The 72,089-nt window shown below is 42.9% G+C and overlaps 1 protein-coding gene across 2 annotated transcripts; it reads left to right on the top strand.

Moving 5' to 3' along the window:
* Window positions 1–25,940: 25,940 nt before the first annotated feature.
* On the top strand, window positions 25,941–70,829 carry LOC130272687 (ras-related protein Rab-10-like). Of its 2 annotated transcripts, XM_056518543.1 has the most exons (6): window positions 25,941–26,227; window positions 35,661–35,721; window positions 48,153–48,291; window positions 55,857–55,946; window positions 70,261–70,362; window positions 70,598–70,829. In XM_056518543.1, exons 1-6 carry the CDS (start codon window positions 26,023–26,025, stop codon window positions 70,676–70,678), a joined length of 678 nt encoding a protein of 225 aa, XP_056374518.1. In that variant the 5' UTR covers window positions 25,941–26,022; the 3' UTR covers window positions 70,679–70,829. The 2 variants fall into 2 exon arrangements, with proteins under 2 accessions (XP_056374518.1, XP_056374519.1); XM_056518544.1 differs by lacking the exon at window positions 55,857–55,946.
* Window positions 70,830–72,089: the final 1,260 nt, after the last annotated feature.

Raw genomic sequence — 72,089 nt, 5'->3', positions numbered from 1 at the left:
AACTTTCTGGCATCAGTTGATTTAAAAAGTTTTCCACTGGAGTACCCCTTTAACTGAAAATCTGTTCCATTTCTGCAAGTACCTTTCAGAGGAATAAGTCATTTTTAGAAAATTTGGCAATTAAGTCTGATGTATGTGAATCCACCCTTACTGTACAGCTGCTGAAGGGGGGAATATCTGTCAGTGACAGGGAACCTAAAGGAAACTTACCTAAAAGCCTTTCACATCTCGAGGAGGGGCTACTGTAGTCATGGTTTGAAATTTTTCATGAATAACTTAAAAAAACAGACAATAAAATACTAAATGTCTGAAAGGCTGTAACTGCTGCAAATAAAGGTTTCTACAATCAACTGATAGAAAATTATCACTCATGGGCTACAACTTCTTAATAATTTAACTATACGTTGTTGTTATTTTTTTTTATTTCCTGTATATGACTGTATGTGTTTTATTCACCCCTTTACCTTAAAAAGAAAAAGCAAAAATTAGACCCCAATCTTTAGCCAAAGGCTTTAGTCATACAGCCATGTTACAGAGTCTATTCTGCCAGAATAAAGCAGGATAACATTTTTCCAAATTCCTGAAGTCATAATAATTCCAGAGCATCAGTTATTCTGCTAAAGAAGAAATATAAGCAATGGATTTAGTTTTTAGTAAGGCTTTTGACACTGTGCCACATAGAAGACTTATCAATAAACTACAGTCATTGAGCTTGGACTCCCATATTGTTGAGTGGAATAGGCAGGGGCTGAGTGACAGACAACAGAGGGTTGTAGTCAATGGAGAATATTCAGAGCAAGGTCTTGTCACCAGTGGGGACCTCTGGGATCTGTACTGGGACCAATATTGTTTAATATCTTCATTAGTGATATCGCAAAAGGTCTCGATGGTAAGGGATGTCTTTTTGCTGATGACACAAAAATATGTAACAGGGTTGATGTTCCTGAGGGATACGACAAATGGTAAAGGATTTAGGAAAACTAGAAGAATGGTCAGAACTCTGGCAACTGAAATCTAATGTGGATAAGGCTATCCTTCATATAAGATACAGATAAGCATAAGGCTATCCTTCATATAAGATACAGATAAGCATAAGGTTATCCTTCATATAAGATACAGATAAGCATAAGGCTATCCTTCATATAAGATACAGATAAGCATAAGGTTATCCTTCATATAAGATACAGATAAGCATAAGACTATCCTTCATATAAGATAGGGATAAGCATAAGGTTATCCTTCATATAAGATACAGATAAGCATAAGGCTATCCTTCATATAAGATAAAAATAGGCATAAGGCTATCCTTCATATAAGATAGGGATAGGCATAAGGCTATCCTTCATATAAGATAGAGATAAGCATAAGGCTATCCTTCATATAAGATAGAGATAGGCATAAGGCTATCCTTCATATAAGATAGGGCCAGGGACTATTGATAGGATTCAGATTAGTGGGCAGACTAGATGGGCCAAATGGTTCTTAGATGCTGATACATTCTATGTTTCTATGATCTTTTCCCTAAAGAAAGCTCCATAAATGTTGTGATTGGAATGAAATCCAGACAATGACCACAAGGTGGCGCCCATGATACAGGATAAACAGTGAAGTCTGTACAGTCCTTTATTACCGGTATAAAGGCTCCCTAAGTGTTGAGTTATGTTACTATTTAATATGTCTGAAAGCTATTATGTCAATATTTATTAGTGTTAAATAAAGATAGGAAGAAATATTTTGATAGTATTGATTACATCAGTAATGGAGCTTCCACAGTGTATCCAGTAAGCTCTACAAAAACACTTTTTGAAATTTAGATCAGACTTGTTGTTAGGAGCGATTGGTGCAGAGCTGCATTTCCCATTACAAAGTGACTGCATAGTCTAATAATAATATTAGGGCAAGTGGGGGAAAGAATAGAGAATAATTGGATTTTTGTGGATTTAGTCAGGATTGTTAAATATACTGTATTTATCGGCGTATAACACACACTTTTTAGGCTAAAATTTTTAGCCTAAAGTCTATGTGCGTGTTATACGCCGATACACCCCCAGGAAAGGCAGGGGGAGAGAGGCCGTCGCTGCCCGCTTCTCTCCCCCTGCCTTTCCTGGGGTCTAGAGCCCTGCTGTCGGCCCTTCTCTCCCCCTGGCTATCGGCCGACAGCCAGGGGGAGAGAAGGGGCAGCGGCACCCATTGCCGGCGCCGCTGCCCCGTTGCCTCTCCCCATCCCTGGCAACAGGTAATTATGCCACTGGGGATGGGGGAGAGGCAACGGGGCAGCGGCGCCGGCAATGGATGCCGCTGCCCCTTCTCTCCCCCTGGCTGTCGGCGCCGCTTCTCTCCCCCTGGCTATCGGCGCCGGCAATGGGGCGCCGGCACCGATAGTCAGGGGGACAGAACGGGCAGCGGCGCCGATAGCCAGCGGGAGAGAAGCGGCGGCAGCAGGGCTCTAGACCCCAGGAAAGGCAGGGGGAGAGAAGCGGGCAGCGACGGCCTCTCTCCCCCTGCCTTTCCTGGGGGTATATCGGGGTATACACACGCACACACGCACCCTCATTTTACCATGGATATTTGGGTAAAAAACTTTTTTTACCCAAATATTCTTGGTAAAATGAGGGTGCGTGTTATAGGCCGGTGCGTGGTATACCCCGATAAATACGGTACTTGTAGGACCCTTAGAGAACTGATGGCTAATATGGGTCCTGTGCGTTTTCACTTTAACTATTAGATGAAGTGCTTTAATTTTAGAAATGTGACGTAAAACTTTGTTACTCCAAAGCAGCACATGGGTGAGGGAAGCCGACAGGTGAGTCTGGGCCCATTACCAATACTCATGGGTCCCTGTCTGCCATGATGGCATCTCTTGGAAGAGTGTCATACATAACTGCAGCAAAAGCAACATGTGCTCATATATACACCTTACAAACAGAAGAAAAAAGAAGAGAAGATAACCCCCACCCTCATAGACATGGCCTCCTGGTTGGTCTTACAGGTATAACGACACAAAACACTTCAGCAGGTAGATTAACCTGTTATTCTTCTTTAACTTAAAGTGTAGCTGTCATTTAAAAAAACTTTTGACATGTCCCAGAGATGTGTGAAAAGTTTTGATCAGTCATGATCTCAGAGCGGAGACCCCCACTGATCATTAGAACAAGTGGGGAAAAGTGCGTGGTGACGCTTTTCACTCTCCCATGTGCAGCAATCTCCTAGCAGCTTCACTAGATGGGCTCCATAGACTTCTATTGGGGTAGTTTAGTGAATCTGGAAGAAGATCACTGCGAGTTGGCGAGTGAAATGCAATACCACACGCCACTCCCTGCTTGTTTAAATGAACGGTGGGGATCTCAGCACTGAGACACTGACCAATCAAAACTTGTGATATGTCTCTGTGACATGTCAAATAATTTTTTTTTAAATGACAGTTAAATTACATGCTTCATAATTTGTAGACTTTTCACTTGCAAACAGTACCATGGCAATGATTGTTTTTGTTTATTGTTTTCTTTAACAACTGTTATATTTTCTTTGGTTCATCCTGTTACTTTTCTCATTATACCGTGTTATGGGGTGTGATGCAGGTCAGATGGAATTTCCCTAGGGGCAGATGGCATTATCCCCTTGTATTTGTGAAGCCTGGGCGTGGTTTATCCTCAGTACCACCCGAAGGTATACCACTGGATCCTGGCCTAGGCATGGGGGGGCAATAAGGAGTCTGACGCTAAGTTACGGACAACGGTAGCTTTACTGACAGATGGTACAGTCTATACAGTGTTGTCGGGCCCACGGAGGTGACCAGTGACTTCAGAGACCTTAAGGGCTTCCTGGGACTTGCAGTGGTTTTGGACAATTCAGTGCAGGCCACATTGACTTGACAATAGATGACAGTGACTGTCTTGACTTGACTGGAGACAGACTAAGCTGTGACTTTATCTTACTTGTAGACTTGTAGCTTGTGGCTGCAGACTTAACTTGAGGCTTCCTATGACTCCAGACTCTTAGGCTCGACTGCACCTCAGCAAAGACTCAGGAACTAAGAGAGAGAAGAGACTCCTCCCACGGCTTTGATGGGGGAGACTCTGGTGGGGTCCCATTGGTCACCCTTAAGTCACCTGGTCACTGATACCTCCTAGGTAACAATCACATGACAACTCACATGACAACTGGTGATCACATGTTAACCTTTCTTAAAGATACAACATTCTTATATACATAACATAGGGCATAATATACAATTACAGTAGAACAGATGCAGGGGGGGGGGCACTGCAGAGAGGCTGCCTGACAGGGCAGCAAGGGTACGGGGTAACAACTCCTGTACTGGGCCACCACAATACTCTCCTGGATGACTACTATGTACAAAACTATTATATTATACTTGTACAATGTTTGTTTTTGGAAATTTTCAATAAAAAGCAATGGTTGACTCAGTGGTTAGCACTGTTGCCTTGCAGCTCTGGGGTTCTAGGTTCAAGTCCCACCAAGGACAACTCTGCAATGATTTTGTATGTTCTTCATGTGTGGGTTTCCTCTGGGTACTCTGGTTTCCTTCCACCATACTGATAGGTAAATTTAGAATGTGAGCCCCAGTGGGGACAGGGACCAATTTGAGTGTACAGAGCAGCGGAATCTGTGTGCACTATATAAACTAAAGAATTATAAAAAATAAAAATAAAGAATTATTAATGAAACAAAAAATAAAATTGAGACTTTCATCTGTTCTTCTGCTGAAAGCATGGAATAGGTGACACTGTAATAAAGGTTACAGTCTCCATTCTGGTTAATAGAGTAGGGATCCCCATTAAGACATCCATAGTGCCAATGTAGGGGATATGGAATGTGTTGTAATAGAGACACCCCCTTAAAGGGGTACTCCAGTGGAAAACTTTTCTTTTTTTTTAAATCAACTGGTGCCAAAAAGTTAAACAGATTTATAAATGACTTATATTAACCCCTTAAGGACCGAGGGTTTTTCCGTTTTTGCATTTTCGTTTTCTCCTTGCCTTTAAAAAATCATAACTCTTTAAATTTTGCACCTAAAAATCCATATGATGGCTTATTTTTTGTGCCACCAATTCTACTTTGTAATGACATCAGTCATTTTGCCCAAAAATCTACGGCGAAATGGAAAAAAAAATAATTGTGAGACAAAATTGAAAAAAAAAACGCTGTTTTGTAAGTTTTTGGGGCTTCCGTTTCTACGTAGTACATTTTTCGGTACAAATGACACCTTATCTTTATTCTATGGGTCCATACGATTAAAATGATACCCTACTTATATAGGTTTGATTTTGTCGTACTTCTGGAAAAAATCATAACTACATGCAGGAAAATTAATACGTTTAAAATTGTCTTCTTCTGACCCCTATAACTTTTTTACTTTACAGCGTATGGGGCGGTATGAGGACTCATTTTTTGCGTCGTCATCTGAAGTTTTTAGCGGTACCATTTTTGCATTGATAGGACTTATTGATCGCTTTTTATTCTTTTTTTCATGATATAAAAAGTGACCAAAAATGCAGTATTTTGGACTTTGGAATTTTCTTGCGCGCACGCCATTGACTATGCAGTTTAATTAACGATATATTTTTATAATTCGGACATTTCTGCACACGGCGATACCATATATGCTTATTTTTATTTTTATTTACACTGTGGTTTTTTTTAAATGTGAAATGGGGGGTGATTCAAACTTTTAAGGGAAGAGGTTAAATGATATTCATTCACTTTTTTTTCACGTTTTTGCAGTGTTATAGCTCCCATAGGGACCTATTACACTGCACACACTGATCTTTTACATTGATCACTGGTTTCTCATAGGAAACCAGTGATCGATGATTCTGCCGCTTGACTGCTCATGCCTGGATCTCAGGCACTGAGCAGTCATTCGGCGATCGGACAGCGAGGAGGCAGGTAGGGGCCCTCCCGCTGTCCTGTAAGCTGTTCGGGATGCCGCGATTTCCCCGCAGCTATCCCGAACAGCCCACTGAGCCAACCGGCATACTTTCACTTTCGACTAAAGGGTTAATAGCGCGCTGCACCGCGATCAATGCCGCGCGCTATTAGCCACGGGTCCCGGCCGTTGTTAGAGGCCAGGCCCAACCCGCTATGACGCCGTGGCCCCCGCGTTATAGATCGGGAGCGGACACATGACGTTCCAGTACATCATGTGTCCTTAAGGAGTTAAAAAACCTTAATCCGTCTAGTACTTATTAGCTGCTGAATACTACAGAGGAAATTATTTTCTTTTTGGAACACAGAGCTCTCTGCTGACATCATGACCACAGTGCTCTCTGTTGACATCTATGTCCATTTTAAGAACTGTGCAGAGTAGAAGAAAATCCCCATAGCAAACATATGCTGCTCAGGACAGTTCCTAAAATGGACAGAGATGTCAGCAGAGAGCACTGTGCTCGTGATTCAGCAGAGAGCTCTTTGTTCCAAAAAGAAAATAATTTCCTCTGTGGTATTCAGCAGCTAATAAGTACTAGAAGAATTAAGATTTTTGAATAGAAGTCATTTACAAATCTGTTTAACTTTCTGGCACCAGTTGATTTAAAAAAAAAAAAAAAAAAAACCTTGTTAGAAAGAGATCCCAGTCTATTGGTCAAAGTAATAGTCTCCAATACAGAAAGAGACATGCTGATAACCTATCTGTACTATGCATATACAGTGTCTCCAGGTACTAGACGTACAGCAATAAACCCGCACTTGTCTGACAGCACATCTAACAAATTGAAAGTCCACAAATAATAATGTAGGCTATACATACACACATCAGCAAAATCCCAATGACGTCTTAATGGCTATTGTGAGCTTCAAGCAATCATGAAAATATCAGCATCACCAAGCTAAATTTCCCATTTAGAAAAGATTTTCATTCATCTGTAACATGCAATACTGTAACAAAATGCCTTCCCGAAGCCGCCACGAGCGGTCGGATGCTAATGCTTTTACCGTACTATGATGATTTTTTCATGATTCATGGTGTTTAAAATATACAAGAGCGCCTCTTTCAATTGGAAGTATCTCATAGATTGAATGCATCATCAAGGCGATTGTTCATGCATGGAAGAACAACAAGCAAAATGATATGAACCATTTTTAAGCTCTACACTTAAGCAAAGGAAAACAGTTGTAATACAAACTATTAAATGTAGTTTTCAGTCTCAGAACATCTCCTATGGAAAAATCCCAGCGAAATAGATGGCATTATTCAGGTGTACCATATCATTTACATACAATGGCAAATACTAGTGCAGACCTTTTGCGATTGTGTATTGTGGTGTTCAGGTCCTCATACACAATGTACAGTATTAAGTACAATAACTATGTGTTACATGTATTGGCTTTGGTGATGTATGCAACATTTCTTGTCCCCCAGACATTAAAGGGATATCCAGGAAAAAAAATGTTTTTATATATCAACTGGCTCCAGAAAGTTTTGTAAATTACTCTTGGTCAAAAAATGGAGGCTCTTAGCGCACTTTTTGATCAAAATGTGTCCCACCACGCGGATGTACATTTTGTATTTGCCACAGCAGCGGGCACCTGTGTATTAGGTTGTTGTGCTGGCTATTTTTCCTTTTGTTTTTACTTTGTAAGTTAGGGGTGCTGCACCCTCTTTAGCCGTGCACCCCACCCCTCTCAGACTGGAGGTGGTTTAGTCAATGGCTGATCCAACATGTCACACAGTCAGAGGCTATATACACAGCAGAGGTGAGTTATCATGTTAGGGTCCCATCCGATATGAGGCCACCTCCGCGTGGTGGATGATGGGGGGACACATTTTGATCAAAAAGTGCGCTAAGAGCCTCCATTTTTGACCAAGAGTGCTGTTGCAACTTTCTTTTTTGTACATTTTGTATTTGCCACAGCAGCGGGCACCTGTGTATTAGGTTGTTGTGCTGGCTATTTTTCCTTTTGTTTTTAGATTTGTAAATTACTTCTATTAAAAAAATCTTAATCCTTTCAGTACTTATGAGCTTCTGAAGTTAAGGTTGTTCTTTTCTGTCTAAGTGCTCTCTGATGACACGTGTCTTGGGAACCGCCCAGTTTAGAAGAGGTTTGCTATGGGAATTTGCTTCTAAACTGGGCGGATCCCGAGACACATGTCATCAGAGAGCACTAGGCAGAAAAGAACAACCTTAACTTCAGAAGCTCATAAGTACTGAAAGGATTAAGATTTTTTTAATAGAAGTCATTTACAAATCTGTTTAACTTTTCTGAGCCAGTTGATATATAAAAAAAGTTTTTTCCTGGATAACCCATTTAAAGGGCAAAAAAAGGATGGCATATGACTAGAATAGGCCATTGTTTTAGATTTAGGGCAGTGGTCTTCAACCTGCGGACCTCCAGATGTTGCAAAACTACAACTCCCAGCATGCCCGGACAGCCGTTGGCTGTAGTTTTGCAACATCTGGAGGTCCGCCGGTTGAAGACCACTGATTTAGGGGATCCAACCTCTGGGACCTGCATGGATCATGAGAATGGAGGGTCCACAGTATTGTTTCCGCTATGTTTTCTCCCTTAATAATGGAGCTCTGTGCATAGCCAATGATTGGGGGCGCCGCTGTGTAGGGAAATTTTTAAGAGGGAACAGCCCCCTTGTTTGGGGAACAGTTCCAGGAGTCTGTGGTATCCAGTATTTCCCTCATACCAGTGTTTTTCAAACAGCGTGTCTCCAGCTGTTGCAAAACTACAACCAGCATGCCCGGGTATGCTGGAAGTTGTAGCTTTGCAACATCTGGAGGTACAATGTTTGGGAAAGACTGTTTTATACCCTATGCCAGTGATGCCACTGGATGGATCCTGTTACATCCCGTTCTTGGTCCGTTAGGCTGTTTTTTTTGTGCCGAACAGGTCATTGACTTGAATGGGGTCCATCAAGGATTTTGTATTGCAGGCAAGATTTTTTTTTCCACTAAACTCCCATTGTTAGGACTAAATTGTCGATGGACCATCATATAAGTGCAGGAATGAGCTCTCTGGACACTAGGGTTCCATGAAACATCTTCAACATCTTTTCTGAACGTCTTGTGCAAAACCAAAATAATAATTCAGTTACATTAACACAGTTTGGAATATGACTTTTTGAGTCAGATAAATGGATATTTGGTCACTGTCCCTTTTTCTTTTAGCAGCTTTACTGGCTTCAGCAATCTCTGAGGTGCTTCTTAGCATGTTATATGTGCTAAGAGGCAAATATTCACAGATAAATATGTTCTCAGTCCAATTTACTGAAACTACTGATGAGGATCTTAACAGGTTGGTTTACTGTGGTGCAATATGCAGACTTTTCTTTATACACGACTCTGGTTTTGGGACACGACACCCAGAGACATGTGTGCAGCAAAAACCTCTTATGTCGTGACAGTGGGAAACTCTGGTACTGATCCACAGGATAGGAGATAAGTGTTTGATCGTGGGGTGGTCCAACCGCAAACTCTTGCCTGGCACCTCGGCTGTCCTCATGCACAGAACGACCACTGCTCCATGCACAGAAGATACGTCCCTTCCATGCATCTCTTTGGAAGAACAAGAGATACATGTGTAAAGTTGGTGTGCAAAGCAGGGTAGATGCAGGGCAGAGGTTATGGCCCAAGGGGCAGATGATATTAACTTCTTCTTGTCGTGACGCCAGGGCATGGTTTAGCCTTAACCACCCGAAGGTAATACCACTGATCCTGGGTTAGGCAGTGGCAATGAAGACACCAATGCCAGATTAAGGGTAACGGCATCTTTACTGAGGCAAGACAGGTGATATAGTCTTTGCAGTACAGCCAAATATCACAGGGAGGTGACCAGTGACACAGGGGGACCTCACAGGCTTGCTGGGACTTGCAGTAGTTAGACTGACTTTAGTGCAGGCCACGGTGACTACAGATGGACTTGACTTGACAGAGAGAGTGACTGACAATTAGATGACTTGACTTACTGATGACCGACTTGTGGCTGCAGGACTTTAGGCTTGAGGTCACCAATGCTCTGGACATATAATTTGGGACAACTTGACTGCACTTGACCTCATGAACTAAGAGCAATGTGCTAAGAGAGATTGCAGTCCCTCCCCTGGTTATATAGGGGGACTGTGCAAGGAGCCCATAGGTCACTTGGGGGTCACCTGGTCACAGGAGCCCTCTGGGTAACAATCATGTGGTACAAACATTAAAGCAACATTACATTAAATGAGGGAAACCTATATACATAATGGGGGTATGCAGGGACTCTGCCTGACAGGGCAGGAGGACAGTACGGGGCCACATCATCCCATACCGGACATCACAAACTCCCCCACTTGAATAAAGTCCCACTCGATGCCAAGTCTGGGAGGGCGGAGGAGCGAAATGGCCAAAGGGGCCACATGCAGTCCTGGAGCATTGCATTTGACGTCCATACCTTAGTATGACCAATGAAAATAAAGAGTTCTTGTATAATGTCCATACACGCTCTGAAGACTATTTCATAGGGACATGACTCGATAACATTACACTTGACTATAATACACTTTATGCAACTGTTGACACAATATAAGACAGATTGGGCTTCCGGAGGATTTTTACCCAATGCCTTGGCTACTGGGTCCCTTGTCATAACACACTTCTTCCCAGAACATTAGATATATCATTTAGACTAGACATTTCTAGACATTTGTTACCTTTGACTGTTTGATATGTGCATAGCAGGTTACAGGTATACCTGCTGGCCGTGAAAGTATCCTGAGCACGGGGACACTAGAGAAAATACATACAATTTATAGAGACATTAGTGTGGACTGTTTTATGGTTAGTGATACGGCCCTAGTGAAATGACAGATATGTGTACATGAAAATATATATATGTACTCAGTGACTCCATGTGTGATAATAACGGTTACGTGACACTTAATCTTTGTATCTTGCTTCACTGTACACGGTGCTGGCGGTGAGGTGGAATAGATCAGGATACCTCCCATAAAGAGCTGCCAAACACCAAGAAAACACTGTACACCATGACTTTCATGTACAACAGATTATAAAGCTTTTATTACATTATACTATGACAACACAAATACTTACTCATTCAAACTGGTGAGCAAAAATATATTACTATGGCAATATATATACAGGTGTCCATGTACCGTTCAACAGACCAGATACATTATAGAGTTATTTTTAGAGAATCTCGGCTAGGAGCTGGTCCCAACACTTACGAGATTAGTTACAATTTTAACCGTCTTGACAAGTTTGTCAGGCTCTGTACTTGAAAGTTGCTTGTAACCTGTAAGAATAAGAGTGTTCTCGCACACAAACATTAGTTAGTCTTGTTGACCACAATGGTAAAGTTGGTTAACAAGATGCTCCTCTTAATATGGCGTCTTTCCATCCTTGCCTCGCCGGTCAGGTTACTTCCTAGGTTGTGACATAAGTCTAGGACAGTGAGACTGGGCCCCCTCCATGGGGTTGAAGTGTGTGTTCCCCGAGACGTGGGACAAATGGGACTCTCTGATGGTTGAACTCACAGTGACAACCACTTGTACTGCAGCAGCTTGCGCCACTGGGGGATGAACAGTTGGTGCCTGTTGGACCAGCCAAACCTCCGCAACAGCTGGAGTAGGTCGAGGCACTTTGGTTGATGCCCTCTGGGTAGGCAAAATCTCCTGGACCATAGGAGTAGGCCTGGGCACATCCTCAGATGACTTGGGCAGGTATTTTTGAGCCATGGCAGGCATCTCAGGCAGATAGACTTCCTCCTCTCGGACGGTGTCTTTAACTTCTGTTAACAGCAACCCAAAGGGATCTGTATCCCAGTCGTCCGAGGGGAAGAAGGCAAATGGGATTTGGGTAGGATTCTTCGGGCGAGTCACCGCTGCCGCCCACTCTCCTCTAATGCTCTGCACAGGCGTGTACTCTACAATCTCCCCGCTCTTCAGACAATGCCTAGCTGGGGGGAGATAGTCTCTTTGTACTGCCCTCCTGTTCACTAGAATGGTGCCCCCATGTCGGCAGTCCATAAGGGTGCCAAACCCCTTCACCTTTTCAAACTTGATTACAGTTGCGCGGTGGCGATCCAGGGGTGACTCACCCTCTAGGGGGTGCTCTAACTTTCAGATATACAGGGCCTCCAACTTCTTGGTATCTTGCTGCTGCTCCTGTCGCACCTCGTACGGTAGCTGCCTCAGCCCATATCTCTCCATCCTCTGGGCCCTCAGTTCCTCCACAATTGCAGCCACCTCAGCGTCCAGTTCCTCCGGCCCTGTCTTTCGGACAGGACCAGAGGAACTGGGTGATGGGATGGAGAGATCAAGTTAGGCTCATCGCCAAATAATCATCTGGGTAGGGGTGGTGACTGCGGACGTGCAGTAGATTCTACAGACTTCTGGGCCTGGGGGGTTTGCTCTGGACTAGGGGTGGAAGGAGGGGTACAAAAAGTTGTGGAGTTTGGGGTGCAATGCAGGGTAGATGCAGGGGAGATGTTATGGCCCAAGGGGCAGATGATATTAACTCCTTCTTGTAGTGATGCCAGGGCATGGTTTAGCCTTAACCACCCGAAGGTAATACCGCTGATCTTGGGTTAGGCAGGGCAATGAAGACACCAATGCCAGATTAAGGATAACTGCAGCTTTACTGAGACAAGACAGGTGATATAGTCTTCTTTGCAGTACAGCTAAATATCCCAGGGAGGTGACCAGTGACACAGAGGGACCTCATAGGCTTGCTGGGACTTGCAGTAGTTAGAGTGACTTTAGTGCAGGCCATGATGACTACAGATGGACTTGACTTGACAGAGATGGTGACTGACAATTAGATGTCTTGACTTACTGATGACCGACTTGTGGCCGCAGGATTTTAGGCTTGAGGCCTCCAATGCTCTGGACACAGACACTGAGACGACTGCACTTGACCTCAGGAACTAAGAGCAATGTGCTAAGAGAAAGATTGCAGCCCCTCCCCTGGTTATGTAGGGGGGGGGGCTGTTCGAGGAGCCCATAGGTCACTTGGGGGGGTCACCTGGTCACTGGAGCCCTCTGTGTAACAATCATGTGGTACAAACTTTAACCCCTTAAGGACCAGGGGTTTTTCCTTTTTGCACTTTAATATTTTCCTTAACTTTAAAAAAAAATCATAACTCTGGTGGCTTATTTTTTGCGCCACCAATTCTACTTTGTAATTACATCATCATTTTACCCAAATATCTATAGCGAAACGGGAAAAAAATCAGTGTGCGACAAATTTGAAGAAATAACAAAATTTAGTAACTTTTGGGGGCTTCCGTTTCTACGCAGTGCATTTTTCGGTAAAAATGACACCTTATCTTTATTCTGTAGGTCCATACAAAAATGATACCCTACTTATATAGGTTTGATGTTGTCGTATTTCAGGAAAAAATCATAACTACATGCAGGAAAATTTCTACGTTTAAAATTGTCATCTTCTGACCCATATAACTTTTTTTTATTTTTCCGCGTATGGGGTGGTATGAAAGCTAATTTTTTGTGCCGTGATCTAAAGTTTTTATTGGTACAATTTTGGTATTGATTGGACCTTTTGATCGCTTTTTATTAATTTTTTCATGATATAAAAAGTGACCAAAAATACGCAATTTTGGACTTTGGATTTTTCTTTTGCACATACGCCATTGACCGTGCAGTTTAATTAAGTATATATTTTTATAATTTGGACATTTCCGCACTCAGTGATACTCCATATGTTTATTTTTATTTTTATTTACACTGGAAAAGGGGGGTGATTCAAACTTTTATTAGGGGAGTGGTTTAATAATCTTTATGAACGGGGGGCGTGGCCTGGACGCGCATGGCGGAGGACGCTAGATAAGTGAGCTCCGTCTGTCTCCGGCTCTATAGCGGCACAAACCGGCTACATCCTGCATATACCTCTTACACCTGCGTGGCTATCTGTTCTAGAGACTGGTGAGAGATGCCTCGGGCGAAAAAAAGCAAGAAAAGCCCGTTAAAACTCACTCAGTTCTTTCCAGCAGCGGACTTCCAAGATGGCGCCGGCGGCCTGCCTGCTGCTGGGGCGCTTGAAGCTAGCAGCCACCCTAACTCTCCTGCTTCCAGCGGGTCTGCTTCACCGGGAGGTCAGTCTCCTCAGCTGTCGAGCGGCTCCGGACCGTCGGCCTTATCTCCACTGATATCTCCGGCCTCCTCAACGCTGGCCACGGCCGCTCCCTCACCGCACTCTAGGGCTCGAAGCGGGCCGGTCCCTGGGAGTGCCTCTCCCGCCCTGACGGAAGCGGCCTTGCTGGCGGTTGCTGCTGACCTCTCAGCCACCATACGCAGCGAGATACGCTCGGCAGTGAACAGCATTCACCAAGAACTCCAGACGCTCGGGACCCGAACTGCTCATGTGGAGAACAAGATGGGTGAGCTGACTTCTGCACACAACTTAGTGGTGGACAGCGTTACTGCCCTGGAGGATGAGGTGACGGCCCTAAAAGCCAAGCTAGCTGACATGGAGGATCGTTCCCGCAGGAATAACCTCCGTATAAGGGGGATCCCTGAAGAGGTTAAAGCTGAAGATCTTACTGGCTTTGTAACTGACTTTTTTGCTGCCCTCCTTCCATCTGCCTCAGCACAGGACTTACTCCTGGACAGGGTTCATCGCCTCCCCAAACCGAAATCGATTCCTGCAACCTCCCCCAGGGATGTTATCATGAGGGTGCATTTTTTCCACGTTAAGGAGCGCCTGATGCTGGCTGCCCGTGCCCCTATCAACCTGCCGGAAAGATTTTCCAAGCTGGCTGTTTTTGCGGATCTGTCCGCCACCACCTTGGCGAAGCGCCGGGAATACGCGGCAGGCACTTCCCTTCTCCGGGCTCATGGTGTACCCTACAAATGGGGTTTCCCCACGAAGATTATCGTTACCTATGGTGGTTCTAAGCATGTGGTATCCACCCCAGAGGCGCTTCTTGAGTGCTGCCGTGCCTGGAATCTTTCTCCCCCTGAGCCGACCGAGAGGGGCTCTCCCGGTTCCAATCTCCCTTTACAGAAGGTCTCAGATGACTGGTCGGTGGTCCATTATGGTAAACGTAAAACCAAGTGAAGTTATGTTAATTTCTATAAGGATGTCATATTGAATGCCGGATAGGCACATGTTTCACTAGGTATGGTTTTGTTTCTCTCTCCATACCTCCCCGATGTTGGCCCTCTTCAGGGGTCACTATGGTTACCTGCTATTACCTGTTCTTTTTTTATTTTTCCCCAGTTCTACCATATTGTTATTTATTTCTGTATGTGTTCTCCATTAGGTCCACCTGCACTGCAAATGATGTATGAGCTCTCTGACTGTCACTATGTTTGCATCACTGTGCTATTGACGGTTAATCAGCTGCCACCGCGGTCCGCCTCTCCACCTCTGTAATGGTCATTCAAATTGTTTCCCTCAATGTTAGAGGTCTGAACTCGCCCTTTAAACGTTCATTACTTTGGGCAGAGTCGAATAGGCTGGGTGCCGACATACTGTGCCTGATTGTGGTGGGCGACTTTAATGCTGCCCTTTGGCCGTCAATGGACTCCACTTCCCTTGTCCCTCATTCTGAACCCACTCCCATTTTTAATACCCTGTCCCGTGAAGGTTTATTTGATATATGGCGGATACAGCATCCTAGTAGCCGGGACTTTACTTATTTCTCCCATCCCCATTTGGTCTATACCAGAATAGATTTTTTCCTCATTAGTCGACCGCTTCTCAACTCAATCTCCAAATCGCATATTCACGCTATATCCTGGTCCGACCACGCCCCTATTTCAATTACTCTACAGGAGACGTTCTCCTCCCCGCGTGCCTCCTTGTGGCGTGCTAGCCCATATGTCATTTCTCATCCCACATACAAGCCCCGCCTAGCCGAGGATGCATCTTCTTTTTTTGCTACTAATACTGGGTCGGTGTCCAATGCCGCCACGATGTGGTGCGCATTCAAGGCCACAATTAGAGGGTCTCTTTTAAGCCAAGCGGCCCACCACAGACGTCAGACAAGGGAGAAACGATTGTCTATACAATTGGAGCTTGCAGATCTACATAGGAAAAATAAGTTAGCTTCTACTCCTGACCTTACTGCACGTATATCAGTCCTAACTGGTAAACTACACAAGTTGGATTTATACAAGTATGATTTGGCGCTGCGCCGCCTTAAACTTAATTCCTATTGGTGTGCCAACAAACCAGACAGGGTCCTCGCTAGACAGGTTAAGGTACAAGAGGCGAGAAGCCGTATAGCCTATCTACAATTGCCTACGGGCACCAGGGTGTTTGATCCTCAGGGCATCTCTGATGCCTTTGCTTCTTACTACACCACGCTGTACAATCTTTCCACTTCTGAACCCCACTGCCTTCCTACCCCTACTTCTGTCAATTCTTTTCTTGACTCAATCTCCTTGCCCTCCCTCTCTGATTCTGATCTGTCCGCTTTGTCTCTCCCCTTCACTACTCAGGAGGTGCTTGGTGCGATCGGGACGTTGAAGGGTGCCAAGGCTCCGGGCCCTGATGGACTGATTAACGAACTTTATAAAACGCATGGCCCAATTATTGCCCCCCACCTCACCACTGTCTTTAATTTTATAGCTTCTACGGGATCGATCCCGTCAGAAATGTTAGACACCACAATAGTGACGCTCCCTAAACCCGGAAAGTCTCCCACTGAACCTGCTAATTTTCGTCCAATTTCGCTCCTTAATACGGATCTTAAATTATACTCCAAATTGTGGGCGATGCGCATAGCTAACATCCTTCCGTCTCTGGTGCATGCTGCCCAGGTCGGCTTTGTGAAGGGACGACAGGCCTCGGATGGCACTAGGAGGGTACTGAACATCTTGGCAGCTGCTCACCGGGGTCGGGCGCCTTCTCTGCTCCTTTCTTTGGACGCGGAGAAGGCGTTCGACCGGGTCCACTGGGGATATTTGAGAGCTGTACTGTCCAAATTTGGCTTCCCCTGTCCTGCTATTGCAGCAATCATGGCCCTCTATTCATCGCCATCCGTGAGGGTTTTTACGTCGGGCGCCCTGTCCTCCCCGTTTCCCATCACTAACGGCACCCGACAGGGGTGTCCCCTCTCTCCTGTTTTATTCACCCTTGTGATGGAACCATTTGCTGAACATGTCGATGCCATCCTTTAATCCCGGGGGTTGAGGTGGGGACTGATACCCACAAAATAAGTCTCTTCGCCGATGACGTCCTGATCGCACTGACCCACCCTTCCTCTTCTTTACCCCATGTAATGTCCCTCATAGCCGACTTTAGTGCTGCTAGCATGTACAAGCTTAATGTGTCGAAATCGACTGTTCTCCCTCTTCAGCTGAGTGCACCTTCTATTCTGTCCCTCTCCCAACGGTTTTCTTTTAACTGGGCCTCTACTGGTATTACCTATCTGGACATCTTTCTCACTCCCTCTCCTTCTGACTTGGTCTCCTCTAACCTCTCCTCCCTTTCCACACAGCTGGCCCGAGACACTAAAGCATACTCTCGCTTTCCTCTCTCCTGGTGCGGCCGCATTGCTGTGGCCAAGATGTTCCTCTTGCCTTCTATCCTTTATCTATTTCGCACTTTACCTGTCAGGTTCCCCCTCTCCTCTATTAAAAGACTTCAATCCCTTCTGATGAGGTTCGTCTGGCAGGGGTCTAGGGCGAGAGTTTCAGCTAGATTACTGTTTCTACCTACACATATGGGGGGCTTGGGATGCCCAGATCTGCTTAACTATTATAGAGCGGCTCATTTGGTCTACTTGCAGCAGTGGTGGAGGGGGGATTCGGATGCCCGTTGGGTGGCTATGGAAAGAGAGATTGTGGGTGTGCCCTCTCTTCGATGCCTCTTGTGGTCAGTGGCGATTACACGTAAGACCGTGGACACCCTTAGTCCCACAGTCTCCGCTTCTCTACACATGTGGCTCTTCATTCTGTCCTCTAAGTTGCTATCTCTTGTCTCCTTCCAGTCTACTCCGTTCTCTGTTTTATCTCTTCTCCTCCCGCATACTTCCTTCTCAAATTGGATCGATAGTGGGGTTACATGTTTGGGTGATGTCTCACCCCTGGGTTCCCTAGGCACATTTGAGTTCATTAGGTCCAAGTACGACATACCAGCTGGGGACTTTTTTAAATTTTTGCAGCTACGTCATTTTATTTCATACCATGAGTGGCCTTCTGAGTTAACTCCTAGACCGTATGATGCCTTTTTCCTCCGACACTCTGGTGCCAAGGGCGGAATATCGATCTCCTATAAAGCGTTGCAGTCCTCCTTGGCACCGGAGTCATTCTCATTTCAAGCTGCCTGGGAGCGGGATCTGGGTATCTCTATTAATGCAGAGCAGTGGCATGATATCTATAATATACCACTACACCTTTCTAAATGTAGCACTCACCTAGAATCTGCCCGTAAAATGCTATACCGGTGGTATTATACCCCCGAACGTTTGTCCCATATTTACAACACTGTTAACCCTACATGCTGGAGGTGTGGTGATCAAGTAGGCTCGTTTTTACATGTGTGGTGGACCTGTCCTTTGATTGCCTCTCTCTGGGATTCCATATACGCATTTCTCTCCACAATCTTACCCCATCCCCCCGTGAAAGATCCAGGCATGGCATTGCTCGCACTCAACTTGAAAGATTTACCTGCGGACTCCCAAACCATTCTTTTTCATATTTTTTCTGCTGCACGGACTTCCATAGCAGCTCTCTGGAAATCCAGGGAGGTTCCAGGTGTTCCTGAAGTGAGGGCAAGGGTGGAATACTCTTGCTCCATGGAGAATCTTATAGCCAACCGTACTGGACGTGAGCTACAATTCCTTATAAGATGGGAATATTGGAGGAACTCCCGAGACCCTGATGGTACAGTGGTGCCTTAAGGCGGCGTGATTCAACTGCACAGATCTTCCTTACGATTTTTACCTATGCCCCACCAAATGTACTTTTTTAACTTGTGGTGCATACCTGTTATCATCCCCCATTCTTTGTTGTGCAATATACTGTTGTGTATTTTGGTGTACCTTATGTCCTTATGTCCTATTGTCTTTCCCCATATCCTTATTATTTTCTTTTGCTTTCCTCCGCCCCCCCCCCCTCGCCTCCCCTATCCTTGTTGTTCCTTGTTCTTATTTTCATTATTGTGCTGTTTTTGTTTTTATTGAAATCTGATAAATAAACGTTTGGATAAAAAAATAATCTTTATGAACTTTTTTTTTATTTTTTTTTGGGGATGTTATTGCCCCCATAAGGGGCTATAACACTGCACACACTGATCTCTTACACTGATCATTGTTATCCCATAGGATAACAGTGATCAATGTTTCTGCCGCTTGACTGCTCATGCCTGGAGCAGTCATTCGGCGATCGGACACACAGGCGGAAGATAGAGACCCTTCTTGTGTCTTGCAGCTGTTCAGGACGCTGCGATTTTGCCGCGGCGGTCCTGAATAGCCCACTGAGCTAGCCGGGGGTAGTTTACTTTCACTTTAGACGCGGCGTTTAAAATTGATCAGGTTAATAGTGCGCAGCACTGCGATCAGTGCCGCATGCTATTAGCCATGAGTCCTGGCCGTTGTTAGAGGCCGGGCCCAACATGCTATGACGTGGGGCCACGGCGTGGCCCCTCGTTATAGAAAGGGAGCGGACTCAGGGGGTACAGGTATGCCCTTGCTCCTTAAGTGGTTAAAGCAACAGAACTTTAAATGAGGCAAACCTATAAACATAATGGGGGAATGCTGCAGGGGAGCCCTGGGGACATGCAGGGACTCTGCCTGACAGGGCAGGAGGACAGTACGGGGCCACATCATCCCATACTGGGACACCACACATGATGTCCATCACACATGATGTCCAGCTCTCCCCATAGAGGGTGTTTCGACCACCGCACCGTCACTGCTCAGTGCAGAGTGGTGGCTGCTCTGTGCAAGTCTGCTGCTGGGCAGAAGATTGAGGGGGGGGGGGGCACAGCAATTGTTCTCCCCCAGAATCAGACATTTATTCCCTGTCCTTCAGATAGGGGATAAGAACTTCAGTGTCGGAGTTCCCCTTTTTACTCTGACCGGGCAGAGAGATCCTTGTTAAACCTTATCCTCTTTCATAAAGACATGACAGCGAGAGCATTAACTCTAGCCAGGCAGACCCTTGTTCGGTCTGATTCTCTTTAACGAAGACGATAAACTCTCTCTTGGAGATGGAAAACTTGAGCAATATGTACCCAACACCCAATATGTATAGTTAATTTGTTGGCTGTTGTACGGTAGCCTCTGAAACTGTATCGCCCCATGTGCTGATGCGTCTTTCAAAGCCCAATGTCAGATGAGGAGGGAGAGTATGCCTGCTTGGACAATCAGCCTATGTTCACTCAACAGAATTTCCGCAATTCCAAGCAAATTGCGCTGAAATTTCTGTGTTCTCAGAACGAAGAATATTGCCGAAATTCAAAACCCATTGACTTCAATGGGATTTCGCCATGAAATTCTGCAAAATATAAGACTGGTCTTTGTTTTTAGTGGAATACGAAAAGCAGAATTTCCACCACAAAAATTCTGCTGTCTGAATGTTACTGCGGAATCCAATTGAGATCAATGGGCAATAAATTTCACCGGAATTCCTCAGCAGAATTCTGCACAGAAATTCTGCTGTGTGAACGTAGCATTAGTGAGAACATATAATTAGTGGGGAGTTTATCAAGGCTTGCACGCCAGTCGTCTGGCATACACTACATATTATTTCACTATGGCCTTTAGTGCATATACCTTTTAATACATAGTTGAGAACCATCAGGAAAACTTTCCAGGGACATCTCTCCACGGCCGCCATGTGCAAGCAGAATGTAGCAACATTTGCAATGTTTGTCCTCACAGTTCTTAGATCCAATTCCCAGAATCATATGATGTTATTTTTTTAGTGAAATATATTACCCACATTTTACACTATAAAATATCTAAGGTTTGTGAACTTTTCCCACTTTTGTTCTCTAAATGCATAACTAAGCCAATCTTCCCCACATAAATGCTTCACACAAATCATAGCTCCATACAGTGTCTTAATACTGCCATACACCCGCCCCCCCCCCCATGTTGTGACTATGCAGGTCCTCATAATGGGATTTGTCTGAACTGGGTACATACACTAGAGAACAGTGGTCCAGGCATGCTGGGAGTTGTAGTTTTGCAACATCTGTAGGTCAACAGTTTAGAGACCACTGTTACAGAGGGGGTCTACAGTCCCCCCAATATGCAGTAACTTAAAGGAGAATTCCGAGATAGCAAACCGTAAGGATAGGGGATAAGTGTCACATGGTGGGGGGTCCGACCGCTGGGACCCTCTGCAATCTACTGTACAGGGATCTTCTCCTGAATGGGGCATCTCGGCCACTGCATGGAGCGGTGCACCATGCAGCTCTATGGCAGAGCCGGAGATGACCGAGTCCAGCGGTCCAGCTCTCCCATAGAGATGCATTGAGGAAAAATGTGGTCACAACTTCGTGGGGGGGTCAAAATGCCTCATCCAGGAGGAGAGCCAGGGCCCATGCAGGAGATCTGACATTTATCCCCTATCCTAAGCAGTGGCGGATCCAGGGGGGGGGGCAACGGGGCAATTGCCCCCCCCCCCGTGATTTCTGCCCCCCCGTATAATACTACTAAAATAGCATAGCGGAGCGGGAGCTGTCAGCTCCCGCTCCCTCATTCACTGTTTATTTACCTTTTTACCGGCTTGGCGCGGCGGCGGGGACTCTATACCAAGTGCTGACTGGCCGGCGCGATGACATCACATTATCGCGCCGGCGCCGGAAGATCCCGTCCCCGCAGCTCGTCGCTCGGCTCGTCTGCAGTGCACACTGAGCTGCCTGTGTGACGCTGCAAGTAAGAAGAAGATTTTCGGCGGGGGAACAAAATCTAACTGTACATTTTTTTTTTCTGTTTAAAAGAGTCAACTATATGGCACTGGGGTCAGGTGGCAATTAGGTGGCACAGGAAAGGAGAAATTTATGTGAGCGGCCTATAACAGGGGGCATTATATGTTAAGAGCACTGACCCCTGTCATGTGTCTCTCACATATAATGCCCCCTGTGCTGTGCCCCTCACATATATTGTGCCCCTTACGTATAATGCCCCCCTGTGGGGTTGGACTGGGGGCATTATATGTGAGGGGCACAGCACAGAAGACATTATTTCATATAATGCCCCCTGTGCTGTGCTCCACACATATAATGCCACCTGTGCTGTGCCCCACACATATAATGCCCCGTGCTTTGCCCCACACATATAATGTCCCCCTGTGCTGTGCCCCTCACATATAATGCCCCCTGTGCTGTGCCCATCACATATAATGCCCTCATCATGCACCCCTCATATATAATGCCCCCATCATGCGCCCTTCACATATAATGCCCCCGTCATGCGCCCCTCACATAAAATGCCCCCTGTGCTGTGCCCCTCACATATAATGCCCCCTGAGGGGACAGGATGGGGGCATTATATGTGGGGGCACAGCACAGGGAGCATTATATGTGAGGGGCACAGCACAAGGGGCATTATATGTGAGGGGCGCATGATGGGGGCATTATATGTGAAGGGCAAAAACGGGGGCATTATATGTGAAGGGCACAGCACAGGGCATTATATGTGAGGGGCGCATGATGGGGGCATTATATGTGAGGGGCAAAAAACGGGGGCATTATATGTGAAGGGCACAGCACAGGGCATTATATGTGAGGGGCGCATGATGGGGGCATTATATGTGAGGGGCAAAAAACGGGGGCATTATATGTGAAGGGCACAGCACAGGGCATTATATGTGAAGGGCACAGCACAGGGCATTATATGTGAAAGGCACAGCACAGGGCATTATATGTGAGGGGCGCATGATGGGGGCATTATATGTGAGGGGAGCATGATGGGGGCATTATATGTGAGGGGCAAAGAACGGGGGGCGTTGTATGTAAAGGGCACAGCACAGGGGGCAATATATGTTAGGGGAACAGGACAGAGGGCATTATTATTATGTGGGGGGGAAACAGGACGGGTCATAATTATTATATGTAGGGGCACACGATGGGGCATTATTACTATATGTGAAGGCACAGAGTGTTTTGTATTTCAGAAGTATAGTGTATATTATGAGGAATTTCTTGGGTTTTACGTTTTTTATGGGCCACAAAACATTTGGTTATTTTATTCAGAGGGTGAACATATTCAGAGAGAGCAGTGTGTGGTAGTATTAAATTTAGAGAGCACAGTGTGTGGTAGTATTCTATTCAGAGGGTGCAGTGTGTGATAGTATTATATACAGAGGGTACGGTGTGTGGTAGTATTCTATTTAGAGGGTGCAGTGTGTGATAGTATTATATACAGAGGGTACGATGTGTGGTAGTATTCTATTCAGAGGGTGCAGTGTGTGATAGTATTATATACAGAGGGTACGGTGTGTGGTAGTATTCTATTCAGAGGGTGCAGTGTGTGATAGTATTATATACAGAGGGTACGGTGTGTGGTAGTATTATATTCAGAGAGTGCAGTGTGTGATAGTATTATATACAGAGGGTACGGTGTGTGGTAGTATATTCAGAGGGTGCAGTGTGTGATAGTATTATATACAGAGGGTACAGTGTGTGGTAGTATTATATTCAGAGAGTGCAGTGTGTGATAGTATTATATACAGAGGTTACGGTGTGTGGTAGTATTATATTCAGAGAGTGCAGTGTGTGATAGGATTATATACAGAGGGTACGGTGTGTGGTAGTATTATATTCAGAGAGTGCAGTGTGTGATAGTATTATATACAGAGGGTACGGTGTGTGGTAGTATTATATTCAGAGAGTGCAGTGTGTGATAGTATTATATACAGAGGGTACGGTGTGTGGTAGTATATTCAGAGGGTGCAGTGTGTGATAGTATTATATACAGAGGGTACAGTGTGTGGTAGTATTATATTCAGAGAGTGCAGTGTGTGATAGTATTATATACAGAGGGTACGGTGTGTGGTAGTATTATATTCAGAGAGTGCAGTGTGTGATAGTATTATATACAGAGGTTACGGTGTGTGGTAGTATTATATTCAGAGAGAGCAGTGTGTGATAGTATTATATACAGAGGGTACGGTGTGTGGTAGTATTATATTCAGAGAGTGCAGTGTGTGATAGTATTATATACAGAGGTTACGGTGTGTAGTAGTATTATATTCAGAGAGTGCAGTGTGTGATAGTATTATATACAGAGGGTACGGTGTGTGGTAGTATTATATTCAGAGAGTGCAGTGTGTGATAGTATTATATTCAGAGAGTGCAGTGTTTGGTAGTATTAAATTTAGAGGGCACAGTGTGTGGTAGTGTTATATTCAGAGGGCACAGTGTGTGGTAGTATTATATTCAGAGAGCAAAGTGTGTTATAGCATTATATTTAGAGGGCACAGTGTGTGGTAGTATAATATTCAGAGGGTACGGTGTGTGGCGGTATTATATTCAGAGGGTACAGTGTGTTGTATATTCAGGAGGTACCGTGTGTCAGAATTATATTCAGAGGGTGTGTGGCGGTATTGTATTAGAACAATACAGTGTTTGGCAGTATTATAATAATTATTGTTTTCATATAGAGGATCAGAATCCGCTGACATAGTGAAGAACCATCTGGGCGTCAAGTTCTGCAGAGAGAGCATTTAGCTGGAACAAGTCCCGTGGTAAGTACATCTGAATTAGATAAGGAAAGACTATAGAGAAGACGTCACCTGTAGTCACTGATATCATTCTGTATCCTCCTGTGTGTGTCCCATCAGAGCTGTAGTCACTGAAGAAGTTCTGCAGTAATGATGGGTGAAACAACAACTCCCAGCATCCCCTCACCACTGCTTAGGTCATACTGGGAGCTGTAGTTTTAAATGGTAAAAACCTCTTTAGCACTTTCCCATTCTGTGGCAATTGGTATATTTGATAATTATTCTGACATGTGAACATGGCCTAAGAGTCTTAAACAAGGTTAGGACTGTATGATACATTTAATAATATTGTAAGTTCCGTAAGCAACATCTTATTTTCTGTCCGCCAACACAAAATACTCTAATAGTGCCCCTCCCGAGACTCCACTCTGGATCCACCCCTGATCCTAAGTGAGTCCTCCTTTAATTAGATTTGTCTGAACTGGGCACATACCATATAGAGCAGTGGCCTCAAAACATTGATCCAGATGTTGCAAAACTACAACTCCCAGCATGCCTGTATAGCAGTTGGCTGTCTGGGCATGCTAGGAGTTGTAGTTTTGCAACATCTCCAGGGCCAAAATTTAGAGACCACTGTTATAGAGGGCCTTACAGTTCCCACAGTATTTGTCTGAACTGGGTACATACCATTTAGAAGAGTGGTCTCCAAACGGTGGACCTCCAACGGCTGTCTGGGCATGTTGGGAGTTGTAGTTTTGCAACATCTGGAGGTCTACTGTTTAGAGACCACTGTTATAAACGATCTTACAGTCCCCCAAATCTGCAGTAACTTTATGAGCTCCTCTAGTGGTGGAGACAGGATGCCAGAAAAGCTGAAGTTTTGGTGCACTGTGTCAGAAAAATGCAGCTCCACATAAAAGTAATAAATATGCCATAAATCTCCATGGATATTTTTCCAGATTTCCAGGTGATATCCACATGAAATCTAGAACAAGTCTATGGTAGAATAGAACTAGAGCCAGATTATAATATCCTCCAATCATTTCCATGCAGATTTTCTGTCTGTCTGTGACTGGGGTTTGTTCTAGAACTTTAGACTGTAGTTTAATGCAGATCTCTTTCATGTACTTTGATGTAGATTATTGGATTTACCCTTTAGATGTAACTATCCACATAGACCTAAACATGAAGACATAACTCCTCCAGCAACTCTGCAGGGCACACCCAGCTCACCACATCTCCTGACTTACAATACAACACTGTGTGGTGAGAGGAAAACAAGCAGCTTCATGCGAGTAATTGACAGGAGGCACAACAGAGGGCGGGGCTTGGAGTGACAGCCCTGAGTGCACACTAGATGACAGGCTGGGCGGCTGCTCATGGAGTGTCCGATCACACTGGCCTGGATGTGAAGGATGGGGGGAGTCTGTCCACCCTGGGACTTCCAGGAGGAGCAGGGCATCTCTATGAGGAAGCTCAGGCTGCCAGAAGTGATGGCAGACTCCATATACAACAACCTGGTGGCCAAGCTGGTGATGACTGGTGACTCCGATGTGGGCAAGACGTGTATACTGAGCAGGTACACAGACAACACCATGCCCTCCTACCTCTCCACAGTGGGTGAGTGACACCCTTGCTCCATGCCAGCTTGGCACATCTCTTATTGCTTGGTGGCATACAGTATTGTCCCTGTACCTCCTGTAAGGTTATATGGCTGCTGGGAAACTACAACTCCTACTATGCACAAGGCTTTCAGGATATGCTGAGAGTAGTAGTTATACAATGCCTGAAGAGCCACAGGCTGTGAGGGCATGCTGAGAGTAGTAGTTATACAATGCCTGAAGAGCCACAGGCTGTGAGGGCATGCTGAGAGTAGTAGTTATACAATGCCTGAAGAGCCACAGGCTGTGAGGGCATGCTGAGAGTAGTAGTTATACAATGCCTGAAGAGCCACAGGCTGTGAGGGCATGCTGAGAGTAGTAGTTATACAATGCCTGAAGAGCCACAGGCTGTGAGTAGTAGTTCAACAATACTCAGAGAGACACAGGCTTTCAGGACATGCTGGGTGTAGTAGTTCCACAACACACAAAGAGACACAGGCTTCCAGGGCATGTTGAGGGTAGTAGTGCCTCAACACCCAGTGAACCACAATCTTTCAGGACATGCTGAGAATAATAATAATAATAATAATTTTATTTATACAGCGCCTACAGATTCTGCAGTGCTGGTAGTTCGATAACCCCTGGAAAGACATAGGCTTTCAGGACATGCTGAGAGTAGTAGTCCCACAACCACTGGGGAGACAAAGGCTTCCATGGCATGCTGAGAGTAGTAGTTTCACAATATTCAGCTAGACACAGGCTTCCAGGACATGCTGAGACTAGTAGTTCCTCAATACCCCTAGAGACACAGGCTTCCAAAACATGCTGAAAATAGTAGTTCCACAACATCTGGGAAGCTTGTGTCTAGCTGTGTCTAGGCTTCTAGGGCATGCTGAGAGTCGTAGTTCCACCTTGCCCAGAGAGACACAGGCTGTCAGGGCATGATGAGAGTAGTACTTCCACAACACTCTGAGAGACACAGGCTTCCAGGGCATGTTGGGAGTAGTAGTTCCACAACACCTGGAGAGACACAGGCTTCCATGGCATGCTGAGAGTATTAGTTTCACAACAGCCGGAGAGACACACACTTCTAAGGCATGCTGAGACATTACCCCTAGAGATACAGGATTTCACAACATGCTGAAAATAGTAGTTTCACAACACCTGGAAAGCCACAGGCTTTTAGGGCATGCTGAGAGTCGTAGTTCCACAACACTCTGAGAGACACAGGCTTCCAGGGCATGCTGAGAGTAGTAGTTCCACAACACTCTGAGAGACACAGGCTTCCAGGGCATGCTGAGAGTCGTAGTTCCACAACACTCTGAGAGACACAGGCTTCCAGGGCATGCTGAGAGTCGTAGTTCCACAACACTCTGAGAGACACAGGCTTCCAGGGCATGCTGAGAGTAGTAGTTCCACAACACTCTGAGAGACACAGGCTTCCAGGGCATGCTGAGAGTAGTAGTTCCACAACACTCTGAGAGACACATGCTTCCAGGGCATGCTGAGAGTAGTAGTTCCACAACACTCTGAGAGACACAGGCTTCCAGGGCATGCTGAGAGTAGTAGTTCCACAACACTCTGAGAGACACATGCTTCCAGGGCATGCTGAGAGTAGTAGTTCCACAACACTCTGAGAGACACAGGCTTCCAGGGCATGCTGAGAGTAGTAGTTCCACAACACTCTGAGAGACACAGGCTTCCAGGGCATGCTGAGAGTAGTAGTTCCACAACACTCTGAGAGACACAGGCTTCCAGGGCATGCTGAGAGTAGTAGTTCCACAACACTCTGAGAGACACAGGCTTCCAGGGCATGCTGAGAGTAGTAGTTCCACAACACTCTGAGAGACACATGCTTCCAGGGCATGCTGAGAGTATTAGTTCCACAACACTCTGAGAGACACAGGCTTCCAGGGCATGCTGAGAGTAGTAGTTCCACAACACTCTGAGAGACACAGGCTTCCAGGGCATGCTGAGAGTAGTAGTTCCACAACACTCTGAGAGACACATGCTTCCAGGGCATGCTGAGAGTATTAGTTCCACAACACTCTGAGAGACACAGGCTTCCATGGCATGCTGAGAGTATTAGTTCCACAACACTCTGAGAGACACAGGCTTCCAGGGCATGCTGAGAGTAGTAGTTCCACAACACTCTGAGAGACACATGCTTCCAGGGCATGCTGAGAGTATTAGTTCCACAACACTCAGAGAGACACAGGCTTCCAGGGCATGCTGAGAGTAATAGTTCCACAACACTCTGAGAGACACAGGCTTCCAAGACATGCTGGGAGTATTAGTTCCACAACACTCTGAGAGACACAGGCTTCCAGGGCATGCTGAGAGTGGTAGATTTACAAAAGGTGAAAAGCCACAAATTTCAGCTCACTGGTGTAGGATGTTCCCCACTAGAAGAGTACATGTTGTTATTCCAGACCATCACTGAATAGTCCTAGTACGGGTTATGGCAAGATTGTAGGATTGGGGATAATCTGTGATCAGCAGAGGTCTCACTGCTTGGAGAATGGAGGACCCTTGTCTCTTGGGTGAAGACATGTTCTCCACGCCATTCATTTTGGTGGTTGTACCCCCGTACCCCTGGAGTTGTACCACCATACCCCTACAGTGACCCCTGGGCCACCTCTATACTTGTCCCCTTGTGTATATATATATATATATATATATATATATATATATATTGCCTGTATTATATTGTATAATGTTTATAAAAGGTGTTATAGCTTTAAGAATTGTTAACATGTGATTATCATTGTCATGTGATTGTAACCCAGTGAGGTATCAGTGACCATGTGACCTTAGGGTAACCTATGTGACCCCTCAGAGTCTTCCACATGTGGTATCAGTGACCATGTGACCTTAGGGTAACCTATGTGACCCCTCAGAGTCTTCCCCATATGGTATCAGTGACCATGTGACCTTAGGGTAACCTATGTGACCCCTCAGAGTCTTCCCCATATAAGCCCTGGGTGGAGCCTCTGCTCTCTCTCTTCCTGCTTATGCAGAGTTGCAGCAAGGTCAAGTCCAAGAGTGTGTCTGGAGTCCATAGGAGGCCTCGAGTCAGCCCAGCAGCCACAAGTCTTCAAATAAGCTACAATTGGGGTATAGGCGCGACCTCATCTGATGCCTGCCAGGGCCGGCTTCCACCCTTCTCCCTGTATGCTGCGATGCCTCTCGGGGTTGCGTGCAGCGGGACGAATGGTACTGGAGGAGAAGGGGGAGATGCAGAGGGCAGGAAAATTAAAATTAGGCGCGTGCCGCACGCACGAGGACTGTGCTTGCTCTCTGCCTGTTTCATATACAGGCAGAGAGCGAGCTGCGTGGACATGATTTCCTGCAGTGGGACCACTGCCCTGGCAAGCAGTGGTCCGAACGTGTCTTACATGAGGGGGGGGAAAGCCATCCTGGACCCAGTAGGGAGACACCTATTGACCAGGATTTCAAAGGGGAAAAAATATGGTAAAACTACATTTTTTTAAAAGAAATATATTAGAAATATTTTTATTTTTTAATAATCTATATGATATAAAAAGTTTACTTTAATGAGAGTGCCCATTTAAAGGAAAACTATCATGCAGAAAAACTCATCCCCTATCCAAAGGGATAGGGTCCTGCACGGGACCCCGACTCTCCCTGGGAACGGGGCGTGTCGACATGCTACCTCCATGTATTTCTATGGGAGAGCCGGAGATACAGTTTGGTTATCTCCAGCTCTCCCATAGAGATACATGGGGCGCTCTGTTCCCGGGGAGAGCCGGGACCCCGTGCAAGAGATCATGGGGGTTCCAGTGGTCAGACCCTCGCAATCTAAAACTTATCCCCTATACATTGGATAGGGGATACGTTTTTCTGCATGATAGTTATTTAAATTGCTCCTGCATATATTGATATGCATAAGGGAGAGTGAGTGCCACCTAGTGGGCAACATGTCTGTGATGTAAACAAAACAGCAGTTGCGCCTTTGTCTGATGATCATGTCCAGGACAGAAAGGAGCAGTGGAGGCTATCCTGTTACTTTGACTGCCTAGGCATCTTGCACTGTTTTGGGAGGGGCGCTGGTGACCACGCCTTGTAGCCCTAATCTTAGGGACGGCTATAAGAATGCAGCATAACTAAATGTCATTAGACGCAGGGTGTGCCTAATCTCCAGATTGCCTATCTTGGTTCTTGAAACTGCTTTTTAACTTCTGTAAAATTCCAGACTGGCATGGAGAACAACATTTCCACTTGAACAAATCAGTCAGCATGGAAACAGTGACCCGCTCGGCTGGAACAACCTAAAGTGCCTAATATTAAACTGCAGTCATGTTTTCCAGGGATTTTTCTCTTTTCTTCTTAAAGAATCTGTTCAAGATTAGAAAAAAACATGGCTGCTTTATTCCAAAAACTCTGCCACAACTGTCCACAGGCTGTGTGGAGTATTACAGCTCCGCTCCGGTCACATCAGTGAAGCCATGCTGCAATAATAGACACGACCCACCGACAGGTCGTCTAGTAGGGAGTCTGAAAAAAGCAGCCATATTCCAAACCTGAACAAGCCACTTACCCCTTCCATGCCAAAGATATATGTTCCAAACACTTGCTGTTGCTGGAATATAAAGACTATTGTGGGAAATCTACTAAGGCTGGCATTTTATACACCAGTCTTAAAGGGGTACTCCGCTACTAGACATCTTATCCCCTATCCAAAGGATAGAGATGTCTGATCGTGGGGGTCCCACAGCTCTCATTTTTCGTTAAAAATGCTGGGTGCGGGTGGCGGGGGTTGTGGTGTCAAGGCCACGCCCCTCATTATGTCACACCACGCCCCTTCAATGCAAGTCTATGGGAGGGGGCGTGGCGGTCGCCACGCCCCCTCCCATAGACTTGCATTGAGGGGGCATGGCGTGACGTAACAAGGGGCTTAGCCGTGATGTCACGACCCCCGCCGCCCGATCCAAACGTTCGGAACTAAATGTTCCGAACACTGGTGCGGCGGAGTACCCCTATAAGTAAAGACCCGCAATTGTACTTGTGATACACGCCTCTTTATAACACCAGGCACATTCTTACTGCAGCATCACAAATTGATGCAGTGTGGCACGGATCAGCATGGATCAGCAAAAAAAAACATTTGCGACATTTTGCCAATGTCTTAGATCTTGGTATCATCTTAAAGCCCAGAATTGTAGTTTTCAATTGATTATAAAGCCCAGAATGTACAATATACTGGGCATAGCTTTCTTATGGAGAAGGAGAGCAGCTGTTGTTGATGTGGGGGGTAGTAAGCTGCAGGTCACATTGGGAAGAAAATGGTTAATGTTAGGCTATGTCACACGACGGAATATGTGCAGAATTTTACCCGCATTTGCACATGTTCCGCCGGCGCAAGGACTGCGCTTAAATGTATTGTCTCAATAGACAGCGATGCATTTCCAAGGGTACTCCGAAAAAAAACAATGAACCTGTTCATTGTTTCTGGGGATGCCGAAATTGGGATTTCCCAGGAGATGTTTCTCAAATTCCACCATGTGCACAGTGCAGCAAAATTCCATTGGAATCGCTGGGACTTTTTCTGGCGGATTCCACTGTGTGAACATGGTCTTCACCTTCTGGGATCTCGTCCCAAGTCTACAGTGACCCTATGGTGGGATATTTAAACATTTGGGCATTTTCTCAGTCCTCTAATCACTCAGGGAAGACATGTTCCCTCTGACTGACACTATTCATTTATTTATTTATTTTTTACAATAGGATGAGAATATGAGTAGTAAAGAATATTTATGTGTAAGTGTTTTTGCCCCAGATTTGGCCACAGTGAATTCCCTGCAAACACCACATGTGTTACAAACTAAACTTGTTAAAGGGGTACTCCGGTGGAAAACATTTTTTTTTTTTTTTTTAATAAACTGGTGCCAGAAAGTTATACAGATTTGTAAATAGCTTCTATTAAAAAAAATCTTTACCCTTCCAGTACTTTTTAGCAGCTGTATGCTTCAGAGGAAATTCTTTTCTTTTTGAATTTCTTTTTTGTCTTGTCCACAGTGCTCTCTGCTGACACCTGATGCCCATATCAGGAACTGTTCAGAGCAGGAGAAAATCCCCATTACAAACCTATGCTGTTCTGGACAGTCCCTGACACGGACAGAGGTGTCGGCAGAGAGCACTGTGGACTAGTCAAAAAAGAAATTCAAAAAGAAAAGAATTTCCTCTGTAGCATACAGCTGTTATTTTTTAATAGAAGTCATTTACAAATCTGTTAAACTTTCTGGCACCACTTGATTTAAAAAAAAAAAATGTTTTCCCCCGGAGTACCCCTTTAAGAAGCGGAACGATATGGTGATGGTACATGGAGATCTATCAGTCCTCGATGGAAGGTCTAATAAAGGGGTACTCCCAAAGGATAGGGGATAAGATGCCTGAGACCCCCGTGATCTTTCACACCGCACCCCGTTAGAATCAGTCCCCGGAGCGTGTTCGCTCCGGGTCTGATTACTGGCGATCATGGGGATGCAGCATAGTGATGTCACGGCTCCGCCCCTGTGTGACATCACGCTCTGCTCCCTCAGTGCAAGCCTATGGGAGGGGGCGTGACACCAATAGACTTGCATTGAGGGGGCGGAGCGTGACGTGACACGGGGGCAGAGCCGTGACGTCACTATGCTCTTTACTCGTGGTCGAGATGGACTCTGCCTCAGGACCTCCAGCGGTTCTGGAAGCCGCTAAAGATGGGTGCTGCATGGTAGATCCCCGGGGTCCCCAGCAGCGGGGATAGGGATAGGGGATAAGATGTCTAGGGGCGGAATACCCCTTTAATAGATCACAACCTGCACAAGTGAACACCATTCTCTTATAAGCAATGTACTACAAGACACCATTTTAGTGACATTATAGTAAAAAGCATACTTTCACCTTAAAAATGACGAATTTGCACATGTAGAACGTATGGACATAAGAGACGCAATCTGCAGTTCTGCTCAGGGAGTGGAGTGTCACACAGGGAAGAATGTAAAGATGAATAAACAAAACTGTCCAGACAACACTAGCTAAAGCAAACAACAAAGTGTATAGTATTGGAAGCCGAACATATTGGATGTTAAACAGGATAAACTTGTCAGGGGGACATTCTTGCATTCTTCTAATACCTTAAAGTCCAGGCAGAAAGCCAAAGCGAAAAATCTTTATTTTAAGAGTCTTAAAATGTTTAATTGAGCTCTTCAGATGGGTGAGGGAGTTACCAGCCATTGTGCATGCCGCAAGTACTTTGTGTGGCCAAGGTGGGATTTCGGTTTTATATTTAGTTCTCAAAGTTGGAAAAAAAAATTTCATGAATATTAAAACAAAAATAAAAGTCACATTGTAATATATTATTAAAGGGGTACTCTGCTGCTCCGCGTTTGGAACAAACTGTTCCGAACGCTGGAGCCGGCGCCGGGAGCTCATGACTTCATAGCCCCGCCGCCTCATGATGTTACGCCCCGCCCCCTCAATGCAAGTCTATGGGAGGGGGTGTGACAGCCGTCACGCCTCCTCCCATAGACTTGCATTAAGGGGCGGGTGTGACATCATGAGGGGGGCATGTGACATCATGAGGCAAAAATCTTGGTTTCATTAGGCCAGAGAATCTTGTTTCTCACAATCCAAGTGTATTTTATGTACTTTTTTTTGCAAACTCCAGGTGGCTATTGACTATGTTCATAATTTCCGCTGCAGGAATTCCATTGAAGTAAATGGTGTAAGGATTTCTCCCTGGGGATAGCTCTGGGGTCGTCCTTGACACCGCCACAGGACACGTTTCCTCTCAATAAACTGGCAACAACAGTTCTTTATGTAAGTTTGGCACCTCACCAGCTTTATTAGACAGGTTGCAGGAAAAATAAATATAAAACAGAAACAAAGAAAACCCTAGACCATCTAGTCTCTAAAGAAATCAGCATGCCCTGACTAACAACTGGTGAGCCTCTCTCGGCCAGTTAAACTTATGCCTTCTGCAACCTTCTACTCACTGTTCACGCCACACTTTGGGTCCACTCACAGGCTGTGTGTTCCTCAGCAGGATCCCGGCCTCTCCCCTACAGCCAGCTTGCTGTCTTCTAGGGAGAGCCACAACTAATGTGTCTCTCTTCTTTTTAAAGACACTTTCCTTTTCTGCTACCTCATTAATTGGGTCACAGGTGGAGGCCTCTCCAGGGTGAACCAAGGAAATACACCCTTTCCTTGCCACAGTATCACAATGGGCAATTCATTTCTGCAGAATTTTCATGCAGAATTTCGGGCAGAAATTCTACCGTGTAAACATAGCTTGGTCATCTCTTGTAGTAAAGCTGTCACGCCCTCTCCCATAGGCTTGCATTGAGGGGCGGAGCGTGATGTCACACGCCGCCTGCCCCGTGGTCGCCGGTAATCAGATCCGGAGCGAACATGCTCTGGGGACTGATTTTAACTGGGGTGCTGTGTGCAATATCACGGGGGTCCCCAGCGGCAGGACCCCCGCGATCAGGCATCTTATCCCCTATCCTTTGGATAGGGGATAAGATGTCTAAGCGCTTGACTATCCCTTTAATGCTGCCTTCTGGTTGTGCTCCCACACTGGTGAGATCAGGACTGCAGCACACCAGAGAACTGGAGTATGGAAGTGATTTTATGACCAGAACCTTCAGTCACTCCCAAAGCCCGGACCAAAACTCCAGTTATATGTCATTGTGGCAAGAAGCCTTAGTGACCAATACCTCTTATCCACGATTTTACTAGCTGCTTTCTTACGATATTCACACACATAGACACTTATATGGCCTTGGACAGTGCCATTACAATTAACATTATAGTCTGTGTTCAAGAGATTTTGATTACTTGAATACATTAGTCTGAAGTTAAAATACCAAGATCCCATTGGAAACCTTAGAAGTCACATAATAGGTCATTGGAATCTGTCACTAATTACTGGGATCTCTTCGAAAAGGTTAACTGCTGTATTCTGTTGCTTCCATCAGCCACATAGCCGTTGAATGGATCAGTAGTGCACAGGCTCGACCATCACTCCATTTAAACTTCTCTTTACTGCCATTATATGGTGACAAGGAATTGGAAACACATGACCCCCTTTCTAGTAAACGGTGGTGTTCCCATTGATAAGACATTTATTGCCTATCCTATCCTTATTGCCTATCCGTTGTGGAAAAGCCCTTTAAGGCCGGGACACCTCAATTTGCAGGCAATTCTGCATTTATAAACGCTGAATTGTCGTGTGGAACCACAATGTACCCTGGCAGGAGAGTGCCAGTAGATCCTTTATTCCACAATAGACACAGGATGAACTATCTCTGAATTTCGAGTGCTTTTGGACCATTTGTACTGTTAGGAAGAGTGTAAACTTTACATGTCTTGCAGCCAGGGAAGTACATTCCTATACAGAATGCTGTATCCTTTTGAAGAATTCTCACTATGATTTTCTATTCTAGGCATTGATTTTAAGACAAAGACCATCCTATTTGATGACATTCCATTAAAGCTTCAGATCTGGTAAGCATATACAGTATGTAACCTAATACTACCAGCAATTTCTTTTAGCTCCTGTCATAAAAAAAAACCTTTTCTAATGAGTCACATCACATGTCACAGAGACATGTCAAAAGTTTCGATTGGTCTGGGTCTCCGTGCCAAGACCTCAGCACTTCACTCCTTGACTCACTGTGATCTACATCCAGCTTCTGTGATAAGCCCCATTATAGGCTATCAGTACTGAAACCTTAGCACTTCTCTCCCTGACTCACTGTGATCTACATCCAGCTTCTGTGATCAGCCCCATTATAGGCTATCAGTACTGAAACCTTAGCACTTCACTCCCTGACTCACTATGATCTACATCCAGCTTCTGTGACCAGCCCCATTATAGGCTATCAGTACTGAAACCTTAGCACTTCACTCCCTGACTCACTATGATCTACATCCAGCTTCTGTGACCAGCCCCATTATAGGCTATCAGTACTGAAACCTTAGCACTTCACTCCCTGACTCACTATGATCTACATCCAGCTTCTGTGGCCGGCCCTTTTATAAGTCTATAAGCACTGAGACCCTGACTGATCAAAATTTTTGACATATTTCTGTGACATACACATTAGAGAAGGATCGGCCAAACCCAATAATTTCAGCAGGATCCGCTGATCATCTAAAGTGTATGGGAGTCCTCTTGATTCTATCTCAATAGCATATGGCATGGGAAATAAAGACCAGAGATTTTGCATTTCAACTGGATGATCTTTTTATTCTTGGGAAGATAAGCTGCTGCCAGACATCTGTCAGTTACCGTATAGCAGCAGTTTTATGCCCTTTCTCCTTTAAGAGCACATGCATGTTCGGCCAATGGATCAGTAGCGATAGCTGTCAGAGAAATGATTCCTAGGCCAACAGTTATTTTATGTGTTTGGCTAACCTCAAATAGTGCTGCTACAACCAATGGACACATACTGTGCTGTCCCTTTTTATCTAATCCAAGATTACTTCTTTTTAAATGTAATTAAAGGGGTACTCCGGTGAACAACTTTTTTTTTAAAATGAACTGGTGCCAGAAAGTTAAACAGATTTGTAAATTACTTCTATTAAAAAATCTTAATCCTTCCTGTACTTAATAGCTGCTGAATACTACAGAGGAAATTCTTTTCTTTTTGAAACACAGAACTGTGCTGACATCACGAGCACAGTGCTCTCTGCTGACATCTCTGTCCATTTTATGAACTGTTCAGAACAGCATATGTTTGATATGGGGATTTCCTTTTACCCTGGACAGTTCCTAAAATGGACAGAGATGTCAGCAGACAGCTCTGTGTTTCAAACGGAAAAGAATTTTCACTGTAGTATTCAGCAGCTAATAAGTACAGGAAGGATTAAGATTTTTTAATAGAAGTAATTTACAAATCTGTTTAACTTTCTGGCACCAGTTGATTTAAAAAAAAAAAAGTTTTTCACCGGAGTACCCCTTTAATAGCAATGCTTTGTGATGTTTTTTTTTTCTAGTTTCCCATTTTACTATCTATATTTCAAAACAATCCTGAAATCTTGCAGTTTTCATTTTCACCACTAGGCCTGAAATTAAGCTGAGACTTTTTGTTCTGTCTGTGATGATAAGGGGGAGGCTGCCAGATAGTGTACAACATTACAGTTACACCTGTATATAGATAAGATAGGATCTTCACAATAGCTAAAGCTAAGAGCTCAGCCTTCCCCTGCCCTTTGGAATGACCTCTTCAAAGGTCATAAAGCACGCCCAGACATCTTTCACATTCATGTGAATGGGACAGCTTCTGGCTATTGTTGTCTATGTCCATGGGACATAAAGCATATCACCAAATGCTGTTAAAAGCAGCTCAGATAAAATAACAGGCCCCATAATAACTCACAATTGCCCCAAGGTAGAAAGACCGGGGCTCTAAGGCTCTATTGAGCATGCGCAGGGTTCCGTCTATCTGTTCGTGGACATCGCACGAGACTCTGGAAATCTGCCATGAACTTATATTCACAGACGGCCAGCCATCTGCATTTCATGCGCATGACAGCGGACTTTATCTTTGTGAGTGTGTATTCAATTAAATGCGCATGTTAGAAAACTTAGTCCATGGGACGTTCTCTCTCACTCTATTTCTCAATACTTCAGTTACTCTATATGTAGCATGGATTTAACCCCTTAAGGACCACAGGCGTATGGGTACGGCCTTGCTTGCTGGTACTTAAGGACCAAGGGTGTACCTGTACGCCCATGGGAATTCCAGTCCCCGCCGCACTGGGCGGGAACCGGACTGGGATGCCTGCTGAAATCAAATGCCCAGGGGGGTCCTGAGACACACCGGCTGTCTGCGGCGATTCCGGTATTATGGGTCACGTGTGACCCGATGACCTGGAAATACTTGGTGATCGGGGGTGTAGAGCTGTGAGAGAGAGCCAGGGAACCCCCCCTCTGCCGAGATCTGAGCCCCTCAGAGCTGAAGAATTGTCCATTAGTGCAGGGTGAGTTTACATTAAAGGGACAGGTAGGAGGTTTAAAAAAAAAAAAAGTGAAAAGAAAGTTAAAAAAAATATTCCCCCCGACCCTCTAATTGGCCTCTAAATGCCCAGGGGGGGGGTGATCAGACCCCCCCCCCCCATGTCGGCGATCGGCGCAAATCGAAAGTGAATTCACACTTGCTATTTGCGAGATTACGGGTCATTACGAGTCTATGGTGACCCGGAATATAAGGGGGATCGCGGTTGTCTAAGACACCTACGATCCCCCTGAAGGGATAGGAGTGAGGTAGCAGGGGTGCCACCACTCCTATCCCTGCTATTGGGCGTCTAGAAGCTTTCGTTTTCCCTGTTCTGCCCACCCACAATAGGCCGAGCAGAACGGGGAAACGACAGAGGACCGGCGCCGAACTCCACTTACTCTGCGGGCGACAATCGTTGTCGGAGATCGGCGGGCGGCGATGTCATGCAGTTGGCTCCATGGATCCGACGGAAGCCGGTAAGTTGCCTAGCAACATCTAAAGGGCTTCAGTCTGAGACCACTATACAGTGGTCTCTACACTGTTACCCTCCAGATGTTGCAAAACTACAACTCCCAGCATGCCCAGACACCTACCATGCTGAGATTTGTAGTTTTGCAACAGCTGCAGGGCTACAGTTTGGATATCACTGTGCAGTGAACTGTGGCCCTCTATATCTTGCAACACTACAACTCCCAGCATGCCCACATAGCAGTTTGCTGTCTGGGCATGCTGGGATGTGCAGTTTTGCAACAGCTGGAGGGTCACAGTTTGGAGATCACTGTGCAGTGGTTTCTAAACTGTAGCCCTCCAGATGTTGCAAAACTGCAAATCATAGCATGCCCAAACAGTAAACAGCTGTGTCGCCATGCTGGGAGTTGTAGTTGCGTAACCTCCAGCTGTTGCATAACTACATCTCCCAGCATGCACTTCGGCGATCAGTACATGCTGAGAGTTGCAGTTTTGCAACAGCTGGAGGCAAACTAGTTGGAAAATACTGAGTTAGGTAACAGAACCTAACTGAAGGTTTTCCAACCAGTGTGCCTCCAGCTGTTGCAAAAGTACAACTCCCAGCATGCACGGTCTGTCAGCTGGAGGTTTGCCCCCCATGGGAATGTACAGGTACATTCACACGGGCAGGTTTACAGTAAGTTTCCTGCTTCAAGTATGAGCTGCGGCAAATTTTTCACCGCAGCGCATACTCCTAGCGGTAAGCTCACTGTAAACCTCCACCTGTGCGAATGTACCCTAAAAACACTACACTACACTAACACATAATAAAGGGTAAAACACAACATACACACCCCCTTACACTGTCCCCACAATAAAAATGAAAAACGTATTGCACAGCAGTGTTTCCAAAACGGAGCCTCCAGTTGTGGCAAAACAACAATTCCCAGCTTTTCCAGACAGCCACTGACTGTCCAGGCATGCTGGGAGTTTAGCAACAGCTGGAGGCACCCTGTTTGGGAATCACTGGTGTAGAATACCCCTATGTCCACCCCTAAGCAATCACTCAAATTCGCATGGCGCTCTCTCACTTCGGAGCCCTGTCGTATTTCAGCGAAACAGTTTAGTGCCACATATGGGGTATTTCCGTACTCGGGAGAAATTGCACTAACATTTTGGGGGGGACTTTTTCTCCTTTTACCCCTTATGAAAAGGAAAAGTTGGGGTCTACACCAGCCTGTTAGTGTAAAAAATAAATACATTTTACACTAACATGCTGGTGTTGCCCTTTACGGAAATACCCCATATGTGGGTTTAAAATGCTCTGCGGACGCATAACAAGGCTCAGGAGTGAGAGCGCCATGTACATTTGAGGCCTAAATTGGTGATTTGCACAGGGGTGGCTGATTTTACAGCGGTTCTGAAATAAACGCCAAAAAATAAATACCCACATGTGACCCCATTTTGGAAACTACACCCCTCATGGAGCGTAACAAGGGGTATAGTGAACTTTAACACCCCACAGGTGTTTCACGAATTTTCATTAAAGTTGGATGGGAAAATAAAAAAATTAAAATCAGTTTCACTAAAATGCTGGTGTTACCCTAAATTTTTCATTTTCACAAGGGAAAATAGGAAAAAAGCCCCCCAAAATTTGTAACCCTATTTCTCTTGAGTATATAAATACCCCATATGTGGATGTGAAGTGCTCTGCTCGGAATTGAAGGCCACGTGTGTTTACAAAGCCCCCATAGTGCCAGAACAATGGACCCCTCTCACATGTGACCCCATTTTGGAAACTACACCCCTGACGTAATGTAATAAGGGGCACAGTGAGCATTTACCCCCCACAGGTGTCTGACAGATTTTTGGAACAATGGTCCGTGAAAATGAAAAATGTAAATTTTTATTTGCTCAGCCCACTGTTCCAAAGATCTGTCAAACGCCAGTGGAGTGTTAATACTCACTGCACCCCTTATTAAATTCTGTGAGGGGTGTAGTTTCCAAAATGGGGTCACATGTGGGGGGGGGGGGGGTCCACTGCACTGTCCTGGCACCACGGGGGGCTTTGTAAACGCACATGGCCCCTGACTTCCATTCTAAACAAATTCCCTTTCCAAAAGCTCAATGGTGCTCCTCCTCTTCTGAGCATTGTAGTTCGCCCGCAGAGCATTTTACGTCCTAACATGGGGTATTTCCATACTCAGAAGAGATGGGGTTACAAATTTTGGGGGGCATTTTCTCCCATTACCCTTTCTAAAAATAGTAAATTTGGGGGGGAAAAAATTTCAGAAAAACTCACTCTCCAAAATCCCATTGTCGCTCCTTCCCTTCTGAGCCCTCTACTGTGTCCGCCGAACACTTGACATACACATATGAGGTATTTTCTTACTCGAGAGAAATTGGGTTCCAAATTTTGAGAGGATTTGTCTCCTTTTACCTCTTGTAAAAATTCAAAAACTGGGTCTACAAGAACATGCAAATGTAAAAAATGAAGATTTTGAATTTTCTCCTTTATTTTGCTGTTATTCCTGTGAAACACCTAAAGAATTAACACACTTACTTATGCACTTGCATAAGTGCATGAATTTTTGAATAGCAGTGTATAATTTTTACCATTAGGGCCCAATGGTAATTATATGGTCCAATAGTGCAATATTTTAATTACAATTATTTTGATTTCTTTCATTTTTCTGGTCATATGCACATTTTATCTATGAACAACTGTTTTATGATTGTGTAATAAACCTTTATATTTGTTTCATACAATCTGTTTCCATTTATCATTGTGTACCATATTGTTTGGTGAAGTCCTTGAGGAGTGGTTAAATTATTTTTATTCTTTTTTATCCCACATTTGGTCTGTGGAGATCGACCTTTTTAACCACACACACCTCGGACTTTCTTGGTTGTGAACTGCCCACATATTTTTCTTTTTCCTCATTTACAAATCTTTTTAACTTTCTGGCACCAGTTGATTTAAAAAATATATATATATATGTTTTCCACTGGAGTACCACTTTAACTACATCTCATAGGAAAGCGGCGAAAGAAAACTCCTCAAATCTGAAGGAGCCATACATTAAATACGATGAATCCAACTTGCTTCTTCTTTCAAAAGAAGGGTATCTATATTGCCCTTTCTGGGACCCAGTTTCAGTTGGCATAATCCCAAAAAAAGGGAGAGCTTTAAGATCACCGTTATGTACCAGATGCATGTGGCGTGATACCGGAGTGTCAGTTTTTGTTCGGATTGGGCTGAGATGTTGTGATATTTGTTGTTTAAAGGGTTGAGTGGTTTTACTCACATAGGGGGAGATTTATCAAAGCCTGTCCAGAGGTAAAGTTGCTGAGTTGACCATAGCAACCAATCAGATTGCTTTTTTCATTTTTCACAGGCCTTTTCAAAAATGAAAGAAGCAATCTGATTGTCTGCTATGGGCAACTCAGCAACTTTACTTCTGGATAGGTGTTGATAAATCTCCCCCATAGACTTTTGGACAGTCACAGATGGCAATATATATAATATCTTTAGTGTTACTGTACAGTTTATGAATTGGCAAATGTCATACGTTCGCGCATCAATTGGATTTGTAAATTACTTTTTTTTTTATAACAGTGGGGCAGGAAACACAATGCCCACATGGAAAAGATCCAGTGGGTCTATTGGGTAGCCAAGATGTTTCACTCTCTTCCTTGTCCAGATGGCTATGGACTAAATAGTCCCTCATATTCTGTCGTCTCCGATATGTGATGTTTGGTTTGGACCTCAAAACCGCAGACAGATCCTTATCCATAGTCAGTAGATGCCAATATCTATGTAAAATTCCTATGACTTGATGAGTATACCCATCGTAAGTCCCTATACAGAGGATAATTTTGGATTCTTCTGGTGTTCTTGCGTTTAGAAGTAATATCCTTCTATCACTTTTATTTGCTGTATGATAAGCCTTTTTCAGATGTCTTCTCGTATAGTCCCATTGTTTGAATCTTCGGAATAGATCTTTACATTCCATGTCAAACTGTCCCTCAGTAGAACAGTTTCGCCGTGCGCATAAATATTGTCCCACTGGAATGCTGCTTTTAAGAGTATTAGGATGCCAGCTTTGCCGGTGTAAGAGGGCATTGGTAGAAGTTGGTTTTCTGTAAATTTTAGTTTGAAATGCCCCTGATTAGTCTATAAAAATGTTCAGATCCAGAAAGTTAATAGAGTTGCCTCCAAATTCAGAAGTGAAAAGCATCCCTATATTATAAAGTGTTTAAGAGACAAACAAGATAATCAAAAAGTGCCTTATCTTCATCCCAAAGAAGAAGGACATCATCGATATACCTACCCCAAAATAAAATGTGACTAGCAAACTCATGTACAGATTCAACAAGACTCAACATCAAGGGATGCTAGGGAGGTTATTTCTGTAACTGTAATGTCTTGTAATTTTAGCAAGGTATCTTTTTATCACATAAGTATGATGGCAAAGACGACACAAATGACGCCAATGCTTTGTCTACGTAAATGCTAGCCCCCTCTGTCAAGCAGTTGTTGCCCGTGATGATCGGTCGTCCTCATACAGGGTTTGTGCATTTTTGGAAGGGCATAAAAGTTTGCCGTTGTGGGATGTGCATTGTACATATATTTGAATTTATTATTAGACATTAATTGTTTTTCTTTGGCATATTTAGCAAGCCCTTCTACTCCCCTAGATATTGATTAGTAGGATCAGAAGAGAGTTTCTCGTATTTTGCTGTATCTGACAATAAAACAGATACCATGGAGATATAGTCAGACCTCAAAGTCTCCAAAGCACCCTGTTCCTCTGGGGACAAATTAGAATTAATCACGCGACTATCCGCCTTTATTTTTTCTATTTCCGAGGTGACAAGTTTGACAAATGTCTTGATATTATTGTATTGAGAGAACGTAGGTATTATCTGAGACTTAGCATTTGAAGCACCATTCACTGACTTAAAGCCTAAGTCTCAGATTTAATTTATTCTTATATGCATTAAAATGTGTTTTTAATATGAATTCATTTGGGGAATTTGTAATATATATAAAAAATGAATTGTACGTGGTTGATCCCTAACATATATGGTATTTGACTATCTCATGTATCTACCTAATCATTAGTATAGAAATCTATGTATATAAATGATGAGATGTGCTTCATACTTATGTGGCCATTACCAGTCTTTTTTGCTCTAAGATGGTTCCATGTGGCGGTGCGCTCCGTGCGTATTGCCGGCGGTAACGTTCCTGGGGGAGGTGTCTCTGCCCCTTCCCAGATGCTGCAGTGATGCGGCCTCTGTGATGGGGCAGCTGCGCACTTCCGCCCGGCGGTCGCTTCTGGTGTGTGCGCGCGGAGCGCCGGTAACACACGCCACACGTTTAAGTTATTATTTCATACAAGGGTCTATAAATAGTCGCTCACACACCCCCACCTCACCACTCCTGGACAAAGCAGGTCAGCAAAACGAGTTGGAGGGTGAGGCGGGGGAAACGCGAGTGACTGGCCGTTTGCACTGGCACCTGTAAGTTACTGTCTACATTAGGGGTTGTATATTATTTGCACAGGGCACTATATTGGTATGGGACTTGGACTATTACTTTTCATGTGACACTTATGCACTTTACTTGATGTCCTCCATATTTTTTGCCCCCTAGTACATGTATTAATTATCTTGAATGAGGGTTTTTCTTTTGCCGCTTTCCTATGAGATGTAGTTAAACCTCTACCTCATTAAGTTCCATCCTATGTGTCAAATTCTTTTGTAACAAATGTAGAACTCTATATCCCCAATATTTATAGGAGAATAAATTAAAAACTGTTAAGCAGGTGTGTACTCAATGATCCTCTTCCCAGCAATAGAGACCAAAATCATAAGGGGGGATAATTCCCAAGGGAAATGCTCTAAAATATAACTTTTAATAATCCATGATAAAATAACACCATTATCAACATATGTGACCTATTAAAAAGTACCAAAAAAGTGCAACCCAATGCGTTTCCACTGTATATGACAGTTTCTTCAGGGGAATAGTATTGGTACAATGACTACAGCCCAATCATGGGCTAAATGCAATAGTCAGAGTCTATATTGTTCGTATGCAATATTTGCCGGATTTCAGATAAGCCCTAGTTAGTGGGCCATGAAATCCAAACAGGCAAAAATGCTACTGACAATATGGTGTGTAGTTCATAACATTATATTGAACTGAGTTATTATAGTTCACATCAAATTGTTACTAAAGATAGTATATTAACAATACAATGTATAAAATGTTTTATGCCTATACCGGACTGGTTGGTATCCCACGGTGACCTGCCGTCAACTGGGAAACGTTTAGAAGTCCGAGTAAATGGAGCAATGAGCGCTACCTACAGTGGTAGGGAGCCACGCTGCTTGCTACTGGCTCCCTACCACTGTAGGTAGCGCTCATTGCTCCATTTACTCGGACATCTAAACATTTCCCAGTTGACGGCAGGTCACCGTGGGATACCAACCAGTCCGGTATAGGCATAAACAATTTTATACATTGTATTGTTAATATACTATCTTGAGTAATAAGTTGATGTGAACTATAATAACTCAGTTCAATATATAGTTATGAACTACACACCATATTGTCAGTAGCATTTTTGCCTGTTTGGATTTCATGGCCCACTAACTAGGGCTTATCTGAAATCCGGCTAATATTGCATACGAACAATATAGACTCTGACTATTGCATTTAGCCCATGATTGGGCTGTAGTCATTGTACCAATGCTATTCCCCTGAAGAAACTGTCATATACAGTGGAAACACATTGGGTTGCACTTTTTTGGTGCCCATATTGTTTAATAACTTTTTAATGGATCACATATGTTGATAATGGTGTTATTTTATCATGGATTATTAAAAGCTATATTTTAGAGCACTTCCCTTGGGAATTATCCCCCCTTATGATTTAGGTTTAATATACTAATATTTTTAAAGGCATATGTAAAAGAATATATTGTGAGATTTGCAATTCTCAATATATACATCATTATTTCTTAATAGATTGTAAGCGAACATACTGTGAGATTTGACAGTTCCTGATATATACTTCATTATCTCCTAATAGATTTAAAAAATTTTACTATATGACTATAGCAAGAAATCCTCATAACAACAACACTCTAATTACTTTGATTAGTAAATACTACATTTCTGATACTTTTTCTGTGAAGGATTTATTGAGGAAGTATAGCAAATATAATGAGATAGCATACTTCCCACATTAAATCCATACTACACATAGGGTAACTGAAGAAATATTGAGAAATAGATTGAGAGAGAACATCCCAGAGACTAAGTTTTCTGGCATGTGCAGTTAATTGAATACACACTCGCAAAGATAAAGTCCGCTGTCATGCGCATGGAACGCAGATTGCTGGCCGCCTGTGAATATAAGTTTGGTGGCATGCGTGGAATTTTCAAAGTCTCGCACGATGTCCGCAAACAGATAGATGGAACTCTGCACATCTTCAATAGAGCTTGCGGTGCGACTAAAGGTTTAAGTCCATGGACATGCGCAGGATTCGTGAGATCCCGCGATACTAGACGCTGTCACAGTCTGATGACCTCACAAGATACGGCAGTTACTTCTGGTAGACATTATTGGTCAGTTGATGGAGGTTGGTGATGTTTCTATGACAAAGGATTGATGCAGTCATATGATTATTCCGTTCCTCAAAACGACCAATGATGCAAGGGGGTTAGTCTATAAATACCTAATTCTGACACATGGTAGGTGGTTTTCCCCATTTATCCTCCTGGTGACACCAAAACATGTAGATGGGGGCAACTTTTTCTTGTTTTAATCGCGTCCCACAGGAATACACAGGGTATAGGGACGTCAATTTTAACAGTACTAATCACCAGGTTTAATTTTATTCACGATTGGTTCACTAAAAGTTACGTTTTAGGTAGTCTGTCCCTAAGTCTTTGTAAATTTGGGCAATTGTGAGTTGTTAATATATTGGTCCCAGACATAGCTGGGTGTTTTTTGTGTTTTGGCCCCGTAATAATTACAAAAATGCAATAAAAAAATTACAATCACAAAGTAGAAACAGATAAGAAAAAAATAACACATTTCAGTATCTGGCTGTCATCCGTAATAGAAATCTAGGCAATACATTCCCTTTAAGTTAATTTGTTAAAGTTTGATCCCATCTGTCCCACTTTTAAAGGGGTACTCTGCTGCCCCAGCGTTCGGAACATTTTGTTCCGAACGCTTGGAGCAGGCAGTGGGGGTTGTGATGTCACGCCCCCTCAATGCAAGTCAATTTGAGGGGGCATGGTGGCCGCCTCGACCCCTCCCATAGACTTGCATTTAGGGGTGTGGTGTGACGTAACAAGGGGGCATGGTCGTGATGTCCATGCACTGCATAGAAAACGCCGGGTACTGCACAATCAAACATCTTATCCCCTATCCTTTGGATAGGGGATAAGATGTCTAGGGACGGACTACTCCTTTAAAACTGTTGGTATATGGCATCTATAAAAGAAATGTGGCATAATAATACAAGTCCTGCCTTTTTCTTTTTCTTGGATTACTCTATATCTTTAACTTTACCTTGTGCACCAGAGCTTGGCTGCGGCTCCACTGGCGGTCACAGGAAAATTACAAATAACAAGAAAAGTAATTTAGGAAATCATTGGTGCATTAGTGTCAAGCCATTGAACAAACTAAAAATCCTGTAGACCTATAACTGTGAGATGAGTAAGGTGGCAGAGCAGCCTATTGCCGTGTTACCGATTCACTCACAAGCCATTAGTTTAGTATGAACAAGGGCTGGTGTCTTTATACTTCATACAGATGATCTGTTGTTGCTGAAGAATCAGCCGGATTTGATCATTTTCCATTAGCTATCCTCTGATCTTGGCTTATTAATGCAGATACAACATTGTCGAATTATCTATTATGCTATTGCTGAATGGCATTGGGTCTCTCCAGTAGTGACTCGCATGAGGACATTATTTGCTGACTATTACTTTTATAGATACTCTGCATTCTTTAAAGGGGTACTCCAGTGGAAAAAAAAATTTAAATCATCTGTTGCTAGGCAGTTAAACAGATTCGTAAATAACTTCTATTAAAAAATCTCAACGCTTCCAGTACTTATCAGCTGCTGCATGCTTCACAGGAAGTTCTTTTTGAATTTATTTTCTGTTTGACCACAGTGCTCTCTGCTGACACCTCTGTCCATGTCAGGAACTGTCCAGAGCAGGAGCAAATCCCCATAGCAAACCTATCCAGCTCCAGACAGTTCCTGACATAGACAGAGGTGTCAGCAGAGAGCACTGTGGTTAGAAAAACTCAATAGAGGTTTGCTTTGAAATGGATTATTTAGAATTACAAAAATAAACTGATGATGTTCTGAATTTCATAGATTTCAGAGGAGGGATTGGAGGTGGTCTGCATTGTATGTTCCTATAATTCATGGCTGAATTTATTTCAGGGACACAGCAGGACAAGAAAGGTTCCATACCCTAAGTGTCAGCTACTTCCGTGGTGCTCATGGATTTATTCTTGTTTATGACATCACTAATTCAATCTCTTTTGAAAATACATCTTTATGGATGAAAGACATTAAAATGGTAAGAAAAAGTGAAAATATTCTAAATCATGGCCCAGACAATTATCTGTTTTGCCAATAGCACAAACTACAGCTCAGCTTAAATCCTTCAGAAGATCTGAAATTTTGTAAAGCAGAAATATAAAGCATGTATAAACAAGTTTATAGTTTATTTTTATTTATATGTATGTTTTAGGGTATGTTGACACTAAGAAAATTCGCAAGGAATTTCTCTGTGTAATTTCCTCAACGTTTCTGCGCCGCCTGGAATCAGCGCTGAATTTTCAACCAAAATTTACCCCTTAAATTCAAAGTTCTGTTGACTAATGGGCTCTTCTGGGAAGAACATGCTCATTTTTTGATAATTAAATACTGATCACGGCATCTGCGGCATTATTGGGACTCACGGGGGGCTCATTGTACCACCCGCAGCAGAATTTTGGGGGTCCAATGAGTCAAGATGGCCATCAGCGTTCCATTTACCAGCTTAGTCCCGACTGACCAGAGAAGATGATTGCCGATATTACTGATCAGTGCTATGTCTATGCATAACAATAAACCGTAATAGTAGTCCAGTGATCGCTATAAAAAATCATTTTTGGGGACAAAAAAAAATTTAAATTTGGTTAAAAAAAAACCTTTTTAAAAATGTGAATAAGCCCTTCGCCCAACTAAAATTAAGTCCCCTCCCACCCCCTTTTCCTATCCCCCCCCCCCCAAAAAAATGGTAAAAAAAAATAAACATATTTGGTATCTTCACATGCATAAGTGTTCTATCAAAATATAATGTTAATGATCCTGTACAGTGAATGGCATAAACACAATAAAATAAATAAAAGTCCAAAATTGCTGCTTTTTGGTAACATTACATCTCAGAAAAATGAAATAAAAAGTGATCAAAAAGTCACATATATGCAAAAGTGCTAAAGTGGAACCAATATAAACTACAGATAACGACGCAAAAAAATTTGCCCTCATACAGCACTGTATACGGAAAAATTAGAAGGTTATAGGGGTCAGAATAGGGTGATTTTAAACATACTGGGGGTTATTTATCATTGTGTTCTATTGCTTTTTTTGGTCTACATTTGCAAATTTTTGTTATTTTTGTGCTAATTGCGGGTTTTTTATTTTTATTTTTTTTCAAAGTTCTAAAATCCGTCATTTTGACCTTTTGGTGTTGCTAGACTATTTTTTAAAGTGACTGATGCAGTGGTCAAGAATTTATTATCTGCGTGTTTTAGATTTTTGAACAAAGTTTGTCACAACTGGCACAAAAAAACAATAAGAACGTTGAAAGGTAATTTGTCACCAGTGTCACCTGGACTAACCTATCGGTGCAGGTGACACTGATGACAATGGTACTCACCTTGTCCCGTTCTGTGGCGGGGATCTTCGGTAATCTCCTCCGTTAGCTCCGCTCCGGGCACCTGGCTTGGGGCAGGGACAGAGCTTACCGATGTCACCGCTGCTGCTCTCTCTCAGCGCGACCCAGCCGGGAGCAGCAGCAGTGACGTCACTAAGCTCTGCCCAGGCCCCAAGCCGCTGCTGCTCTTTGCAGGGTCTCGCAGCAGCGGTGACGTCAGTTAGCTCCGCCCGTGCCCCAAGTCAGGTGCTGGGACTGGAGCGAACGGAGGAAATTACCGAAGATCCCCGCCACGGAACAGGACAAGGTGAGTACCTTTGTCATCAGTGCCGACAGGTTAGTGCAGATGACACTAGTGACAGATTTCCTTTGAAGACATAAGAAGTAAAAAATTCAAAAAACGTGCAAATGAAAAGTAAAGCAGTTGTCCATATGAAACAATCAGATATATTTTTGGCCAAGATCTAACAATTTCATGTGCCCAAGTTTAAAAAAATATCAGACAAAGTTATGATAACAAAAAAAAAATATATATATATATATATATATATATATAGTTAAAGTATGACGGCAGCACACCAAAGTAGTGAATCAATAAAGTGTTATTTTATTCCAGGGATATAGAGACAACGTTTCAGCGGTCTTTCACCGCCATTTTCACCGCCATGAAAATGGCGGTGAGAGACCGCTGAAACGTTGTCTCTATATCCCTGGAATAAAATAACACTTTATTGATTCACTACTTTGGTGTGCTGCCGTCATACTTTAACTATCAAGAGGAACCAGAGCACCGAGGTTCAATTGTGCCTGCACCCACCTCACCCAAACTGGATGTGCTGCTTTATATGGACTGTATATATATATATATATATATATATATATATATATATATATCTGTCCAACTAAAACCTCCGTCTCTAGAACAATACATTTTTCTTTCCTGGCCTGCGGCAAGGTAAACCACTATTCAAATGTGAGACTCTCTTTGCAGACCTTCTTTTAGACATACATTTTCCTTAAAATTTAAACTACAACAAATAAAGTCAAACACATAGTCAAACAAGCTCCTCAAAAGAGGGGTAGACATGATCTGAAAGTGGCGGTAGAAAATGATCTGGGTGCAGATCTGCACAAAATTTATCATGGTCACCGCGACAATATGATAAATTTGCAGCAGCACCGCCACAAAAAAAAAACATCTAGACAAACAACAAAAATTATCTAGCCAAGACCATTATTGATAAATAACCCCCACTGATTTTGTTTAGAAAAGGTGTAAACATGGGTAGCATTTTTATCATATTGATCCCCAGAATAAAGAGAACATGTCAGTTTTTCAGTAAAATGCACTGCGTAAAAATAAAACCCTACAAAAGTTGTTAAATTGTAGTTTTCTTTCAATTTCCCCACAAATTAATGGTAAAATGAAAGGTGTCATAACAAAGTACAATTGGCCCTCATATGGGTCTGAAGATGGAAAAATAAAAGAGGTATGTCTCTTAGAAAGCGCGTAGGAAAAAATGAAAGGAAGCTGGCTGCGTCCTTAAGACCAAAGGGAATAACAGTGTTGTTGTTGATTTAAAACTTTAATGACAGTGTTACAATAAGAGTAATACAATGACAAGGACACAATGACCGATACAAGGACTGAATCACTGTTAGTGACACAATTAATTATTGTAATTATGTAAAGTTAAGTATCTTTCTTAATTCCTTTTACAGAACATATAATTTCTTTATTTATCTTCAGTTTTTTTAAGGGGAATCTGTCACTATGTTCATGCTGCCCTATCTGAGGTCACTTCTGCTTTCAGCATACAGTATTATAAGATACAGTGCGGCAGTCCTCGCATTGATGGGTACAAGTTTAGGTTTCCTCAGCATTCATGATCATTAGACCTGGGAAAAACCAAGATATCCAACGTCCCCAACAGAAACATCTTGTTACTCACTTTCCTTTTTCTTCTCCATCTGGCCCCCAGACCATCATGGGGATTTCTTCCAGCTCGACAGAAACTAACGGGATAAAACATTTTAGGCTCTGCACTTTTTCAAGACTTACATAGTGCCCTGAACAGTAATAATACCCTCTTGGTTTCCCACATACCGTTGGTAGATAAGTGGGTTTCGGGGAACATTAGGTAGATCTCCCCATTAGGTAGTTAGGTCGCACCAATAGGTAGACAGTTCCTTGTGGTCCATTATGTGGGTGCTCTGAGTAGGTTGACCCCCCCCCCCAGATAGCAGCAGGAGTGCCATCAGAAATTTTGAGGCCCCTTACAAGGCCCAAGGTCTGGGCCCCTCACCCTTGCTACCTGTGGCACACGCTGAATTATATCGGGTTCAGAAACATAAAATAATACCTCAACTCCGGGACAACCTAATACTTCTGCAGTGACTAAAACATTCTGTAATAAAAAAAACAAAAACAAAAAAACACTATACATAGACCAGTATCACCATTAACACCACTATATAAGGGACAATTAACCCCTTAACGACAATGGATGTAAATGTACGTCATGGTGACGTGGTACTTACCGCACCATGACGTACATTTACCCGCCGCCATGACCGCGTGGCAGGTACCGGCTGCTATCAGCAGCCAGGGACCCGCCGGTAATGGCGGACATCCGTGGATGTCCGCCATTAACCCCTCAGATGCCGTCATCAATACAGATCACGGCATCTGCGGCAGTGTGGTACTTTTAATGGATGATCGGATCGCCCGCAGCGCTGCCGCGGGGATCCGATCATCCAGCATGGCGGCCGGAGGTCCCCTCACCTGACTCCAGCTGTCTCCCGGGGTCTTCTGCTCTGGTCTGAAATCGAGCAGACCAGAGCAGAAGATAGCCGATAATACTGGTCGATGCTATGTCCTATGCATAGCACTGAACAGTATTAGCAATCAAATGATTGCTATTAATAGTCCCCTATGGGAAAAAAATTGAAAAATCCCCTCCCCCAATAGAAAAAGTAAAACATCCGTTTTTCCCATTTTACCCCCAAAAAAGCGTTAAAAAAAAATTTATACACATATTTGGTATTGCCGCGTGTGTAAAAGTCTGAACTATTAAAATATATTGTTAATTATCCCGTACAGTGAACGGCGTAAATGTAAAAAAAAATTTAAAGTCCAAAATTGCTGATTTTTTTTGTCACATTTTATTCCCAAAAAAAATTATAAAAAATGTTTAAAAAGTAAAACCTAAGCAAAGGTGGTACTGATAAAAACTAAAGATCATGGCACAAAAATTGAGCCCTCATACCACCCCATATACGGAAAAATGAGAAAGTTATAGGTGGTCGAAATAGGGCTCTTTCAAACATACTAATTTTGTTAAAATGGTTTGAGATTTTTTTTTAAGCGGTACAATTATAGAAAATCATATAACATGGGTATAATTTTAATCGTATTGAACCACAGAATAAAGAAAACATGTCATTTTAACTGGAAAGTGTACAGCATGAAAACAAAACCTTCCAAAATTTGCTAAATTGCGGTTTTCTTTTCAATTTCCCCTACATTTTATGGTAAAATTTGTGATGTCATTACAAAGTACAATTGGTGACGCAAAAAACAAGCCCTCATATGGGTCTGTGGATGGAAATATAAAAGAGTTATGATTTTTAGAAGGTGAGGAGGAAAAAACGGAAATGCTAAAATAAAATTGGTCTGGTCCTTAAGGGGTTAATCATGCCACACCATGACCACTACAAATACTGCTATATTGTTATTGAATAAAAATCACTATACAAAGACCTGTCTATTTATATGGGTTAAAATATGTACACACATTTTGATACAGTTTAGTCTGCTTTTGAGGAATCCGTTTTTCATAAAAAACCTGATATGGGAACTGTATTGCAAAAACGTGGTGTAAATGCACCCTAACTTGTAGCGCATTTCCTGCAGAAGGTAACCCACTGTGAGTTACAGGCGTGTGAACATACCCTGGATTATACACGTTGTATACATATATACATAAGTACATCTTATATGCACATTATAACACTGTACACATTGCATACATAGAATTGCACATTGCATTTATAAATCCACAGTACTTACACACACATGCAAGTTGAGGAAACAGCATAGCACAGCAAGCTACACTGTCTCCATTCTTACTGAGTTACCTGTAGATACAGTATGTCATGTTCAGATGGGAATATATCTTTATAGAGTTTGTAAAAGGTAGTCTGTTACTGACCCCAATGTATGCCTGGCTGTTGTATTATGCTTGAGGACATGTAATGATGGCCTAGTGGAATTGTATGTATATATATATATATATATATATACACACACACACACACACATCACCCCTTTTTCCATAGTTCCATCTACTGGTCCAGATGTTAATTACTGACATTGGAATAAGAGAATAAAAAGTCCTAGAAACAAAGTGTTATCCCAGAACCTCATTGGCCTCTGTGTATAAATCACTGCTTGGTTGCTGCTTTGGTATTAAATTCTGCAATATAAAGCATAAAGTGTAGCTTCTGGGTCCCAATACAAAATCTGTGCCAGGGCTCCATGTCTGTTATATGTCACTTATGACACTTGTGTCCTCTTATGGGGCAGAGGTTACTGCTACCTTTCCCCCTCCTTATAGTTATGGACCTCATGGCAACCAGGGTTGACAGGAATAGCCAATACTAGGATGACCATTACATTATTTTATAATTAGATGATCAAGATAAAGAAAATATCAGCAACAGATTGCAGTGATATCAGCAAGAGATCCAAGTGATATCAGCAACAGGATGACCTTTACATTATTTTATAGTCCATCATTAGATGATCAAGATAGAGAAAATATCAGCAACAGATCGCAGTGATATCAGCAACAGATTCCAGTAATATCAGCAACAGATGGCAGTAATATCAGCAACAGATCCCAGTGATATCAGCAACAGATTCCAGTGATATCAGCAACAGATTCCAGTAATATCAGCAGCAGATGCCAGTAATGTCAGCAACAGATGCCAGTAATATCAGCAACAGATCCCAGTGATATCAGCAACAGATCCCTGTGATATTAGCAAGACATCTAAATAATATTAGCAACAGATCGCAGTGATATCAGCAACAGATCCCAGTGATATCAGCAACAGATTCCAGTAATATCAGCAACAGATGCCAGTAATATCAGCAACAGATCCCAGTGATATCAGCAACAGATCCCAGTAATATCAGCAACAGATCCCAGTAATATCAGCAACAGATCCCAGTGATATCAGCAACAGATCCCAATATCAGCAACAGATCCCACTATCAGCAACAGATCACAGTGATATCAGCAACAGATCCCAGTAATATCAGCAACAGATCCCAGTGATATCAGCAACAGATCCCAGTGATATTAGCAACAGATCCCAATAATATCAGCAACAGATCGCAGTGATATCAGCAACAAATCCCAGTGATATCAGCAACAGATTCCAGTAATATCAGCAACAGATGCCAGTAATATCAGCAACAGATCCCAGTAATATCAGCAACAGATCCCTGTGATATTAGCAACAGATCCCAATAATATCAGCAACAGATCGCAGTGATATCAGCAACAGATCCCTGTGATATTAGCAACAGATCCCAATAATATCAGCAACAGATCGCAGTGATATCAGCAACAGATCCCTGTGATATTAGCAACAGATCCCAATAATATCAGCAACAGATCGCAGTGATATCAGCAACAGATCCCAGTGATATCAGCAACAGATTCCAGTAATATCAGCAACAGATCCCAGTGATATCAGCAACAGATCCCAGTGATATCAGCAACAGATCCCAATAATATCAGCAACAGATCGCAGTGATATCAGCAACAGATCCCAGTGATATCAGCAACAGATCCCAGTTTGTTAAAGCATCCTTTATTTTTGGATTTTTTGTCAATATATTTAACACATCAAAGAAACCATTACTGTTCCTTGCCATTATCACTGTTATCATTGTGTTTATCTCAATCTCCTGCCTATTCATTTACTTCTACTTACTAGTAATCAGATTTGGCAGAAGCCGACATCATGTCATTGGCGATGTTGGATGAAATTAGCATAGAAGAAAAAGGCAGAAATGTGAGAGACTTTATATTACTGACTTCTGATATGCCTGTCTATCATGTACAATGGATGCGTGCTTTGTACTTTCCAGAAAGCTATCCATTTAGAAAGTCACTGTCTCTTTGCAATTTGCTTGTGTGATTCAGAAAGCTGGTGAAGAAGTAGAAGTAGTTCTCCTGGGAAATAAGTCTGACAGGGAAGACGAACGTGAGGTTTCGAAAGAAAGAGGGGAAAAGGTAAGCATTGATTGTCTCTGCATAGAAAAGTATTTGAGTTAGCCGGGTACACTGCATCTGTAAGGTGCCTGACCATGCAGCTCCGCCATTAAGAACTAATGTTGCTTAGAATGGAATTCTCATTCTGCAATATTGATTGCGCCTTTTTCTTAAGCTGTAAGTTTGAAAAATGTATTTTAATTCAGGTATTAAAGTTTTATCCACTGGTTCAAACTTTAAAAGCTTATTTATTACAGATTAACTTTATTTGTTACTCTCTACAAAATGAAATGTCTTTGTGCGAGTTACAAATACACTGAAAACCATTGTGCTTTCCTATGTTTCAGTCTTGGATTTTCTATGTTACAAGACACTATTATTGGTGTTAAAACTAAACCTTGTAAAGGGTATGTGCAGGTTGCATTCTTTAAATGGGTACTCCCCTGGAAAACATTTTTTTCAACTGGTGCCTGAAAGTTAAACAGAGTTGTAAATCACTTCAATTTAAAAATCTTATTCCTTCCAGTACTTATCAGCTGCTGTATGCTCCACAGGAAGTTTTTTTCTTGTTGATTTTCCTTTCTGTCTGACCACAGTGCTCTCTGCTGACACCTCTGTCCATATCAGGAACTGTCCAGAGCAGGAAAGGTTTGCTATGGGGATTTGCTCCTACTCTGGACAGTTCCTAAAATGGACAGAGGTGTCAGCAGAGAGCACTGTGGTCAGACTGAAAGGAAATTCAAAAAGAAAAGAACTTCCTGTGGAGCATACAGCAGCTGATAATAACTGGAAGGATTAAGATTTTTTAATAGAAGTAATATATAAATCTGTTTAACTTTCTTGCACCAGTTGATAAAAAAAAAATTCCACTGGAATACCCCTTTAATGGAAATAAAGTAAAAATAATAAATTTTTCTTCAGTAGTCTTTTCAAAGAGTACTGCTATATACAGCTCCTGAGCAGACCTACGTACATTACATCAGGTTAATGCAGTTTTTGCTCCTTGGTTTCAGACCACACACAAATGCTACTGCAGGTACAGTCTCATCCTGCAGTTATTTATTGTTTGCCTTGAGCCTTGGTTCTTTCTGACATACTATAGAGCACTGTAGTGGCCAGAGTCGAGGTCAGTATTATTCACGCACACTATATTATATATCCCTTAGACTTTTGAGCTGCAGTGTCCCACAAAAGTCACAGTGTGCACAGCCAAGCCATAAAGAATGCATCACAGGCAATGCCATCTTGACTTGCAGAAGGCATGTTCAAGAAAATGCATTTCATAAAAGGTCAAGAAGCCGCACAGAAATAATCCAGCAACACAGTGTAATTCAAATGTTTCGGAAGATAAGAAGCATTCAGCCAATCTAATCTGCCCAATATTCTGAATACTATTAATAGTCCCCGGCCCAGTCGTATATGAAGGATAGCCTTATGCCTATTCCTATCTTATATGAAGGATAGCCTTATGCCTATCCCTATTTATATGTGGTGTCGGACAGGGTAATGTGTAATTAACCTTATCGTGACACCAGGGCGTGGTTGACCTGTACACCACCCGAGGTAGGCCGGCCTCAACTGTGCCAGGCACGGGGCAAATAATCTCTCCAACGCAAGGTTACGGTTAACCCCTTCCCGACCCATAACATACATGTCTGTAATGAACGGGAAGGTTTTCCCGACCTATGACGTACATGTACGTCTTGCAGATACTGGCCGCTACCCGCTGCATCCTGCCGCACCCGGTAAGATGGTGGCTATCACTGACAGCCAACTTGCTTTGGGACCTAGGGGGGTTTTGTCCCCTCCTGACAGCGATCGCTACAATGAGCTAGTCAAATCTGACTTGCTGATGGCAGCGTTTCGCAATGAAAATCCTGAGCAGAGCGGTGTGTGTCTCGATCACGGGGATCGGGACACACACACTGCTCTGCTAAGTGTCCCAAGTGTCCTGTCCACCTTCCCCGATGTCCCTTACCGAGCCCGAGCTCCCGCAGCTGTGCCCTCCTGTATGCTTCACTTCGGGGTGAAGCGAGTGCAGTTATTTTTATTTTTTTTAGCTCCCCCTAGTGTCCTAAACCTGTTACTGCATCTTGTGCTTGGCAGGGCAGACACTAGGGGGAGCTGTTGTACAGAAGTAAAAATCTAATAATATATATACACACACACACACACATATACACACACACACATATATTCAGAATTCAAGTGGTCCCTAACAAAATGTGATTTTGAACTTTCGTAGAAAATGTGAAAAAATGTTCATACAGTGGGGATCAAAAGTTTGGGCACCCCAGGTAAAAATTTGTATTAATGTGCATAAAGAAGCCAAGGAAAGTTGAAAAAATCTCCAAAAGGCGTCAAATTACAGATTAGACATTCTTATAATATGTCAACAAAAGTTAGATTTTATTTCCATCATTTACACTTTCAAAATAACAGAAAACAAAAAAAATGGCGTCTGCAAAAGTTTGGGCACCCTGCAGAGTTAATATCTTGTACTGCCCCCTTTGGCAAGTATCACAGCTTGTAAACGCTTTTTGTAGCCAGCCAAGAGTCTTTCAATTCTTGTTTGAGGTATCTTTGCCCATTCTTCCTTACAAAAGTCTCCCAGTTCTTTGAGATTGCTTGGCTGTCTGTCACGCACTGCTCTTTTAAGGTCTATCCATAGATTTTCAATTATGTTGAGGTCAGGAGATTGTGAAGGCCATGGCAAAACCTTAAGTTTATGCCTCTTGATGTAATCCCCCATGGATTTTGAGGTGTGTTTAGGATCATTATCCATTTGTAGAAGCCATCCTCTCTTTAACTTCAGCTTTTTCACAGATGGCATCCAAAATTTGCTGAAATTTTATTGAATCCATTTTTCCTTCTACTTGTGAGATGTTCCCTGTGCCACTGGCTATAATACAACCCCAAAGCATGATTGATCCACCCCCATGCTTAACAGTTGGACAGAGGTTATTTTCATTAAACTCTGTTCCCCTTCTTTTCCAAACGTACTTTTGCTCATTCCGGCCAAAAAGTTAAATTTTAACCTCATCGGTCCACAGAACTTGTGAACTTCAAGCGCTGATTTTTGTGGTGAGGACGTAGAAGAGGTTTTCTTCTGATGACTCTTCCATATTTGTACAAGTATCTCTTTATAGTGGAATAGTGTACCACAACTCCAGTGTCTGCCAGATCTTTCTGGAGGGATTGTGCAGTCAAACGTGGGTTTTGAATTGTTTTTCTCACAATCCTGCGAGCTGTTCTGTCTGATATGTTTCTTGGTTTTCCAGATCTTGCTTTAACTTGCACTGTTCCTGATGACTGCCATTTCTTAATTACATTCCAAACAGAGGATATTGACATCTGAAAATGTTTTGCTATCTTCTTATAGCCTTCTCTAGCATTGTGAGCGTCAACTATTTTCAGTTTCAGATTTCTAGACAACTGCTTAGAAGAACCCATGGTGCTGATTGTTGGGGCAAGGTCAGATGAGTCTGGGCATTTAAAACCTTTGAGATTGACATCACCTGGTCTTCCCAGATGATGATTGAGAACAATCCATGACACTGGCAGGTCTCAGATTTGCAAAGGGAGCAGTGCATGCTATAAATTCTGCAGGGTGCCCAAACTTTTGCAGACACCATTTTTTTGTTTTCTGTTATCTTGAAAGTGTAAATGATGGAAATAAAATCTAACTATTTTTGACATATTATAAGAATGTTTAATCTGTAATTTGATGCCTTTTGGAGATTTTTCCATCTTTCCTTGGCTTCTTTATGCACATTAATAAAAATTTTTACATGGGGTGCCCAAACTTTTGATCCTTACTGTATCATTATATGCCTTCTAATGTTGTATAAAAGTAAAATAATGTTTAACAAATGATGCCAGCATAAAGTAGACATGTTGTGGACAATGCCAGAACATGTCAGTAGCACAGAGGTTAAGAAATGACAAGCTCAGAGTCCTGTCTACAAATGCCCGCAGTTTAGGTAATAAAATCAATGAACTTGGGTCAGTAATGGCATCTCAGAATGTAGATTTAGTGGCTGTTACTGAGACATGGTTTAATGGAAGTAATGACTGGGACATATCCATACCAGAGTACTCTTTATAGAGAAGAGACATAGAAGGCAAGAAAGGAGGAGGAGGAGTGGCCCTGTATGTGAAATACATCATAAAATCTAACTTGATACAAGTTAGTGAGGCAAACAGAGTCAGTTTGGGTTACGTTGCAGTTTGGTAATCAAGACAGTAACTCATGTAGCTCATGTAACTCATGTATGATATATAGACCACCTGGCCAAGTTAAAGAATTAGATGATCTACTAGTTGAAGAAATAGCTAAAATGACAATGAAAGGAGAAGTTATCATTATGAGAGACTTAAATCTTCCGGATATAAACTGGAAAACCAAAATAGCTAGTTCTTCCAGGAGTACAGATATTCTAAATAGTTTTATATAAGCAAATATGGTATCAATAAAAAGTACAGATCACGGTGCAAAAAATGAGCCCTCATACCGCCGCTTATACGGAAAAGTGAAAAAGTTATAGGTCTTCAAAATGGGGGGATTTTAAATGCACTCATTTGGTTAAAAAGTTTGCGATTTTTTTTTAAGTGCAACAATAATAGAAAAGTACGTTATCATGGGTATCATTTTAATCGTATTGACCCAAAGAATAAAGAAGAACACATGCCATTTTTACCGGAAATTGTACGGCGTGAAAACGAAACCTTCCAAAATTTGCAAAATTGCGGTTTTCTTTTTAATTCCCCCACACAAATAGTATTTTTTTGGTTGTGCCATACATTTTATTGTAAATGAGTGATGGCATTACAACGGACAACTGGTCGCGCAAAAAAAAGCCCTCATACTAGTCTGTGGATGAAAATATAAAAGAGTTATGATTTTTTGAAGGCGAGGAGAAATTGGAGTCCTTAAGGCCCAAATTAAAGGGGTACTCCGGTGAAAACCTTTTTTCTTTTAAATCAACTGGTGGCAGAAAGTTAAACATATTTGTAAATTACTTCTATTAAAAAATCTTAATCCTTCCAGTACTTATTAGCTGCTAAATGCTACAGAGGAAATTCCTTTCTTTTTGGAACACTGATGACATCACGAGCACAGTGCTCTCTGCTGACATCTCTGTCCATTTTAGCAACCATGCATAGCAGATGTATGCTAAGGGCAGCATGGTGGCTCAGTGGTTAGCACTGCTGCCTTGCAGTGCTGGGGACTTGGGTTTAAATCCCAGTAAGGACAACAATAAATAAAGCGTTATTATTATAATAACGTCAGCAGAGAGAACTGTACTCGTGATGTCATCAGAGAGCATTCCAAAAAGAAAAGCATATCCTCTGTAGTATTCAGCAGCTAATAAGTACAGGAAGGATTAAGATTTTTTAATAGAAGTAATTTACAAATATGTTTAGCTTTCTGCCACCAGTTGATTTAAAAGAAAAAAGGTTTTCACTGGAGTACCCCTTTAAGGGGTAAAACATGCATTGGATAAGCATAAGACTATCCTTCATATAAGATAGGGCCAGGGACTATTGATAGGATTCAGTATTGGGCAGACTAGATGGGCCAAATGGTTCTTATCTGCCGACATATTCTTTGTTTCTATGTGAATTAATAACTACATTTATATGGCATGACTATTTCTCTTAAAGTGATAAAGTAGAGTTTCAAACATAGAGAAATGAAAATTTTTCTAATTCTTTTTCACAATATTTTCGAGTTTTTCACAAAAATCGCTTCATGCATCAACAAAAATTTACCACTAATATTAAGTACAATTAGGGGTATTTATCATTAGTTTTACCTCTGTTTTTTGACGGTTGTTTGTCGCTAATCATGTGCGCCAATAGGTTTTTGCGACTTTTGGTGCGACAAACGTTTTCCACTGTTTTTAACGTCGAACCTTATTCTTACGTGGCATAGCTACTTTAGCTGCAGTGGACGTGAATTTACTATTTGCGCCTTTTACTCTTTGTCGCAAAATTGTTCACTAATACCGCAAACGAGGCGCATCTCAACGCCATGATAAAATACACCTCGGAAATATTCTAAATCTATGCCATTGCAACCGGACCCCTATTCTTCTTCTTACAAAGCCTGTTATATCTACACATTTCAAGCTTAGTATTGTAATTGACCTTATCATTAGTTTAGGCAAATTCTGGGCTTTTTCTATGAAAGATTGCGATTCTGAAATATGAAAGGGTTGGAATTGTCCCCCAATTAAGCCCTATAATTGATCCAAACGATGCTTAAAACATTACTGCAGAAAATCACAAGGATATCTTACCACAAAGAAAGCTGAAAAGACTACTGGCAAGCCTGCTAGCAGCGCGGGAGAAATGGCGGCCGTTTCTGATTGGAAGATTGGCGGTCATTTCTAGTTTCGGAATTTGCGCCAAAGTTATTAACGGACGTGCGACAATTGATAAATTTGGCGCATGTCCGTTAAAAACACAGCAGGAAAAACCGCTAATATTAATAAATCCCCCCAATATGTCTAGAAAAAACAATCCCTGAATCACTTTGCCAGGTAAAAGCAGTTCAAAGTTATTACCACTTAAAGAGACACATGTCAGATTTGAAAAAACGGACTGGGTCATGAAGGCCAAAACTAGCTGGGTCATAAAGGGGTTAACTAGCTTGCTTTACTGAGGTTGGAAAGATGGTACAATCCGTTACAGCTCAGATTAGCAAGAAGGAGTTGCAGGGTGAACTTAAGGAAGCTTATCGGCTTGCTGGGACTTATAGTTGATTGTGCTGTATATGACTGATTCAGCCCACGCTATACTTTAGAGACTTGGAGTCGACTAACTTGCTGACTTGACTTATAATATCCCTAAGACTGTAGGTTTACAGCAAGGCTTTGACTTTCGCCTCACAGACAGACTTCAAGGGGTTATCCAGGAAAAAAAACTTTTTTTTATATATCAACTGGCTCCAGAAAGTTAAACAGATTTGTAAATTACTTCTATTAAAAAATCTTAATCCTTTCAGTACTTATGAGCTTCTGAAGTTTAGGTTGTTCTTTTCTGTCTAAGTAATCTCTGATGACACGTGCCCAGTTTAGAAGAGGTTTGCTATGGGAATTTGCTTCTAAACTGGGCGTTTCCCCGAGACACGTGTCATCAGAGATTACTTAGACAGAAAAGAATAACCTTAACTTCAGAAGCTCATAAGTACTGAAAGGATTAAGATTTTTTAATAGAAGTAATTTACAAATCTGTTTAACTTTCTGGAGCCAGTTGATATATAAAAAAAAAAGTGTTTTCCTGGATAACCCCTTTCACTCCTCTCCAAACTGAGCCTCAGCAAAGACTCAAGAGTGAGAGCTGAACTCTGACCTTACTATATAAGGGAGGAGTTTAGAGAGATCCCATTGGCCGGATAAGTCACATGTTCACCACTGCATACTCTCCTTAACAACAAGGTCCTTAGCAACAAGGCATTTAAGGCAACAAGTACATAGATAATACAAATACATTAACCCTTATATGACCTATTATGTAGTGCATTATAGATAGTTCTGAGGAGAGGGGGCCCATAACAGACATTGAGCAGCATCTGCCACAAAGGATGAGCAGGAGTTCAGACGAACATGTGATTCTGTACTGGGTCACCACATAAAGCATAGCCTTATGCCTATCCTATGCATGCTTAGACTCCTTCACTGTATTTGCAGCTACCACTTCTGCAGATGGTGTAGATGGCTTTTCTGTACCAGGAAAGTGGGTGTTTTAATCCTGGCATCTTTTTGATGCCAGGATTATCATAAATCATAAGTCACACCTAATGGCAGTCAGGACCTGGTCTAAAAGCCTGCGCACTCCTGGTGCGGGATGTGCGCAGCATTTATCATTCCGTGCGGGATGTGCGCAGCATTTATCATTCCATGCATGGCACGCAGAATGAGAAATGTAGTCCTATGTGCTGTATGCAGCCGTGCATAGCCATCTGCTAGTGCAGTACAGCAGTGGTCTTCAACCTGTGGACCTCCAGATGTTGCTAAACTACAACTCCCAGCATGCCCGGACAGTCGTTGGCTGTCCGGGCATGCTGGGAATTGTAGTTTTGCAACATCTGGAGGTCCACAGGTTGGAGACCACTGCAGTACAGCATCATGGGTAATTGTTCTATGATATCTTAAGTGCATATGGCTAGTAGCTGTAAGTCACTCTTCACCTTTTGTACTTTGCATCATAAATATAACAATAGAATGACATTGACATGCATGCCATTTCTTATGGAACCTATTGTCGGTTTCTCATTTCCTCTTTTAGGTGTGTCTTTTACAGGGCATTCACTAGGGATCGACCGATTATCGGTATGGCCGATATTATCGGCCGATAATCACGATTTTGGGCATTATCGGTATCGGCAATTACCTTGCCGATAAGCCGATAATGCCCCGCCCCCCCACACCGCGAGCGCAACCCCCCCCCTGACCCGCTGCACCGCGACCGCCCCCCCCCCCCCCCCGACCCACCGCACCGCGTCGCACCCACCACCGTAGTGCTGGGCGGTATACCGGTATGAACCGGATACCGTTTTTTTTCTCCCACGGTATGGATTTTTGCCCATACCACTATACCGGTCAGGCCCCTTCCCCACCCACCGAGTCAATAAAAAAAATTAAACTTAACCGTAATGGGGGTGGTCCGGGCCATCCATCCGTCCTGTTGTGTCCGGCAGCATTCCAGGTGGAGGGTGAACCGGTCCGGGCTGTCCTTCTTCTCCGGGGGTGCTCTTCTCCACTCCGGGCAGGCTCCTGCCTAGTACGCTGCATAGACGCCGCTACGCCGTGACGTCAGGTGCGTCGCTGCGCACGGGCGTCACTGCGCAGCGGCGTCTATGCCGGAGCCTGCCCGGAGTGGAGAAGAGCACCCCCAGAGAAGAAGGACAGCCCGGACCGGTTCACCCTCCACCCGGAATGCCGCCGGACACTACACGAAGTATGGATGGCCCGGACCCCCCTGACAGGTAGGGGGAGAGAAGTATCGGTATCGGCCCTAAAAAAACGATATCGGTCGATCCCTAGCATTCACACATTTTGTCCATGTAACATAACAGGGAAAATGCAGCTGTATACTCTACATATGCACAAAATGTGTTTATTAGTTTTTTGTTTGTTTTTTATTTAAAGAGAGCAACAATTGGTAGTACAAGCTTAAAGGGGTATTCCAGGCCAAAACTTTTTTTTATATATCAACTGGCTCCGGAAAGGTAAACAGATTTGTAAATAACTTCTATTAAAAAATCTTGATCCTTCCAATAGTTTTTAGCTTCTGAAGTTGAGTTGTTGTTTTCTGTCTAACTGCTCTCTGATGACTCACGTCCCGGGAGCTGTGCAGTTGCTATGGGGATATTCTCCCATCATGCACAGCTCCCGGGACGTGACATCATCATTGAGCAGTTAGAAAGAAAACTTCAGAAGCTAATAACTATTGGAAGGATTAAGATTTATTAATAGAAGTAATTTACAAATCTGTTTAACTTTCCGGAGCCAGTTGATATATATATATATATATAAAAAGGTTTTGCCTGGAATACCCCTTTAAACATAATGCAAACATTTGCACAGGGTACAATTCCAGTGAAATAAGGCAGGTCAAGTGGTTCAAATAACAAAAATAATCATACATAGGCTCAAACAAAAACAAAAAATCAGGGACATTTATCAAAACCTGCGCAGAGGAAAACTTGCTGAGTTGCCCATAGCAACCAATCAGATCTTTTCTTATTTTTTTTACAAGGCTTCTGCAAAATGAGAGAAGCGATCTGATTGGTTGCCATGGGCAACTAGTCAACTTTTCCTCTGGACAGGTTTTGATAAATCTCTCCAAATATCTTTAAAATTATAAAAAATAAAAATAAAAATAAAAAAAAGGCCTTCACCAGTCTTCACCCATTTTGCAAACAGATAAACATATAATAAACATGTTTGGTATTGTCACGCTTGGAATTGTCTGAACTATTAAAATACAATGTTTAGGATCCCAAATTGTAAACGGCTTAAATGTAAAAAAATTATATATCAGAATTTTTTTCATAAAAAGTGATCAAAAATGTCCCATCAAAACAAAAATGGTATCAATAAAAACTACAGATCACAGCATAAAAATGAGCCCTCATACAGCCCAATATACAGAAAAATAGAAAAGTTATAGGACAGAAAAAGGACAATTTTAAGCATAGTTATTTTGTTAAAAAAAAAAAAGAAAAGTTTGACTTTTTCTAAAGCAGTACAATGATAGAAAAATAATATAAATTGGGTATTATTTTAATCACAATGACCTACAGAATAAAGAGAACTTATAATTTTTTACCATAAAGCACCCTGTGTAAAAACCCGTGATCAGCCATCTTATCCCCTATCCTTTGGATAGGGGATAAGATGTCTAGGAGCGGAGTACCCCTTTAAGTTTAGAAGAGTGAATGTGTGATCTAGTCCAGAGTCAGTAGCACATACTGCTCTATAAGCAGTATGGCGACCATTTCAGGTCCCACTTAGCAAAATTACCCCTGGTAGACTTCTTTAACTGGGGAACTTGCCATCCCAGCCTCGCCGGTCGGACTGTTTCCGAGGCTGGGCCCCCTCTAATGGACTCACTCGGGTGTTCCAGTTCACCCGTGACAAAGTAGACTCTGTAATGGTGGGGCTGATGATGACCACCATTTGCACCGCAGCAGCTTGTGCCACTGGGGAACAGCAGTTGGTTCCTTTTGGGCCGGCCAAACTTCCTCTACGGGAGTAGGTCGAGGCACTTCAGTTGGTGCCCGCTGATTAGGCCAAACCTCTTCAACCACAGGAGTAGGCCTGAGCACATTCACAGACAGCTTTGGTAGGTACTTCGGGGCCATGATAGGCACCTCAGGCATGTAGACCTGTTCCTCCTGGACAGTACCTTTGACTTTAGGTGGCAGCAACCCAAAGGGATCGGCGTCCCAGTCGACCGATGGGAAGTATGCAAACGGAATTTGGGTTGGATTCTTCTAACGGTTCACTGCGGTCGCCCACTCTCCTCTCAAGCTCTGTACAGGAGTGTACTCCACGATCTCCCCGCTCTCTAGAGAATGCAGTGGTGGTGGGGGGGGGGGGGTAGATAGTCTCTCTGCACTGCCCGATGATTAACCAAGATGGTCCCTCCATGATGACAGTCCATGAAGGAGCCAAACACCCACACTTTGTCGAATTTTATGACTGTGGCTCTGCGGCGTTCGGGGTGGCTCTCCCTCTCGGGGATGTTCCAACTTCCTAATGGACAGAGCCTCCAATGCTTTTGTGTCCTGCTGCTGCACTTGCCGCACCTCAAATGGCAGCAGCTTCGGCCCATATCTTTCCATTCTATGTGCCCTTCGCCTCTCTACAATCTCGGCCACCGGAGCTTCTCTTCTGGCCCTCTCAGACTGGGGGATGAGATTTCCCTGGCAGGGGAAGAAGGTGCTTCCTCATATACTGTATTAGTCCAGGCTCATCACCAAACAACCATTTTGGTAAAGGTGGGGATCGGGGAGACTGCCTAACAGGGCAGCAAGGGTACAGGGCAACAACTCCCATACTGGGCCACCACATTAGTCATCGCAACCCAAATTGTTTCTTTTGTATATGAAGTATACAGTTCTATAGACCTACATATAACTTGTGTTGAACTTGTACTTATTGTTCAGTCATAGTTAAGAAAGTTTGAAGAAAAAACATTTATAATGCATTCTTTTCTTTCAGTGTCTGAGCTGTCGTTGTATAGTGCAGTGCATAAGGCCTTTATTATAGTAGGTGGTCTTTTTGTACACTGCGAGAAAAACATAATAAAATCCAGCACATACAGATAGAGAGCTCCAATATTTCTCAGCTAGAACAACAATTGTTTAGTCCTATTATTGTATCCCATACACAAGACAATTAAAGTCATACAGCGCTGAAGAACTTTGCTGCCATCTAGAAGTATACTAGGGTCATCTACAAGTAGCTCTAAGCAACTACATTTTGCTTGATAAAGTGGGATAACCTTGTACCTATCCTGAAGCAAAGTTGGTTCTGCTGCAAGAAAACTCATTTTGGGATTCGAACAATTCCATTATGTTGACAAATTTTGTATGTGGCTCCTGCTATATACTAGATTTTACTAGAGGACTATGTATACAATGATCCCTCAACTTACAATGGCCTCAACATACAATAGTTTCAACATACAATGATCTTTTCTGAACCATTGTAACTTGAAACCAGACTCAACATACAATGCTACGAACAGTCCAGATCTGCAAAACATGTCAATGGCTGGAAGATCTGACCAATCAGAATGGACATTTCACTGGTAAAACACCTGTATTACTAAAGTGCATGTACTGAATTCCTGTCTGGTACCGCCTCCCTACAGTACAGGGAGGTATTACATGTTCTGTACTACTCTTTCAGAAATGAAGGAGGATGATCCAGGACTGTACATAAAATTGCAGCTTTATTAGGTTCCAATTAGCCTTTGTGACCCTAGGGCTTGACTAATATAATTACCAAACCCCAGGGCAAAAAAGCCTGGGGTGAAAAGCCACTTTTAAGGCAACCGTTGGGGGTTAATATTTTAAAACATCAAACAATAGAAGTTATATTTTTGGGGTTGTCTTAAAAGGGGTTTTTCACCCTGGGCTTTTTTGCCCTGGGGTTTGGTAATTGTATTGGGTTCCGTATCAAAACACTTCACATAGTAAAAATGATCAATCCACTGTCATACATGTTTCAAGTGCATGCACTCTCTTCTTCGGTGACGGAACCCAATAAAGCTGCAAGTTTATGCACAGTCCTGGATCATCCGCTTTCATTTCTGCTCGTGTTAGCACCTTGCCGGGTGCAGGTCCATGCACCAAAGCCAGGAAAGCGAGCTGAACAATTTATTTCTTATATCTGTACTACTCTTCACCTGTGCCAGGGTTAGCTGCTCCTTTGGACACCAAGTAAAGGCGGCTCCATTTTACTTTTTTAGGACACTGTGTGTTCTGTACAGGACCCTGAAGAAGCTCCTGTCCTCTACATAGACAGTGATTACATCTCCCAGCAGATCTTTCTTACGTTTATATGTAAGGACTTGTTTTATCTATATTAGTTGTCTACTTATTTTTGTCTAATCCTTTCTTTTTTCCTATTTTTGGATGACATTTTGGGGCTTCAGAACCAATTCCCAGGTTTCCATAGAGTTATGGTCTCAACATACAATGGTTTCAACATACAATGGTCATCCTGGAATGAATTAATATTGTAACTTGAGGGACCACTGTAAAGGCATTGATGATTATACATTCTGGCTTCAGTGCAATTGCTTGTATTTTCTTTGGCACATCAATTGCTCCTGCAGTGGGTTATGTTAACTACAGAGCACTACAGCGTTTTCTTGCCAAATCTGCATACTTACTATGCTACGCACAACCTATGGCCCATCACCTTCATCTGCTTTTTTTTAATTTTTTTACTTACCTTGCATATTGATATGTCTCCTGAATTTAAAGGACATCTGCAGGATAAGGGAAAAGTGTCTGATTGCGGGGGGTCCAACCGCTTGGACCCCTGCGATCTCCCAAACGGGGCCCCACATTGCCGCTCTATGTGAGGTCGACTGTACGCCCCCTCCACATACAGTTTTATGGGAGAGGAGGGGAGGCACGGACGCTGCCTCCCCGCCTCTCCCATAGAGATACATGGAGGAGGCGTTTCGGCCGCAACGTCATGCTATGGTCGGCACAACTCCTGCATGGAAGAGCCGTGGCAGAGCCGTGGTCCCATGCAGGAGATCGCGGGGGGTCCCAGCAGCTGGACCCCCCGCGATCAAACACTTATCCCCTATCCTATGGATAGGGGATAAGTTGTATTTTACTGCAGATGTCCTGCAGTTGTTAGGAAACTGGAGTACCTTTTTGAAATATAATGTTTTAAATTCAATGACATAGAATACCAATGGAAATTTGCAGACATAGAGGGAGATTTATCAAAGCCTGTGCAGAGGAAAACTTGCCCAATTGCCCATAGCAACCAATCAGCTTGCTTCTTTCATTTTTTAGGAAGGCCTGTGAAAAATGAAAGAAGCGATCTGATTGGTTGCTAGGGGCAACAGGACAACTTTTCCTCTGCACAGGTTTTGATAAATCTCCCCCATTGTCCTACCCAAAATTTGTACAGCCACACATGACCGGAACAAGTTTAACAATGATTTTGTCTTCTACTGCATGTAATCCCTAATATTTCCTTTATAATATAAAGTGTCAGTGTTGGTAATTCAAATTCTCATGCAATAAACCTTGTCCAACTAACGTTTTATTGGTATTTTTTTCTAGCTGGCATGGGAATATGGTATACCATTTTTTGAGACAAGTGCTAAAGAGAATATCAATATTGAGAACGCATTTGATTTGCTGTCAACAACTATATATGCAAAGGTAAGTTTTGTATAGTTATCCTAGAAATTGCGGGAACTACATGCATTCATTGCAGATGTACTGAAAACATTTCACTATATCTCACTGATGTTGGGATATGTACCTACGGCATCTATTTAATCTATCTCAATTACTACTACTTTGGATGGATCTCTAATATGGTACCTGTAGAAGCATATGAGACTTGGCTTTACCATTTTTGGTACAGTTTCCCATTAAAATGTTTATTTTTCAGAGGTCATCTGTATTAATCCATCAGAATGTGGTGAACTTGAGAGAACCGAAGAAAAGCTCATCCTGTATAAGTTGCACTTGATAGAGGGTCAAGAATCCGTTGCATGAATGCACTTCAAGAAGACCCAGACATTTACCATTTTGCAGTATTTTTATTCAAAAACTGAAATAAATGCCAAACATATATTTATCTGGTTCAATACAAGAAAATTCACATCGGCACTCACCTGTTAAAACGTAACTTTTATCTCATCATCTTCATAAAAAGAACCAGGCCTCTGGTGGGATCGGGAAGCTGAAAAAATGCTACAGCCGAAGCTGCGCGGGTGGTGGGCGGCCGCCCACCACCCGCGTAGCTTTGGCTGTAGCATTTTTTCTGTTTCCTGATCACACCAGAGGCCGGATTCTTTTTATGAAGATGATGAGATAAAAGTTAAGTTTTAACAGGTGAGTGCCGATGTTAATTTTCTTGTATTGGATTTGATGTTGGATCTCTTTTTTCCTGCATCATGCACCCCTGCTTCCCAATACTACTACTTCCATCAGTGAGTTTCGGCTTTTGATTTTTTTTTGGTTTTGTAATATACAGTAGTGCCGCCCTGTCTTTCCTCTACTGCCTTGAATATATTTATCTAGTACAATATGTAAGCATTTACAACCCCTGCACTGACATTAGTTTGTGTACAGCATATGTGTTTGTGTATGTACACCTTAAAGGGGTATTCCAGGAAAAAACTTTTTTTAATATTTCAACTGGCTCCAGAAAGTTAAACAGATTTGTAAATTATTTCTATTAAAAAATCTTAATCCTTTCAGTACTTATGAGCTTCTGAAGTTAAGGTTGTTCTTTTTTGTCTGAGTAATCTCTGATGACACGTGTCTCGGGAAACGCCCAGTTTAGAAGCAAATTCCCATAGCAAACCTCTTCTAAACTGGGCGGTTCCCGAGACACGTGTCATCAGAGATTACTCAGACAGAAAAGAACAACCTAAACTTCAGAAGCTCATAAGTACTGAAAGGATTAAGATTTTTTAATAGAAGTCATTTACAAATCTGTTTAACTTTCTGGAGCCAGTTGATATTTAAAAAAAAGTTTTTTCCTGGATAACCCCTTTAATAATGATTTGTTAGACTATGTTGTATTTTTAGTATATATAGCTAAAACCAGTAGTGGGTCCAGAGGTATAAATATAAGCTGCTGAGCCTCAATATAAAATCTTTAACAGGGATTCCAATGTAATGCTTCCTTTAATAGTACTGGTGTCCTCGCATGGGGAAGAGAATCCTCATGAGCCCCTTAGGCTCCTTAGCCTGGGTTCACTCACATCCTCTGCACCCCTATAGTGGGTTCCAAAATACAGAAATATAGTTTTTCATTATAATTGTTCTGTGTCGGTTCCTCTTTTGGTTTTGGATAAAAAAAAAAAATACAGACAAAAATACTACATGTGAATCTGAAGTGACACTCTACCTTTGCCATAAATTTAAAATGT

This window comes from Hyla sarda, chromosome 5 (genome assembly GCF_029499605.1).
Source record: "Hyla sarda isolate aHylSar1 chromosome 5, aHylSar1.hap1, whole genome shotgun sequence".
Classification (NCBI taxonomy): domain Eukaryota; kingdom Metazoa; phylum Chordata; class Amphibia; order Anura; family Hylidae; genus Hyla; species Hyla sarda.
The sequence above is the reverse complement of the archived record's forward strand: the minus strand, read 5'-3'. Positions and strand labels throughout refer to the sequence as shown.

Bases quoted from the DNA above. Each gene is read 5' to 3' on its own strand.
- LOC130272687 (XM_056518543.1), top strand. From the start codon at position 26,023: ATGGGGGGAGTCTGTCCACCCTGGGACTTCCAGGAGGAGCAGGGCATC. The intron at 35,722-48,152 runs GTAAGCATATAC...AATTTATTTCAG, and splicing joins CCATTAAAGCTTCAGATCTG to GGACACAGCAGGACAAGAAA. The intron at 55,947-70,260 runs GTAAGCATTGAT...ATTTTTTTCTAG, and splicing joins CGAAAGAAAGAGGGGAAAAG to CTGGCATGGGAATATGGTAT.